General features: G+C 41.4%; 1 protein-coding gene, 1 long non-coding RNA gene and 1 pseudogene across 3 annotated transcripts; all 3 read left to right on the forward strand.

Annotated features, from left to right (window-relative positions):
• Positions 1–5,258: 5,258 nt before the first annotated feature.
• LOC115577618 (protein NLRC3-like) lies at positions 5,259–18,508 on the forward strand (the record flags this gene model as incomplete). The annotated part of the gene is made up of 8 exons (XM_030410493.1): positions 5,259–5,276; positions 5,416–5,644; positions 5,800–7,594; positions 7,683–7,856; positions 8,109–8,282; positions 15,690–15,736; positions 15,863–16,446; positions 18,458–18,508. Coding segments are annotated over 8 exons (3,072 nt in total), but the record flags the coding sequence as incomplete, so codon positions are not given.
• Positions 18,509–23,604: 5,096 nt separating this feature from the next.
• On the forward strand, positions 23,605–25,613 carry LOC115577615 (uncharacterized). Of its 2 annotated transcripts, XR_003983232.1 has the most exons (7): positions 23,605–23,670; positions 24,421–24,489; positions 24,574–24,666; positions 24,767–24,862; positions 25,012–25,191; positions 25,351–25,439; positions 25,564–25,613. It is a non-coding gene; the product is annotated as an uncharacterized LOC115577615 (long non-coding RNA). The 2 variants fall into 2 exon arrangements; XR_003983233.1 differs by lacking the exon at positions 25,564–25,613 and having other exon boundaries at positions 25,398–25,489.
• Positions 25,614–30,234: 4,621 nt separating this feature from the next.
• Positions 30,235–45,710, forward strand: LOC115577616 (NLR family CARD domain-containing protein 3-like; annotated as a pseudogene).
• The last annotated feature ends 7,941 nt before the right edge of the window (positions 45,711–53,651 follow it).

Below are 53,651 nucleotides of genomic sequence, written 5' to 3' on the forward strand. Positions count from 1 at the left end.
TGGAACATGAACTAATGTTTACTGCTCACTGTCATGGTGCTTCTTCCTCTTCAGATGTTCCTGATGAGATTAGAGGACGAAGCAAAACCTCCATCATAGTTTTATACAATTACACCTGCATTCACACGAGGGGAAGACGTGTTGCATCATTACTGGGGCCCGACGCAACTTGAATAGTCAGAATGCAGCGTCGTTATTAGATCGCTGTGGGAGTGTAGGCGGTGACATGAGAGTAGAAGTGGAGTTAGTTGGTCAGTGTTTGAACACAGAGTGGTTGTCACTGTGTAGCTCCACTTACTGATGACTGAAGGCAGCTTCTCCTGCCTGAATCAGCCTGTGGAGGAGGCCGAGACGAGCCGCCGCTCTCCCGCTGTGTGACGCACTAAACGCGGCTGGAGAGCAGCTGTTGGTGTCGGTGAACAGTGTTGGGGAGTAACGAATTACATGTAACGACGTTACGTAATTTAATTACAAAATTTACGTAATTGTAATCCGTTAAATTACTGGGAGAAAATATGTAATTAAATTACAGTTGCTTTTGGAAATTTCAATGATTACAACTTAAGTTACATTTGAAAAATCGCCGCAAAAGCTCGGATTTATCAAATAGTTTTTCGCCCCCCTGGATTCATGTTTGTTTTTAGTTATTTTCATATCAACATCCTCCTTCAAAAAACTGACGCTTGTGATTGGCTCTCTCTGGTCATGTGCCATTCGACTCAACCGACAAACCGTACGGCGGCAGTCAGACTCAGCAGCAACAGTGTCGGCGGCGCACAAGATGTTCCTGTGCTGGAAACACAGAAAACACTTCATACAGACAGAAGCCAGGCTTCCCTGTATTACAAAGGTGGCTCTCTTTTAACCCGACTAGATCACCATGGTAACTTATGCTTAGCTCATAACCTGGTCCCGACCAGGTTCTGTTCATTGTTTAATCATAAAATCAACTGTTTCACTATTTAACTTATTTACAGCTGGCGTGACCTTTACTTTGAAAGTCCAGTGGAGCTGGATCAGAACAGAGCATTTGTACGGAGGGAGAGATCGCGCTGATCCGCTGCTGGTTACTTTCTCTCTGAGCGTCTCCGCCTACAGATGTTCAGCTGAGGGGAAACGCTGCTCAGCTGTTGATCCGACTCGCGTCAGAAGGTCATTTATTTACTTTTATATACAGTCAGTCACCACTGAAAGAAGTTGTGCGCTCGCAGCAGGACAGATAATTTAACTTAATGTGGCCATGAATAAATTAATTGTTTCGCCTGTTATGTGTTGCCCAAAAGCAAATCTTGAGTAGGTCTACTCTGTTTTCTCACATTTAAAAAGGTCTTTGTACAGAGACAACATGAGATTTGCTTGTACCTACAGCACCTAAAAAACCCACTGTAACCTATTTTCATATGCACACCAGCCTCGCTTTCAATAAAACACACACTGGCATTTTATAATTGCGATCAGTGAAATATATGAAAACAATATAAAACACAGTTTAACACAACAGTTGTTGTTGCTCTAAAGCTTCATATTTAAAAGCAGCTCAATGTTGAGATGTCAGAAATTAAAATCAGCCTCCTCTTGTCATATTTGCAGCAACACTGTTGCTTCAGGCTGTGATCAGGCTTTTTTGTATCGCTCATACTCTCTCCATTAAAACAACCTGCTCCTCTTGGCTGAAATCAGCCCGTTGTCGCTCCATTTAGTGAGGAAGTGAGCCTCCTTCAGTACAGGCCTAATGTCAGACTCATAATATATGGTTAAACCTTTGAACTGAAAGGTTTATCAAACTATAGGTCTTAAAATGTGAAAATGGTTAACAGTTGAGAGATTTCATTCAAAATTAAGAAAAGTAATCATAATGTAATCAAATGTAATTAGTTACATTACTTTGAGAAAGTAATTGAAATAGTTACACTACTATTACATTTTCAACAGGGTAACTTGTAATTGTAACCAACTACATTTCCAAAGTAATCTTCCCAACACTGTCGGTGAATAATCTGTGGTTGTATTTACAGTCCAGGACTGATGAGGAGGCAGTAAGAGGACATCCAGGAGTCTGAAGCTTTATTTAATTAATACAAATATAACTTCATCACTGAGCAACAGTCAGCAGGAACACGTCGGCTCTCAGTGTAAGTGCCCGTTACGTTACTTGAGTATTTCTGCTCCTGATTACTTCTCAGAGGAAGAGATTCTAATTTTTACTCTGCAGATAAATGTTTTCAATGAACAACAGATGGCCAGATTGACTCTTTTAGATTAAAAGATATCAGAGAAACGTGTGTGTTGACTCCACCACAGCGTCATGACGTCATCTAGTGGACTGATCCAAGTCCAGCAGCTGATGTTCTGACAGGAGACATGACGTCAGTGAGAGACGTCATAGCCTCTACAGACTAAAACCCACCTGAACACACCTGTGACTTTCATATTTTATAATAACACAACAGGTTATTAGAACAATTTCTGCCTCTTGGTTAAATCAACTTGTCAGTATTTGTTTTTAATCAGTTATTTAACACTCCAAGCTCCACAGAAAGTCTCCACAGTCATGTACAGAAGGACAGTGACTGTTTTTATACCCTTTAAAATGTGATAATGTGTACATAGAAATGACATAAATAAAATCCAAAGTAAATATTATAAAACATGTAAGAGACTGTCCTCTGGAGTCACTGGTGTTACTGTGTGACAAAAGTCTTTTGTTTTTAAATGAACCTCACACTGATGACATCACTCTCCTTCCTGCAGATCAGTGAAGACAGGACTTAGTGTTAGTACTTAAAGTGCCGGTTACGTTACTTGAGTATTTCTGCTCCTGATTACTTCTCAGGGGAAGAGATTCTAAAAGATATCAGAGAAACGTGTGTTGACTCCACCACAGCGTCATGACGTCATCTAGTGGACTGATCCAAGTCCAGCAGCTGATGTTCTGACAGGAGACGTGACGTCAGTGAGAGACGTCATAGCCTCTACAGACAAAACTGTGGCTGTTTTTATAACCTTTAAAATGTGATAATGTTTATGTAGAAATGACGTGAACAAATTTCTCTTACTATGTGACAAAAGTCTTTTATTTTGAAATAAAACTCAGACTGATGACATCACTGTCCTTCCTGCAGATCAGTGAAGACAGGTCCTGGATCAGTCCACTGTCTCTTTTCTGTCAGAAGACATTTTCACATTTGTCTCCAGATTTCACGTCACTGCTGTGAGCGACTTTATTAGTAGAGAACAGTAAAAAACAGAATACAAACTGATTTAATGACATGATTTAGTTTTAGTTTGTTGTCCTGTAGCAGCCATTTAGTGAAATATGTATTAATAGAGTCAGTGAGTTGTGGAATAATGTGCTCTGAGTTTAAATGTTAGAAGAGGAAGTCGACTTTCAGACATTTTGTCCTTCAAGAATGTTTCTGACCCAAAGGCTGATTTCAGTTGATGTGCAGATGAATGATTTGTGTTTCCTCTCCAGATGAAAGTGTGTGTGAGATGAGCAGCATGAATCAGTGTGAGGACAGAGAGGAGGGAGGCCCTCCCTCTAAAACCACTGGACCTGGACCTGGACCTGAACCAGGACCTGGACCTGGACCTGGACCTGAGCCCAGCTGTGTGTCCTTCAAGAGTGACCTGTCAAATGATCGTTTCATTGATTTTAAAGGACAACCACCTCCTGCTGTAAAGAGGTGAGCTGTTAATTATTACATTAATATGTGACTGATTCATGTTTTAACTGTGGAGAAAGATGTTTTTTGAAACCTGATGTTTATTTTCAGCTTCGTTCTTCTTCACTGAAATGTATCTTCTCACTTTAGAAAGCTGCCCAATAGAACTTCATTTCACTTTATTGAATTAGTTTGGTCCAATATTCTCTGAAGGTTTATTCCTGATGTTTTCCACTATTTTATGGACGTCTGAAGAATAGAAAGTGAATTAACATCTCTGGTGGTATTCTTCTCTGTCCAACAGGAGACCAGCCTCTACTGGACCTGAACCAGGACCTGGACCTGAGCCCAGCTGTGTTTCCTTCAAGAGTCACGGGTCAAAGGACATTATTATTGAATTCAAACAAGAACATTCCTCAGACAGACAGTAAGTTGTTGTCATGTTGCTCTCTGTTGATGTTTGTCCTCATTAAATCCAGTCTGACCAGTTGTCCTGATAGTCTTCATGTTCTCAGAGTGATGATGGAGGTCAGAGCAGGATTAGTATTAAAGGACAGGTTCACATTTCTTCATGTCCGTGCCTCAACAACTCTGACAGGACAGTGTTCTTCCTGTAGACAAACAGCAGTGACTCACCTCCTGCTGAAATCTGAGTCCTGCTGCTGAGGAGAGGAAGAGCTGTGTGTTATATCTGACGTTACAAGGGCCCGACCCAACTGGACTTCATGGGGCCGGTACCAAAACCCATATGAAGAGTAAAAAACTGTGATAACTGATACATCGGCTAATTAGATATAAAATATATAAAAACAAATAACTCATTTTCTGATCTCTTAAATGTAGTTTGGACACTTGAGAAAAAGTTATGAATGAAGGCAGAACATTTTACTGTTTTACAATATTTATTAGATATCCAAAATAATAAACTGTTACAAATATGTCTCAAGTTACGTGGAGCATTTTTAAACTCAGACATAAGTATTACAAGTCATATCTACATGAGTATAGCTTGTTTTTACAAATTATGAATTCATTATTATCTTTATAATTAGGTCATTGTGTCGTTAATCGCCATAAAGCAACACACAAAATAGTCAAAATCAAGTTTGTACGACAGTCAGATTCAAATTTCTTGCAGAAACAATTTAAGTGAAAACAAAAAGATGTAATGAATCATTTTTTCATTCTCCGATGTTGGAATCTAGATTGAATACAAGTTTATTGAGACGCTTCACCAATTTACACTGAACAGTTAGCATCCAGCTAGCTTCTGTTAGCTATGTGTTGCTGTCCACAGTATTAAACAGGTCAAGAGCTGGAGGGACTAAACCAGACAAGCTGCTGAACCAACCCAGTAAACTGACTGACTGTTGATTCACAGTGGGATCAGCAGTACGACCAACACTGTGATGTCAGAGGAAACCATCTGATTCAATGATGTCATCAACACTTTAACTCAAAGGATCTTCAGCTTGTGTTTGTCTCTGAGTGGACAGACACAATGTGACTGATTCTTCATGATTCCTCCACAGAGTCGACCAGGGGAGCTCAGAGGTTCCCAGAGGTCCGTCTGTCCAGCAGCATCAGACACACCTGGACTCCATAATTATGGTCTGTACATGAACAACAACTACTTTTACATCCAGTCTGTTCATAATAATCTCCATGTTGCACTTTACAGACCAGTGGTGAATCTGTCCAACATGGATCTGATGTTAAATGTTGTCATTCACATAATATTCTGTTTCAGCTGCTGGAGGAGAACATTGCCACTTTTGTGAAGAACGAGCTGAAGAAGGTCCGGAAGCTTCTGAGTTCAGATTACCCAGAATGCTCAGAGAATCAGAGGGAGGATGAGGAGGTGTTGGATGGTGAGGATGAAGAACAGAGGAGGAGCAGCAGAGAGGCATTTCTGAAGATCACACTTCACTTCCTGAGGAGAATGAAGCAGGAGGAGCTGGCTGACCGTCTGCAGAGCAGTAAGAGGATTTCACTAAAGGTTTAACATCCTGGATCAATGAGACGTTTACTGAAGTCTGATGATGAATCTGTTCATATATACAATCTTTGGGGGGGATTGACATATTTTCTTCATAAATAACTTAATGATCTTTTTTGTTGTGTGTTAATTTAGAACATCTTGCTGCAGTTTGTCAGCGTAAAGTTAAATCTAACCTTCAGAAGAAGTTCCAGTGTGTGTTTGAGGGGATCGCTAAAGCAGGAAACCCAACCCTTCTGAATCAGATCTACACAGAGCTCTACATCACAGAGGGAGGGACTGCAGACGTCAATGATGAACATGAGGTCAGACAGATTGAAACAGCATCCAGGAAACCACACAGACCAGAAACAACAATCAGACAAGAAGACATCTTTAAAGCCTCATCTGGAAGAGATGAACAAATCAGAACAGTGATGACAAAGGGAGTGGCTGGCATCGGGAAAACAGTCTTAACACAGAAGTTCACTCTGGACTGGGCTGAAGACAAAGCCAACCAGGACATACAGTTCACATTTCCATTCACTTTCAGAGAGCTGAATGTGCTGAGAGAGAAAAAGTTCAGCTTGGTGGAACTTGTTCATCACTTCTTCACTGACACCAAAGAAATCTGCAGCTTTGAAGAGTTCCAGGTTGTGTTCATCTTTGATGGTTTGGATGAGTGTCGACTTCCTCTGGACTTCCACAACACTGAGATCCTGACTGATGTTAGAGAGTCCACCTCAGTGGATGTGCTGCTGACAAACCTCATCAGGGGGAAACTGCTTCCCTCTGCTCGCCTCTGGATAACCACACGACCTGCAGCAGCCAATCAGATCCCTCCTGGGTGTGTTGACATGGTGACAGAGGTCAGAGGGTTCACTGACCCACAGAAGGAGGAGTACTTCAGGAAGAGATTCAGAGATGAGGAGCAGACCAGCAGAATCATCTTCCACATCAAAACATCACGAAGCCTTCACATCATGTGCCACATCCCAGTCTTCTGCTGGATCACTGCTACAGTTCTGGAGGATGTGTTGAAGACCAGAGAGGGAGGAGAGCTGCCCAAGACCCTGACTGAGATGTACATCCACTTCCTGGTGGTTCAGGCCAAAGTGAAGAAAGTCAAGTATGATGGAGGAGCTGAGACAGATCCACACTGGACTCCAGAGAGCAGGAAGATGATTGAGTCTCTGGGAAAACTGGCTTTTGATCAGCTGCAGAAAGGAAACCTGATCTTCTATGAATCAGACCTGACAGAGTGTGGCATCGATATCACAGCAGCCTCAGTGTACTCAGGAGTGTTCACACAGATCTTTAAAGAGGAGAGAGGACTGTACCAGGACAAGGTGTTCTGCTTCATCCATCTGAGTGTTCAGGAGTTTCTGGCTGCTCTTCATGTCCATCTGACATTCATGAACTCTAGAGTCAATCTGCTGGCAGAAGAAGAGCAGTCAACATCCCGGTTGTCTAAGGTGTTCGGCGGAAAATCAACACGTTTCTACCAGAGTGCTGTGAAGAAGGCTTTACAGAGTCCAAATGGACATCTGGACTTGTTCCTCCGCTTCCTCCTCGGTCTTTCACTGCAGACCAATCAGAATCTCCTCCGAGGTCTGCAGACACAGACAGGAAGTAGCTCAAAAAACAATCAGGACACAGTCAAGTACATGAAGAAGAAGATCAGTGAGAATCTGTCTCCAGAGAGAAGCATCAATGTGTTCCATTGTCTGAATGAACTGAACGATCGTTCTCTAGTGGAGCAGATCCAACAGTACCTGAGATCAGGACGTCTCTCCACAAATAAACTGTCTCCTGCTCAGTGGTCAGCTCTGGTCTTCATCTTACTGTCATCAGAAAAAGATCTGGACGTGTTTGACCTGAAGAAATACTCTGCTTCAGAGGAGGCTCTTCTGAGGCTGCTGCCAGTGGTCAAAGCCTCCAACAAAGCTCTGTAAGTGTGGAGAAGTTTTTTCAGAATGCAGTTATTGTGCTGTTGTTGACCTAAATAGAAATAATTTACTCTATTATTCTTTGTCCAGACTGAGTGGCTGTAACCTCTCAGAGAGAAGCTGTGAAGCTCTGTCCTCAGTTCTCAGCTCCCAGTCCTCTAGTCTGAGAGAACTGGACCTGAGTAACAACAACCTGCAGGATTCAGGAGTGAAGCATCTGTCTGTTGGACTGGAGAGTCCACAATTTGGACTTGAAACTCTCAGGTCAGATAGTCCATAGTTTGTTTCAAACTATTTTTGTATTTCTTTAATGTTGAATTCAATTCTCTCTCTCATGTCAGAACTCTTGTGTTTTGAAAGTATGCTGCTTATTATTGTTTCATGTCTGTTTAGTCCAGATTTAGTCTTGGTGATTTTTCATATCTCTGACATTTTAGAGTAAAACAGAAAGCAAGTTCACATGTGGTACAATGTTATTATAAATAATGTACATTTTTTTTACTGTTCACACTTCAGGCTGAGTGTCTGTGACCTCTCAGAGAGAAGCTGTGAAGCTCTGTCCTCAGTTCTCAGCTCCCAGTCCTATAGTCTGAGAGAGCTGGACCTGAGTAACAACAACCTGCAGGATTCAGGATTGAAGCTACTTTCTGCTGAACTGAAGAGTCCACACTGTGTCCTTGAAACTCTCAGGTCAGGATTCTTTATTTTATTTCATTATTTTATGTATCTTAACAATTGGAGCAGGTCTTGATCACACTCCTAATATAATTCAATTTATTTAAAAGACCCAACATTTCCCCCACAGTGTTGAGAAAGTACTGCCTTTTAACAGGCAGAAACCTTGAGCAAAACCGGACTTAGTGGTTGTCCGCCATCTGTCTCAACTGGTTGGGTTGAGAGATAGAGACATAGAAGCCCAATTCACACTGCCTCTTCAAGGCAGGATTCTTGATATCTCGATATTCCAACTCACTGTAGGTGTGAAAGTTACAAAGGTGGAATGGGGGGACGGTTTCATTCCACCTCTGACCCTCAAACAGAGGTAGAAACAGAGGTGAGACGACATCTGTGTGGACAGGAGTGTGATGTTCTGACAGTGTTCACAGTCTGACAACTTTTCAGATCCTTCACTCATCAAAGTAAGAAAACAAAACCAATGACACCCCTAATCTATGTATATATTTAAAATATCGGTCAGTCAGTCTATTCTGCACTAATCCTGACTTGCATTTATCAAAAACAATTGGATGGATTGTCATGTGGATTCTGACATTCATGCTCCCCTCAGGATGAACTGTAATTGCTTCGGTGATCGTCTGACTTTTCATCTGATGTCATCATCAGGACATCATTTTAATCCGTACAATATGTTGGTTCATGACCAGATATCTGCAAAACTAACGGCATATCCATCAGCTTCAGTTATACTCTGTGTTCAGTGCTAATTATTAATTTATTGAAAACTAAGACGATGTATATAATAAACGTTGAATCCCTTAAACACAGATGTGCACTGAATCATCAGGACTCTCAGCTGATGTGTGATGTGTGTTATTTTGTGTGTCTGCAGGCTGTCAGGCTGTCTGATCTCAGAGGAAGGCTGTACTTCTCTGGTCTCAGCTCTGGACTCCAACCCCTCCCATCTGAGAGAGCTGGACCTGAGCTACAATCATCCAGGAGACTCAGGAGTGAAGCAGCTTTCTGCTCAACTGGAGGATCCAGGCTGGAGACTGGACACTCTCAGGTATGTAGAGTCCTGCTGCAGCCACAGACAGTCAGTAGCCCCATTCACACTGCACACTGCCAATTCTCCGCCTCCACCTCTGAGAATTTTTCAGAGGCGGCGAGGGGTGAAATTTCACTCCGGTGCTGATCGGCACATTTCGGTCCTTCATTCAACTAACTCAGGTCCTTCACTCAACTAAATAAATAGAAATGTCTCACAAAGCAGCATTACAGGACCGAACAAATGTAACGTAGTAACTGTAACTGTCTTTGGCAGCTTATATGAGGAAAAGGATACTGCAGTTATAGGTGGAGAAGCATCTGTCCTCCCGTCTGTCGTCTCTTTCGTCCTTCCGACTCTAAATCACATCTCTGCCTGAAAAACAGCGTCTGTCACTGACAAAAAACTTTAAGCAACAACTTAAACTTACCAAGTGTTTGTGTTGAAAAATAAATCACCACGACAATCAGGCCTCCAGACCAGGGCATGTGAGTGGAGCGCAGAGCGAGCGGGGAGCAGAGTGTGCGAAATGGTCGGAGTGCAGAGCGTGTTTTAATTCAAAGGCCAGAGCGATGGTTCCGTTTCGCTCCAGTTCTGTTCCGATACCTCTCTTCAAGAGTCGAGGGCATGCACAAGTCCAGACTCACGTCTGCCTTCAAGGGCTAGCCTACATCAGAGGTCATTCGTTGAGAGATGGAGTTTGTAAAATATTTCGAAAAGCAAGCAGAGAGGTCATATTGGTGCAACGTCAGGAATTGCTCCCTCTTTTAAATATGAGCGAGTGTGGAGCGATTTCACTGGAGCTGAATGAAATTTTAGGTGAGCGGAGCTGTCTGGTATAACTTTGAGCGATGGAGCGAAGGAGCGAAGGAGTGAACACCCACGTAAGCCGGGAGCGGAAATTGTCGCCGCTCAGCTCCATTCACATGCTTTGCTCCAGACCGAGACTTCAGTGAACTTTCCCCCAGAAAACAGCCTCTTTTCCCATGAGTCAGAATCAGACAGCATCGAGTTTATTGATGGTAATTATCTAATTATGTACTTAAGAGCAAAAAATGTAACTTTGTCACTTTCAAGGATGTTTGGTGGGTCAGGATCTCATTCACTACACATTATAACAGCATCCATATGATGATAAACTATCCGCGGGTTTAGATTGACAGAAGGACATCGGGGAAACACCTTGAAAACACACAGACCTCATCGTCATAACGTGTACCCTCACACCTCTTTAGAAGCCGCAGCGCCGGCTTATGTGTTAGTTTTTAGGCGGAGGTGCTTTACTCTCTGTGAATGACCAACAGCGGAGAATTGGCGAACTGCCGCTGTGGCATTCATGCGATTTCTCTGTGTGAAAGGGGCGAGCATGAGACTCTCGACTCTCGATTCTCGACTGTAGATGTTCAGTTTCGGGAAGTCTGCTTCGTTTACTCCACCTCCAGTTCAGTTCAGTTCAGGAGAAAAGGCAGCATAGCTTAAAGCCAAGAGTGACTATTGAAGAGAGGAAAAAGGAGAGAAGAGACCAAGATCAGCAGCTAGGAGAGCCTTGGCGAACACTAAAGTTACACCTCTTTTTTCAGACTAATTGAGTGCTCATTCATAATGTCCCTGTTTAATTTTTTGTCCTTTTTGTTTTGCTGCTTGATGAATCACTCGTCCAAACTACTTCACACTCCACACTGATTGCAAAGGATTATCAAAACTTTAACAATAAGTCGAATTTCCACCACTTCACTGCAGTGTTAGGATATTATGATAACAAATAACAATAGGCTCGCTGTCTGATCAGAAAATACTGAACCTCAAATTCAAAATATTTCTGTGACACATTAATTTAATCATTGAATGTCCTAGAAACTCTTTCCCTGAACTGAAGAATCAGTGTTCTGGCCAAAGTGCTTGACTTTGAACTTTAAATGGTTCTGACATGGATCTTTATCAACACTGGAGTAATTATATTCTAGATCATCACTGACAGTGTATTTGTGCCTCAGTGTGAAAAGATTTACAGACTGTAACAACTGTCTGTGGCATCAGTTTAAAGTGAACAGAAGATATAAAACAGTCCAAGAAGAACTTTAGATGACACGAGTTGGAACCTTCCCGTCGCATTACCATAACAACAGCAGTGATGGGCTCAGTGAAATCAAAAGACATAAGAAAACATTCAGTGATCAATCATCTGCTCAATTGATTAACATGATATGTGACCTGTGCAGAGCTGCAGCTCTCTACAGTAGTTGGTGGACCTCTGGTTTAATGCTGTTGTAATTTACTTAAGCCTGGCTCGTAGCTACTGACTCAGTTTCACTCTCAGCTGTTCTGGAGGTGTGTTAAGGTTCTGCTGCTGGAAATCCAATGTTTCCTGATTTTGCTGCTTCAAAATAAAAATTTTCAAATAAATACATAATGCAGGACTTTTATTGTGAAGTATTTAAAGGAAGTGTTAAATGCAAGAAGATGCATGTTTCGTGCCAATAAAGACATTTTGAATTTGGATTTGAATTTAGAAAAAGAAATAAAAAGATAAATGTATGTTTTGAATGCAGCCTGAGCCATGCACTGAGAATAAAAAGACATTTAATATATATTTTAACAGAACAGATGTGCTCAAGTTTCTATTGTGAAGAAATTAAGACTTCACTTCCGACGATCTCTTATTATGAAATATTCTAAAACCTCCTCTGATGTCCTCCAGTGTCTCTGAGCGTACTTCAGCTAATTACCCACCAGGGGGCGACACTGATCCATCACAGACCTGAGAGCACAGACGGAAGCTGTTTCTGTCTTAAACGTTGGTTGTTAAATTGAAACCTGTAATGTAGCCGGGCCCTAATCTTGTGTTTGCAGGAACAACAGGTTTAATAATGGATGAAGTGGATCAGGTCCAAAAGTTCATCCTGTCCAAACTTTTGTCAGTCAGCCTGTCCAACAAACAAATCCTGCTGCTCATTAAAACTCTGAACAATAAGTGACTAAAGGGACAGACACTACGGATCAGTGGAGACAGGTTCTGGGTTTGAAACCTTTACTAAGTCACCGTGCCGAGTCACCTGTAGTGGCTCCGACCTGCTTTCTCTTCAGGTCTCAGTGATGTGGTGCTATGTGAGATCAGCTCTGCACATCTTGTAGCTGTTTTCTTTGAAGACTTTAATATAAAGTGCTGCCACACTTTTGATGACTTGGTTCGTACACTTTTCTCTTCTATAATGTTTGTAGTTTTTGTTCCTCCGTGGCCTCCACTATGTTGCAAATGTGGAACGGAGCCGATTCAGAAAGGAGACAGCAGAACTCTGAGTAGCTTCCTGTTTAATCACCTGAGCTACACGAGGCGTGCCATAGGCTGGCTTGCTAGTCCCCAATGTAGGAGACAAGAACTGCAGCACTGAATTGTTTTCCAGATGTATTTTCCGCTCTACGTCTTTGACTATGACGTAGGGCTGGACGAAATGGCTGAAAAATGTATCACAATATAAGTGTTTCATATCAGTCGATATCGATAATTATTGATATATTTTTTTTACCCATTTCAAATGAGATACATTTGAAAAATAAACATTTAAATGGTGACTACAGGTGAGATTTCTGGAAAAAAAAAAAGCGACAGAATAGTGTAGAAGCTGACATTGCTGCTTGACAATATGTTAAAGGGATAGTTTGGGTTTTTTGAAGTGGGGTCATATGAAGTACATAGCTGTAGTCGATCTGTTCCCTTCCGTAACCGATCAGCGCAGCCACAGTTTGGAGGAGCAGAGAGCCGCTCCAGCCCGGACGCTCAGCTCAGTACTGCAGTGAACGGAGTCCAGATGCAAAGCAAATTTTAACCACCTAAAACAAGGCCCACCTAAAAAAATCTATATTATTGCATTGTACGTTGTATAGAGAAAATTCACACCGCTTTACATCGCCGTCAGACCGCCCTTTCTTTTGGCACTACATTTTCTCAACCGTAGAACCTCCGTATCCATATATATACGGAGGCTCCACGGTCTGTGTCTGAAATTGTCAAGTTTGTTTTCATCGAAAGTAAAGAGAGTTGCATGCATAATCCTCTTGTCCGGCCTCACACTGTATTTCGCTGCTCGCAGATCACCTGTTTCTAACGGAGTTCAGTTAAATTATCGAACGTTCTATCGAACATATTTTCTATTGATATTGATCACTTGTTTATCGCGATAGATATCATTATTGTTTTGTCGCCCAGCCCTACTATGAAGTGAAGTAGCTCGCTCCGTGTCAAAGCATCTGCATCACAACATAAACCAACTAATCCGCGATGAAGCTGGTCGGCAACTATTTTTATAATTGATTTAATGGGTTAGTTGATGCAGCCCTAAAAACTTCTACTATTGAATTCAAGTTGAACACTGCACTTCTTTGAGTCCTCAGCAACAAACCTGCCAAGTATAAAGTAGATTGGATGAACGGTTCAGGAGACATGTGAACCACAGACAGACAGAAAGAAAGACAGATTCCTGGCTTCATATTCAGTTGTTCCTCTGGTCACATCTGGCAGTGTTTCCCATTAATTACTTAGACTGTGGCGGCCCGCCATGGTCTAATTTGTCCCGCCACAGTCTCAGAGTGAACTGAAAAAATTCGTACACTTCTCATAATAACATAAAAGATCTGTAACTTGGGTTTCGCGCTTCAGCAAAGCATCTCTCACTCCAGGTCAGTCGGCTCTGCCCGTTACCGTTACCGACTATAAAATGTAGCGCGTTACAAATTGAAGTTTCTCATTGAAGTCATCCGACTCGGCTCTCAGCCACCGGAGCAGCAGGGCTGCTTTATTTTTCTCCGGTGAGGCAGGAGGGAGGGGCGGGACAAGGTGGAGGTGATGATTGGCTCTTTAAGGTAGAGTGAGAGTTCGTAAGCCAATCCCAGGCTGTGTTCGGTTTACACACAAACCACACAGCCTCGCACACACAAACTAGCAGAGGTGAGCTGCAGAAATGGCGAGTCCAGAGGGAAAGTTTACGTTTTCAAAGTGGAAGTACAGACACTACTTTAATCTCCTTTGTCCACGTCCGTTTTAAGCAACTTTAATCTAATGAAGCATCTCTCAACTGCACACGCTTCTACAACACTAGTGGCCAAAAACTCCGTTGTTGACACTGTTGATGATGACAGCAGGTGTGGCTAACGTGAGCTCCGCTAACACAGAAGGACACGGAGCCGTCTGAGCAGCTATAGCTGGATGTTTCTGCTCCAGCTTCACTGAAACTTGTGACACAGACTGAACTGAATGCAATGATAGACAGGTATGTTGTTGAGAACATGCTCCCGTTATAAACAGCTGACCCAGACTCCTTCATTGGCTAAATACCAGGGAGAGCAGGAGCCGGTCCACCATGCAGAAAGACATTTTCTAAATACATAGATGCAGAGTACATTAAAATCAATGCCGAGCTCAAAAGGGGAAGAAAAGAAAGTAACGCAAGAGTTACTTTTCCTGGTAACTAATTACTTTTATATTGGAGTAATTCCGTTACTAACTCAGTTACTTTTTGGAAGAAGTAACTAGTAACTATAACTAATTACTATTTAAAAGTAACGTGACCAACACTGGCTGTCTGTGTATGTGACTAAGAGACATTTTCTGTCATTGTTTCTGCTTTTAATGGCATCAAACATGACATGAAGTTCTCCTCACAGTAACTATTACTGCTGTAATATACATCAGATATCAATCCAGCATCAAACTATAGTAACATGAACATGTCAACACATGAAACCATGAAACTGTTTCTATCACAAACCGGTTCAGTGACACTTGTGAGGTTCTGGAGGGAAACAGTCTGGGAGTCTCTGTCACTTGGTTTTGTGGCAGAGGTCGGGAACCAACGTCCAATGTTTTCTGATTGATTTATTACGTATAAATTGTATTTGTTTCTTTGCGCAGTAAAACAAAGCAGCAGAAACACAGCAAGAACAAAAAGCAGACTGTGCAGCTGAGATTCAGAAAAGCCCTCCAAGCTTCAAACAGGAATCGGACCTCAAAAGTTCTGACGTCCAAATACAAAAGTCCTATAATATAGAAACATAAGCACAAGTTGACATTGGATCAAACAGCAAGCGTAAGGTCGCCCACAGGAAACAGCAACAACATCCAACAAATAAAGATGAAGTGATAAATCCAACAGGAGGTTTGTGTGTGTTCTCAGATGTTGTGGTCCTCTTTCACACACACCAACATCCTGTGGCTCACTCTCAGTGTGTGAGGAGAGTGGCAGAGGTGAAGAGGTTCAGGGAGAACAGGGAGAAGCAGCCTGATGGACAGATTGTGTTTCTGTGTATGAGAGTCATGTCATGTCCATGTTTGCATGCTGAAAGAGGATGTGCTGCTCTGACCCCCCTCCTCCTTTCAGGGTGGAGCCTGCTGGAGTCCGATGGTTGACACCAGGTCCGTGGAGATGTGAGTGTCTTTTTACTGTCATTCATGAAAACACTGTGAAATCACTCATTCACATCTGTGATGTCATCATCACACTGATGACACATTAATAACTGCAGCTGTGTTGTGTCTTTTTCTCTCTATCAGATTCCTGTGAGCTCACAGTCGACACAAACACAGTCAGCAGAAACATCAAACTGTCTGACAACAACAGGAAGATGACATATGTGAAGGAGGAGGATCAGTCATATCCTGATCATCCAGAGAGGTTTGAGTCCTGGTGGCCTCAGCTGCTGTGTAGAACTGGTCTGACTGGTCGCTGTTACTGGGAGGTCGAGTGGAGAGGAAGTGTTTATATATCAGTGAGTTACAGAAGAATCAGAAGGAAAGGAGGCAGTAATGACTGTGTGTTTGGATTCAATGATCAGTCCTGGAGTCTGTGGTGCTTTGATGATGGTCGTTACTATGTCTGGCACAATAAGAGAAGAACAGACATCTCCTCCTCCTCCTCCTCCTCCACCTCCTCCTCCTCCTCCTCCTCCTCCTCCTCCTCCTCCTCCTCCTCCTCCTCTGGTAGAGTAGCAGTGTATGTGGACTGTCCTGCTGGCACTCTGTCCTTCTACAGAGTCTCCTCTGACTCACTGATCCACCTCCACACCTTCAACACCACATTCACTGAACCTCTTTATCCTGGATTTGGACTCTCCTGGCCCAGTTCTGGTTCCTCCTCAGTGTGTCTGTGTGGTGTTTAGTGTGTAGAGTCTCCTCCTGTCACAGAAAGATTGTCAGTGCTGAACAGTTGAGTCTGTACAGGATCACAGTCACATCAATCTTTCAGCTTCTTGGAATAAATTCATCAGTCAACTTTGTACAAAATGATTCAAACTGATTGAAAAGATTCTTCATTTACATTTTAAACTTCTTCCATTAAATTGTGTAAATTGTGTTGACTTGTACTTTCTGTCATGTGTTGTTTTGAATTCCGGCTCTTGTTCCAATAAAATTAGTGAAATGTAAGAAACAGAAAACATTGACTCGTCTGCAGCTTTAATTGTAAAGAATCATTGTGAACAAAGTTGTGAATGGACAGTAAAATCTGATCAAATGTACTCGACACTCCACCTGAAACACTCTGACTTGTTTCATGTGTTTCTAATGATGAAACTAAAAGTTTGATGGTGTTGGTTAACACATGTAATTATGTCCGTAGTGACGTGATAAACTGCACAACATCTGTTCATTTCTGTGTGATTATTATATGAGAAGAAAACACATTTGAATGACAATCATTGTGTTTCTCTCAGTGTTTTGTGGCTGTTGAAGTCCGGCTGTATTTTCAGGACGTTTGTTGGATTTGAATCTCGTCTGTGAAACTAAACAGCTGTGAGAAAAGTCTTTCTCTGTCTGACCCAGTGGCTCCACTTGTTACAGACCAGTTTTAAAGTCCAACAAGAACCACTTGATTATCAGTATATAGAGGGTTTTGTAGGTAAAGAGGAATAAAGTAGAGCAGGTATAGAAGATCCCCTACAGGATGATAGTTCCAATTTACACCAAGAGGATTCAGGAGATTTGAACCAGTAGCAAAGTTTATGGATGTGAGCAGCCCAATAGTAAGTTAGAAAATGAGGTAATGCAAGTCCTCCACTAAGTCTGCATCTCTGCAGTAAAGTTTAACGAACCCTCGGTGATTTCCCACCACAAATAAAAGAACAAATGATCTTATCCAGTGAGTCAAAGAAATATTTTGGCAGAAAAAGAGGAACCGACTGGAATAAAAATAGAAATGTTGGTAAAATATTCATTTTAACAACATTGATCTTGCCAATTAATGAAAGGGGGAGGTTACCCCATCTTTGAATATCAGATGTAATCTTTGAGATAAGGGGAGTGAAATTAGCAGATGCAAGGCTCGATAAAGAACGAGTCACGTTAATACCTCAGTATTTAAACCCTGATGGACTAAATTGAAAAGGTGAACCTGACTGTTGAAGATGACGTGCTGCAGTATTAATGGGAAAACACTCACTTTTCCCCAAATTTAATTTATAACCTGAAAAGGTGCCGAAGTTCTCCAGAATACTTAAAAGAAATACTTAAAGCTGAGGCTTCACACAAATATGTGATTTTTACTACAATAAACTTTATTCATACAGCAGCTTTAAACACAGAGTTTACAAAGTGCTCTGACAATCAAGCAGAATCAAGAACATTACAGAATAAACACTGAACAGAAAAAGGTAATGCAAATAAAGAGATGAACAAAAGAATGAGATCAATAAAGGACGATAAGACGACGACATCACATCACAGAAATGAAGAGCAGATTCAAAGATTCAGAGCAGTGTTGGGACCAGCAGATGAAGTCGTTCATTGTGGATTTCAAAATGGACTCTAATACACACATAAAGGAGTTGTTAAGGCTTTGGGTCAGAACGTCTTTCCCCACCACAGTCGTTGAGCCGATGTGATTCTGGTTCCTCTGGTTCACACTCCTCCCTTGATGGAAGGTTAACTCCCTCTCCACTCAGACCATGTGAACACTTCCTGACTGACCTCCTTAGTCCTTGGGAATGAAGTCAGCTCCTCAACCTCCATCCAGACACAGAGATAAGTTACATGACTTCCATCTTTCTGAAACACACAGTGAGGTCACAGGTAGTTTTTCCCCAGAAGATATTCTAGCCACTGTTCCCAGTCTCTGATGCATGACACCTTCATCAGTGCCCATCCCTCTGAAAGGGAGACCAGATCAGTCCAGGAGTGCCCCGCCTCCTCTCTGCACCTCCATGACAGTGATAACAGCTGTCCTGCCCCTGACACATTTGTGACGCCCTTCAGCAGCAAAACCTGCCTGAAGGACCAAATTTTAAATCTGCCAAAATAAGTCTGACTACCACTTAATGAGCATTGTAATCCAAGGAGTGAACACAAACACTGTTGGACACTCCAGAAATGACTCTATCATTGTAGGTGCCACTCTCTGCATCTCACCCTAACAAACTGATATCACAAACTTTCCTGTTCTCACTAACCCAGAGATTAACTGAGAAACAGGTATTTAGTGAATTCAATGTCATAACTATCGTGTTTATCTGGGTTTTCCTTTTCTTTGTGTAACTTCTGATCTTGATGTTCTGTTCATGATTCTTGCTGAGCCAAGATGGAGACTAAGCCGATGCCCAGCTGGTTACTGAACTGCCCAGATGTTACCAATATTAATGAACTGACAGATGAACTCCTTAAAACTCTGGATTATACAAGTAGATTTGTGCTCTCAGGATCACATGTGAAGCAACATCCTGAGACCTAAGGGGGGATTTGTGGATTTCATAACTGTGACTGACCAGGTCGTCAAAACTCAGAGAACTTCTCCTCACAGCAGCGATGCAAGATCCTGCTAGTATTCCAGATCAGTCAGCGGCAGAGCTGCGACGCAGAGCTGACCAGCTAACTACACAATCCAGAGAACAAGTTAGCACCGAGCTGCTATCCCTGCAAAGGAAAGGACGGCCAGTTTCCTCCACCTGCTGTTTTTCATCAGACTGCTGCTTTATCTTCACTGTTTAACTTCAGTTTCAGCACAAATGAACAATAAATGATAAATATTATATATATGACTCGTTGTTTCCCAAATGATGAATCAAAACAGTCATTAAAGGATTAGAAGTGTTTCTCAGTAACTTCACATGTTGACACTGTAGTTCTATAAATGAGAAACACATTGAATGGACTCATTTATGCCTGTTATTGAGTAACACAAACATTTTCTGAAAACAAATGAAAACACGTGAAGCCGTGAGATTCTGACCAGTTTAGTGTAAAATCAACATTTGTTTCAAAAATCTCCTCAGAATGAGTTTTTGTCCTGAAACCAGACAGAAGAAGGCAGGTCGCTGTTTAAAATCAGGAAAAAAATAAAGTCTCAATATTATTGATTCATTTTGTAACAGAAACAAAACACAGACTGTTTACAATCCCAGAGGGTTCACCCTGTTATAAGTCAGTGTAGCATCACAGTGGTTTTGAAGCTGTTATCTGAAGGTAAAGCAGTGACATAAAGTTACTTTAAGGCCTGAACTGCTTTCACACACAAACATCAGCTGGGAAACTGCCTGGTCTTTGAGCCAAGATGGCTGCCTGTTGAGTTCAGTCTGATCTGAGGTCTGATGTGTTTCACAACAGTCAGGACTGTTATTGATGTGGAGGGGAAGGCAGCACAAGGTTGAGCACTAGGACCCAGCAGGCATCAGGGCGTGTACACAGAGTGTGAGAGCTCACCTGGGCTCCTCCTCCTGTGATGAAGCACACCTGAGAGACCATCAGCAGCTGAGGACGGACTGTGTTTGCTCTCACCTGCTGCTTTCAGTCCTTTAAAGGTAAGATATGATTTAACTTTACAATAACATTCAGCTAACGAGCTAACATTCAGCTAACAAGCTAACATTCAGCTAACGAGCTAACATTCAGCTAACCAGCTAACATTCAGCTAACGAGCTAACATTCAGCTAACCAGCTAACATTCAGCTAACGAGCTAACATTCAGCTAACCAGCTAACATTCAGCTAACCAGCTAACATTCAGCTAACCAGCTAACATTCTGAGCAGAGTGAAGAACAACAGTGTTGACGTCCTGTCAAAGACGTCTCTCTGTGTCCGTCCTGTCTCCTAACAGCACTCTGTAGCTCAGAGGTGACAGTCTGAGAGCCTGTAGCTTCAGCTGGAGATGGAAAAGCAGCCAGTTCACTACTGAGTCTAATAAGTCAACAACATAAACTCACTAAATGTCAAGAAAGGAAATATTTTCGCTCCTATTTTCATTATAAACAGAAAAATCCAACCGGCCCCCATCTGAACTCAGGATTCTGTCACTGACTGAACTGAGATCAGTTTAATCTGCTCGTTAACTCGTCCTCAAACTCACTTCATTCAAACTGGACCTGAACTGAATCACAGTCACAAACACTAACATGTAACTTTACTGTGTGTTTGACGAGGTTCTAGTTAAAAAAAACTCACAAAGTATCTGCAGCACAGCTGAAGGATTTTATAACACAAGTTGTTACCTGAATGTTTCTTCATGACAACTTGTGAGTTGTGTGTGAGTTGTTGTGTAGTGACCTCATAGAAACTAACAGTCAGTTAAAGTGATGTTGGTCTGTTATAGTCACTAAAGCTGCTTTGTTGATCCAAAGTAACAACAACTGAACATGTATTTGACCTTTACACTCTCATTAAACACACAAGTCATCAGATTTCACTGATATGATTCATACGATGTGATTAATGTGTAACTCTAACAGCATCTTCGGGCGGCGCCGGTCCAAAGTCTCATTCACTGTGATGGTTGTGGTGCAGACAGTCGTGTCCGTGTGAACCTCCAGCTGAAGGTAATGTTACACATGTAAAATGTTTGACTTGTTAACACAAGCTGTCGTTAGCTTAGCAACACTAGAAACAGCAACAATCTGCTGCTCCATTGTTCATTTCTACAAACTAACAGCTGTGAGTTCAAACAGCCGCCATTACAAACGTCATCCTCCATGTTGAGAGGAGAACGGTGGAGGAAGAGCAGAGGTGCAGTTAGTTGGTCGTCAGTAGTTGATGTGGAGACAGCAGGAAGCAGCATTCAGAGGATGGTGAGCAGATGAAAGCTTTTATTTTGTAATGAAAGAATAAAAATGTCAGTGGGTCACTAAATGAGCTGTCAGAGCTGTGAACACTCCTCCAACAGGAAGTGTCGCCTCTTTCTGTCACTGTTGACTGAAATGTGATCAATAATCAAATCAAACACATTTACTCCACATCAACTGACACACTTTTATTTTGAAGGATTTGTCTGCTGCACTAACTTCCACAGGTGAAAGTAACTAAGTACTGCAGTGTCTGGCTTAGCAGGATAGACTGGTGAGAGAGAAGCTGCAGGCTGGAACATGAACTCATGTTTACTGCTCACTGTCATGGTGCTTCTTCCTCTTCTGGTGACCAGATGTTCCTGATGAGATCAGAGGACGAAGCAAAACCTAAATCAAAGTTTTAACCTATTACACCTGCATTCACACGAGGGGAAGACGTGTTGCATCATTTGGATCATTGTGGGAGTGTAGCCGGTGAAATGAGAGAAGAAGTGGAGTTAGTTGGTCAGTGTTTGAACACAGAGTGGTTGTTACTGTGTAGCTCCACTTACTGATGACTGATACAAGGCTGGAGAGAAGCTGTTCACCTGGATGCAGGAGCTGGAGGTGCTGAGGGGGCTGCAGCGCCCCCCTAAAACGAGGCTGTAACATATGCCGAATTTACTAGAAGGCCCGAATCATGAAGAATTTGTCATCGACAGCGTTTCACACAGTTAATAAATGTTCTCTTAACTCAACAACTCTCCAAATGGAGTGATTACTCAAGGGAGTCTGGGGACTTCCTGTCGCTCCTCCTCTCCCTGCTGCTTTTGACTGTAGCTGATGTGACTTATAATATGTTGGTGCTCTGGTTCTTGTTCGTAATCATCAGATTCATGTTATCCTGGAAGTTCAACTGAGTCCAAACACATGAATGTGGCCCACCATTTACTATGACGTCATCATAAAGATTGAGCCCTCAGCACCAACTGTGACTGACTTCCTGGTGTGGAGACGCTCCACCAACAGTCTCTTCTTTATGTCACTTTGACCTGAAATGTGATCAATGATCAATCACATTGCCCTTGTATTTGTTTTTTTAGTGTTTTCTGAAAGCTTTATCCATACGAGCCTTATTTTGGGATCTGACTCTGTTTGAAAGTAACTGAGGGACGTGAAATAATGTTTGTATTGAGCCGAGGAGCTGAAACTAATATTAAGTCTAGACGCAGAGAACAAGATGACATCACCTAGTCTGCAGTTAGTCAAACCATCAATAGCTGTGACTTGAAGATTCCCAAAAGTGAATGAAAAAGAGTCTCAATAGGTTTCATACACAGAGAGAAACCCTTGAAGATAACACAGTACAAGCCTGTGAAATAAAAGCTGTGAATGTGACATTACAGCCAGTGATGAGAGAGAGATTCTAATTTTTACTTTGCAGATAAATGTTTTAAATAAACAACAGATGACCAGATTGACTCTGTTAGATTAAAAGATATCAGAGAAACGTGTGTGTTGACTCCACCACAGCGTCATGACGTCATCTAGTGGACTGATCCAAGTCCAGCAGCTGATGTTCTGACAGGAGACGTGACGTCAGTGAGAGACGTCATAGCCTCTACAGACCAAACCCACCTGAACACACCTGAGACTTTCATATTTTATAATAACATAACAGGTTATTAGAACAATTTCTGCCTCTTGGTTAAATCAACTGGTCAGTATTTGTTTTTAATCAGTTATCAGTGATGTTGATAGGTTTTCAATGTAGTGAGTCCCCGGGACCCACAGGTGGTGAGTTGAGTGGGTCCCGACTCCCCAGTTAAATTTTTTTATTTCTTTCTTATATTATTCTATTTCTTAAATTTTATTGAGTGTTAAACTCCTTTGATGGTGGTATGATATGGTTATAACAAACGGATATATTCATGTATGTTCAAAATGTATCTGAAATTAAACTTCCAGATCTGAAAAGTTTATTGTAAAACAACTGTCACAGTGGCATGACATATGACATTCAAATCAAACAGCATTTTTGTAGCAACATAAATAGCACCAAAATAAATTACTAAAATTCAAAAAGTCTGCTGACCTGCAATAGGTTCTATCTTTTTCTTTGGTGGCATTTTTGCAATAATACCCAACTGCAGCCACTGCGACCCCCGAAGCCACTACAAACCACGCCCCATACAAACCACGCCCCTACAAACTACGCCTACGTGTTGCTACGGTGGCCGGGAAGGACGATTAAACTCACGGCAGCAAATGCAAGCAGTCAAAGAAGAAGAAGAAGAAGAAGGCAAATGCAGCCAAGACAAGACGGCAATGCCAGTTCAGGTGAGACGCATTTATATTATTTTTAAGTTCCCGGTTAGGAGGTGTAAACATTGAACACTTAATGTCATTTTAACCGTACGTTCGCCAACCGCAGTTGTCAGCAGCGCCTGTAGGCAGACAAGATGGAGATGCCGTTTCAGGTTAGGTCGTTTACATTTTGGGAAGATGTTGGCGTTTAATTTAATGTTTGAGACGTCTTTTGCCAGGCAGAAAGAGCATTAATGACTGTTTTTCAAAGACACCGGACTACACATTTCGTCAAACCGATACACTGAAAATGTGCGTAAGCAAACCCATTTTGTGTCGTCTTTTACGTTATGAAAATCAGATTAATGACTGAGCAAGGGATGATAACATAAGTATTGAGGGAACACGGCACGTAGACGCAGAATATTGTCATTTAACTCAACATATCAATGTGTTATTTTGACACACAAAAACATTTAAAAAATAGGGTCATGTTTTATATCACTTCAAATAACTGTACTGGCTAGAGATTTGTTAACGGTGACGTTTAAGTGCATGTCAGAAAGTGACATACAAATACATTTATTGCAAAAATGACAGATGTATTCTTGAATCCATTTAAATTGTTCATGTTTGATCTGTTTATTGTAAAAAGCAGAAAGTTTGTACATTTTGTCAATAAACCTAATTTGCAATGGGGGTGCGATAATTTTAAGTGCAAATGTCAATCCTACCTGGATCCCCATAAATCAAACTGACACAATTATGGTTTGCTTTCTTCAGAGTCCACAGGACACCGACCACATGTACAGTAAGAGGCCTTACAGCTCTCCACCCAGAGAGCATGTTAATGTGAGTGAAGATTAACCCAAGAGAACAACATATCCAGTGTTCACAGCTGTGCACTAAGCCATGACTTTGTGTGTCTTGATTAAGGACTATAATGACAGCATGGACTAACATGATGTGGTCACCACAACCAGAGACGTTGGGATCCTGAGTGAAGACGCATCTTTCCACAGGCTTGTGGTGAGGACATGCAAAGGATCAACAAACAACAAATCTTATTTGATATACTTAACCAGAATAATTACGTTTAACATCTGAATGCTGTTTGATCAAATTTTAGGAAAGGGCTCAGCAAGCTGAACACCATAGAAGAGTCACTAGTGACCTTCATGTAACGTTCATCACTCAGGATAACGGTCTGCTGCAACATCTTGAAGTGAGTTTGAAAATGGAATTTAAGTCACATAGTGTAACTAATTTTGGTCAAAATATGTTAAATGAATGATTTAAGTGAAACATTTTCTGTTAGCCTAGTGTTCGTACATTTATTTTGAGCATTCTCCTAAGAAATATATATATTTACAGGCGGTCATCACATGAAAAGTTACATCCTCCTGGGCAACATCAAAGGGCAGGGTGATCATTTTCTTTGTGGAGGATGAGCAGCTGGACAGAGTGCTGGGCTTCTTCACAAGCCTGGTTGAAGCACAGACAACCAGGTGTCACAGTCACGTGGCATTTGTTATGGATGTGCTTCTGCCAGAGGTAAATTATGAAACTTTTTTATTTATTATATTAACATGTTTTGTATAATTGTTATTATTGTCAGTCTTTAACTTATGGTTAATATCTTGTTAACTGCAACATGACAGACAACTTAAATGTCTAAATGAAAGATGTCCTTTTGTTCACCTCATGACACAGGCAACAGTCCACGCCCTTTCAGCTGTCCATGCATTTTCCATTGACAGAGCCACAGAAGTGTATAAATGTGGACTGCAGTATGACTTGAGGTATGCTACATACATAAGGAGAGTGCTAATACCTGTAAGTATTGTTTTTTACCTTGTTTATGACAGCCTTTCCGTGTGAATTTCCTTTTACTAATCGCTATTATCTTCCATTTTGTCTCATCAGTGAAAACCGGCTGTTGGCTCATTACATGACAAACAACATGAGCAAGGAGGCTCTACAGCAACTAGAAAAATATGCTGAAAAACTCAGAAGAGCTCTGGACTCTGAGGAGTTTTTGAAGACGCTTTAGTATGTATGTAGGATGAATAAAAAAATAGTCTGTGAAATGATAATGTTTTATTTCATTGCCAATAAAAGTTGTTGCTGGCTAATTCATTTGTCTCAACTTTTGTGTTTTGAGGTACATATTTTAAAGACCTGTGTATGGTCATATTTATAAATACATAAATACATTTTATTTGTGTCAAAGGGCCAGCAGTCTTTTCTGTTAACCCATAAGAAATCATCACCTTAGAGTGATAATTATGGCATCTGATGTAGTAGGCCAAGCTCTGTGACAGTGTGGCTCTTAGAAAAACGGCTGGTGGAAACAACCTATTTTAATCGAAATGACTACTACTAATTATTATTATTATTATTGTAAATATTTTATTTTATTGAGTTTAAAATAACCTTGTGCACATACATTAGTCACTTATATAAAAAATGAAAAGATGCATGCACCAGATTTAGCAGTCCTATATAATCTTTTATCAGATTAATCTTTTATCCCAATCTTTTATTGTTTTTATTACTTAACTTTCTATTTTTGTATATATTTATTGTTTCAAGCACATTGTTTGCATTGAAAAGCATTTAATGTTGTGAATCAACCGTTAAAGTTGTTAAAAATGATCTGGTTATTGCTTTGTTTCCTTTGTGTTTGCTTTCTAAGTGCTCAGGGCCTCCACAGCCACCGTAGTGTTGTATGGGCGTGTTTTGGAGCGGCTCTGGCTTGGCTGCGGCTGCGGCTGCGGCTGCATACATGTATATATGTCTATGGCTGCAGCTAGACCCTTCTCGAAAAAACGGGATCTCGTTGGAAGCGCGATGTATGCGCAGACGCCGTTTGGGCATAACAAAATGGCGGCTGCCATTCAATGTAGTTTTCATCACCACCACCGGATTATGTTTTATTTATTTCATTACAGCACGTCCCCTAAATGTTAAAACATAATCGACACGAATGAGCACAGCATCGAGCAGTGCAAACGTGGGTTTACTTACTATGAAGTTCGTATTTTTAATTGTTGAAGTCAGAGGTGTAGCAAGCTTTTCAAAAGTGCGGGGGATGGATGTGGTGATGATGGTGGTGGTGGTGTTTTTTTAAAAAACAATTTTGGGTCGGGGGGTGATGATAAATGACCCTTAAATATTAAATCTGTGTCTATGATAACCACACCCTGACATGTAAATGTGGCATCTGTCTTGATTCGTTTAATTAAAATATAATATCATATTTATAATAGAAGCCTACTGCAACTGTACTTTTTTTTTTTTTACCATTAAATGTTATTTTATACATTATCATATTTTATGATGTTCTGTCATGGACTATGTCACTTCACTGCTAACAGAAGAGAGAGCTGCTCACTGCCAGTTGCAGCTTCTTATCTTGATCGGCAGTCTTTGTTAATTTTTTGTCATGATTGTTATTATTAGTAGTTAGATTATCAAAACTCACAGTTACATGTCAGGATGTGGTTATTATAGACAGATTCAATATTTAACTGTCATGTGTCATCACAGTAACAGCGTTACATACATTAGCAGCTGTAAACACATAAAAACATTATAAAACAAATCATGTGGTTTGGTGTCGACCTGTTTACTGAACGTATCAGGAGTAATCAACGTTTATAATCATCAGAGAACGTTACAGACTTTGTTTTTGGTTGCTCTCTGTTTCCAGAGAATTCACAGAGAAGCTGGAGAAGTTTGTGACATTTTCATCCCGGAGTTTTGTGAGGAGGGAATCAAACGCCTGTCCCAAATAAACGCCTGGTCTGTTAAGTGGTTGAGACAAATAAACGCCCGGTTATTATTTGGTATTTTACGGTAGATCCCGCCTCATCAGCACGAGCTGAACAATAAATCGAACATAGCAAGAGAGGCGGGACTTAAGGCAGAACAGCCAATCATCAGCCGGTCAGTCCCAAAGCCGGTGTCATGTTTGAAGCAGCAACAGGAGAGGGAGGAGAGAGGAGAGGAGGAGGGAGGAGAGGAGAGAGGGAGGAGGAGAGGAGAGAGGGAGGAGGAGAGGAGGCAGCTGCAGCGAGCGCAGACACAGAGCGGCCGGAGAAAGTGTCTCCGGCCGCAGAGAGGCGTTTGTGCAAAACTGCAGGAAAAGTGTGGATGTTGAACTCTCTCAACGGGAAAAGTGTCGGTGTTAAAACACACACACATCCCACACGGGTGCGACGCCCCTGGTTGAAAGGAAATCAGCGGTGACGGGCTAGTTGTTTTGGTAGCGGCTAAATTAGCATGTCGCGATACTTTGTACAGGGGATCACGTCTGCGCCGACTAGAAGCGCAGAGGGTTAAAACAGCGCTTGTCCGGTCTGCTAACAACAAGGTTTCTTTTGTCAGTTACTGTGATTAAACAAGAGTTGTTTTATGTTCACAATGTATCGTTTTTCATGGGAAAAACGAGGTGCGTCCCCGGGACGCATGGATAGTAAGTTTAGTGCGTCCTTTCATATTTTAATGCGTCAGGGACGCAGGACGCGTACCTAGCAACATCACTGAGTCATTTAACACTCCAAGCTCCACAGAAAGTCTCCACAGTCATGTACAGAAGGAAATGTAATGTAATAATATTAAGTGGAAATGACAAAACTAAAATTCAAAGTAAATATTATAAGACATTATGAGAGATTGTCCTCTGGTGTTACTGTGTGACAAAATAAAACTCAGACTGATGACATCACTTTCCTTCCTGCAGATCTGTGAAGACAGGTCCTGGATCAGTCCACTGTCACTTTTCTGTCAGAAGATATATTTGAGTTGTAGAATAATGTGCTCTGAGTTTAAATGTTAGAAGAGGAAGTCGACTTTCAGACATTTTGTCCTTCAAGAGTGTTTCTGACCCAAAGGCTGATTTCAGTTGATGTGCAGATGAATGATTTGTGTTTCCTCTCCAGATGAAAGTGTGTGTGAGATGAGCAGCATGAATCAGTGTGAGGACAGAGAGGAGGGAGGCCCTCCCTCTAAAACCACTGGACCTGGACCAGGACCTGAACCTGGACCTGGACCTGGACCTGAACCTGGACCTGGACCTGGACCTGAACCTGGACCTGGACCTGGACTTGAACATGGAGCTGGACCTGGACCTGGACCTGGACCTGAACCTGGACCTGGACCTGGACCTGAACCTGAGCCCAGCTGTGTGTCCTTCAAGAGTGACCAGTCAAATGATCATCTCTTTAATTTTAAAGGACAACCACCTCCTGCTGTAAAGAGGTGAGCTGTTAATAACATTAATATGTGACTGATTCATGTTTTAACTGTGGAGAAAGATGTTTTTTGAAACCTGATGTTTATTATCAGCTTCGTTATTCTTCACTTAAATGTATCTTCTCACTTTAGAAAGCTGCCCAATAGAACCAGTCTTCAACTCTTCATTTCACTTTATTGAATTAGTTTGGTCCAATATTCTCTGAAGGTTTATTCCTGATGTTTTCCACTATTTTATGGACAGAAGCTTCTGTGTCTGAAGACTAGAAAGTGAATTAACATCTCTGGTGGTCTTCTTCTCTGTCCAACAGGAGACCAGCCTCTACTGGACCTGGATCTGGACCTAGACCTGGATCTGAACCAGGACTCAGCTATGTGTCCTTAGAGAGTGACGGGTCAATGGGTTGTCCCATTGATTTTAAAGGACAACAAATACCTGCTGTAAAGAGGTGAGTGGTTAATAACATGAAAATAAGATTGATCCATGTTTTATGTAATTTATTCAGAGACATTTGTTTAAACTTTTAGTTTTTTTCAGCATTGTTCTTCTTTAGTACATTTATATTCTCACATGTGAAAGCTGCCCAGTAGAACCAGTCTTCATCTCTTCAGTCCAGTTTAACATTTGTCTTATGACTGGTTGAGTGTAACATAGTGATTTTATTCAGGCTAACAGATGCTAGCTGCTAACAAAGTGACTCCACTATGTTCCTCCATCAAGTCATCAAGTCTGGTTTTCAGTCATGTGACCACAGAAGTTTTGACATGTCAGTCGTGGACATTTGTCAAATAAATCTAAATCAGATTGTACGCAGGCAACACTCTTCATCATGTTTGACTTGATATAGTGTTTATTTGTGAAATGTGCAGAAAAAACAGTTGCCCTCAACTGTTATATAAGCTGCTGTAGTTGATCTGAAGTTCACAGACTTTCCATTCAAACACCTGTTTGCACCGAGCGTCCACATTACTCCGATCAGATCCACTGGGTCGCTTTTAGATTGGAAGACAGAAATGCTGACCTCCAGCTTGCAAAGGAGCACACCATGAAGCCAGTGTTTTCCCCTCACTGTTTGTTGGTGTGTTAGTTTTGCTCCAGCCTCCAGACTGTCCAGTTCCATCCCCACCACAGAGCTGGCCTTCCTGTCCAGCTTATTCAATTTGTTTGTACCACAGCTGCTGATGCCACCTCCCCATCCACCACAGCAGATATGACACTGGACCACAGACTGGTAGAACATCCGTAGCAGCCTAGTGCAAACATTGAAGGACCTGAGCCTCCTCAGAAAGAACAGCCTGCACAGTGTGACTGATTCTTCATGATTCCTCCACAGAGTCGACCAGGAGAGCTCAGAGGTTCCCAGAGGTCCGTCTGTCCAGCAGCATCAGACACACCTGGACTCCATATTTATGGTCTGTACATGAACAACAACTACTTTTACATCCAGTCTGTTCACAATAATCTCCATGCTGCACTTTACAGACCAGTGGTGAATCTGTCCAACATGGATCTGATGTTAAATGTTGTCATTCATATAATATTCTGTTTCAGCTGCTGGAGGAGAACATTGTCACTTTTGTGAAGAACGAGCTGAAGAAGGTCCGGAAGGTTCTGAGTTCAGATTACCCAGAATGCTCAGAGATTCAGAGGGAGGATGAGGAGGTGTTGGGCGGTGAGGATGAAGAGCAGAGGAGGAGCAGCAGAGAGGCATTTCTGAAGATCACACTTCACTTCCTGAGGAGAATGAAGCAGGAGGAGCTGGCTGACCGTCTGCAGAGCAGTAAGAGGATTTCTCTAAAGATTTAACATGATGGATAAATGAGACATTTACTGAAGTCTGATGATGATGAATCTTTTGGGGAAGGAATTTGACATATTTGCTTTATAAATAACTTAATGATATTTTTTGTCGTCTGTCCATTTAGAACATCTTGCTGCAGTTTGTCAGCGTAAATTTAAATCTAACCTTCAGAAGAAGTTCCAGTGTGTGTTTGAGGGGATCGCTAAAGCAGGAAACCCAACCCTTCTGAATCAGATCTACACAGAGCTCTACATCACAGAGGGAGGGACTGCAGAGGTCAATGATGAACATGAGGTCAGACAGATTGAAACAGCATCCAGGAAACCACACAGACCAGAAACAACAATCAGACAAGAAGACATCTTTAAAGCCTCACCTGGAAGAGATGAACCAATCAGAACAGTGATGACAAAGGGAGTGGCTGGCATCGGGAAAACAGTCTTAACACAGAAGTTCACTCTGGACTGGGCTGAAGACAAAGACAACCAGGACATACAGTTCACATTTCCATTCACTTTCAGAGAGCTGAATGTGCTGAAAGAGAAAAAGTTCAGCTTGGTGGAACTTGTTCATCACTTCTTCACTGAAACCAAAGAAATCTGCAGCTTTGAAGAGTTCCAGGTTGTGTTCATCTTTGACGGTCTGGATGAGTGTCGACTTCCTCTGGACTTCCACAACACTGAGATCCTGACTGATGTTAGAGAGTCCACCTCAGTGGATGTGCTGCTGACAAACCTCATCAGGGGGAAACTGCTTCCCTCTGCTCGCCTCTGGATAACCACACGACCTGCAGCAGCCAATCAGATCCCTCCTGGGTGTGTTGACATGGTGACAGAGGTCAGAGGGTTCACTGACCCACAGAAGGAGGAGTACTTCAGGAAGAGATTCAGAGATGAGGAGCAGGCCAGCAGAATCATCTCCCACATCAAGACATCACGAAGCCTCCACATCATGTGCCACATCCCAGTCTTCTGCTGGATCACTGCTACAGTTCTGGAGGATGTGTTGAAGATCAGAGAGGGAGGAGAGCTGCCCAAGACCCTGACTGAGATGTACATCCACTTCCTGGTGGTTCAGGCCAAAGTGAAGAAGGCCAAGTATGATGGAGGAGCTGAGACAGATCCACACTGGACTCGAGAGAGCAGGAAGATGATTAAGTCTCTGGGAAAACTGGCTTTTGAGCAGCTGCAGAAAGGAAACCTGATCTTCTATGAATCAGACCTGAAAGAGTGTAGCATCGATATCAGAGCAGCCTCAGTGTACTCAGGAGTGTTCACACAGATCTTTAAAGAGGAGAGAGGACTGTACCAGGACAAGGTGTTCTGCTTCGTCCACCTGAGTGTTCAGGAGTTTCTGGCTGCTCTTCATGTCCATCTGACGTTCATCAATTCTGGAGTCAATCTACTGTCAGATAAAGAGCAGTCAAAATCCCGGTGGTCTGACGTCTTTGGAGGCAAATCAACACATTTCTACCAGAGTGCTGTGGACGAGGCCTTACAGAGTCAAAATGGACATCTGGACTTGTTCCTCCGCTTCCTCCTCGGTCTTTCACTGAAGACCAATCAGAATCTCCTCCGCGGTCTGCTGACACAGACAGGTAGAAGCTCAAAAAACAATCAGGAAACAGTCAAGTACATGAAGAAGAAGATCAGTGAGAATCTGTCTCCTGAGAGAAGCATCAATCTGTTCCACTGTCTGAATGAACTGAACGATCATTCTCTAGTGGAGGAGATCCAACAGTACCTGAGTTCAGAAAGTCTCTCCACAGATAAACTGTCTCCTGCTCAGTTGTCAGCTCTGGTCTTCATCTTACTGTCTTCAGAAAAAGATCTGGACGTGTTTGACCTGAAGAAATACTCTGCTTCAGAGGAGGCTCTTCTGAGGCTGCTGCCTGTGGTCAAAGCCTCCAACAAAGCTCTGTAAGTGTGGAGAAGTTTTTTTCAGAATTCAGTTATTATGCTGTTGTTTACCTAAATAGAAATAATTTACTTAATTATTCTTTATCCAGACTCAGTGATGTTGATAGGTTTTCAATGTAGTGAGTCCCCGGGACCCACAGGTGGTGAGTTGAGTGGGTCCCTGGGAAATTCAATGGGTCCCGACTCCCCAGTTGAAAAAAATGTCTTTCTTTCTTATATTATTCTATTTCTTAAATTTTATTGAGTATTAAACTCCTTTGATGGTGGTATGATATGGTTATAATGAACGGATATATTCATGTATGTTCAAAATGTATCTGAAATTAAACTTCCAGATCTGAAAAGTTTATTGCAAAACAACTGTCACAGTGGCATGACATATGACATTCAAATCAAACAGCATTTTTGTAGCAACATAAATAGCACCAAAATAAATTATTAAAATTCAAATAATCTGCTGACCTGCACCGTTTGGGCATAACAAAATGGTGGCTGTCATTCAATGTAGTTTTCATCACCACCACCGGATTATGTTTTATTTAATTCATTACAGCACGTCCCTTAAACGTTAAAACATAATCGACACGAATGAGCACAGCATCGAGCAGTGCAAACGTGGGTTTACTTACTATGAAGTTCGTATTTTTAATTGTTGAAGTCAGAGGTGTAGCAAGCTTTTCAAAAGTGCGGGGGATGGATGTGGTGATGATGGTGGTGGTGGTGTTTTTTTTAAAAACAATTTTGGGTCGGGGGGTGATGATAAATGACCCTTAAATATTAAATCTGTGTCTATAATAACCACACCCTGACATGTAAATGTGACATCTGTCTTGATTCGTTTAATTAAAATATAATATCATATTTATAATAGAAGCCTACTGCAACTGTACTTTTTTTTTTACCATTACATGTTATTTTATAATGTTCTGTCATGGACTATGTCACTTCACTGCTAACAGAAGAGAGAGCTGCTCACTGCCAGTTGCAGCTTCTTATCTTGATCGGCAGTCTTTGTTAATTTTTTGTCATGATTGTTATTATTAGTAGTTAGATTATCAAAACTCACAGTTACATGTCAGGATGTGGTTATTATAGACAGATTCAATATTTAACTGTCATGTGTCATCACAGTAACAGCGTTACATACATTAGCAGCTGTAAACACATAAAAACATTATAAAACAAATCATGTGGTTTGGTGTCGACCTGTTTACTGAACGTATCAGGAGTAATCAACGTTTATAATCATCAGAGAACTTTACAGACATTGTTTTTGGTTGCTCTCTGTTTCCAGAGAATTCACAGAGAAGCTGGAGAAGTTTGTGACATTTTCATCCCGGATTTTTGTGAGGAGGGAATCAAACGCCTGTCTCAAATAAACGCCTGGTCTGTTAAGTGGTTGAGACAAATAAACGCCCGGCTATTATTTGGTATTTTACGGTAGTTCCCGCCTCATCAGCACGAGCTGAACAATAAATTGAACATAGCAAGAGAGGCGGGACTTAAGGCAGAACAGCCAATCATCAGCCGGTCAGTCCCAAAGCCGGTGTCATGTTTGAAGCAGCAACAGGAGAGGGAGGAGAGAGGAGAGGAGGAGGGAGGAGAGGAGAGAGGGAGGAGAGGAGGAGGGAGGAGGAGAGGAGGCAGCTGCAGCGAGCGCAGACACAGAGCGACCGGAGAAAGTGACTAAGTTTTATGTGTTTACAGCAAAACTGCAGAAAAAGTGTGGATGTTGAACTCTCTCAACGGGAAAAGTGTGGGTGTTAAAACACACACACCCCCCACGGGTGCGACGCCCCTGGTTGAAAGGAAATCAGCGGTGACGGGCTAGTTGTTTTGGTAGCGGCTAAATTAGCATGTCGCGATACTTTGTACAGGGGATCACGTCTGCGCCGACTAGAAGCGCAGAGGGTTAAAACAGCGCTTGTCCGGTCTGCTAACAACAAGGTTTCTTTTGTCAGTTACTGTGATTAACCCTCCTATGATGTTCCGGTCAAAACTGACCGATTTACAACTTCATAAGATCCTAAACATTTTATTTTTCTTCTGATTGTCTCGAGGCTTTATGATATCCTCCACACTAGGCATTTGAACATATAAAATTTCTGATCAGCACTTTCAACGAATTTTGAGTCATCTAATCAATTTTGTAACACCCATGGTGTTCCCGGTCAAAATTGACCGGCATATGAAATGAATGGGTAATACTAGATTATGTTCATTCCTTAGATGGAAAACATCCCCATGTACACCCACACATCTACATCCACAACCACAAACATCATCCCACCCTCACACACACACACACACACACACACACACACACAGTATATATTCCCCCACGCGTGCCACACATTCCAGACTGAAGAATTAGATGTCATTTATGGGAAACTGTCTCTTTCTCGCGCTTATATGCCCACTTGGGAGCCACACACACTCTCCAGATCTAACAATGTATCATACCTGTTCAAAGGCCCAATATATACCGATTTACACATTTCAAACTCAACAATTAGGTGTTTGTTATAGGAAACGATCTCTTTCCCATGCTTATGTGCCCATCCCTACACGTGAACCACACTTTACAGAATAGACTATCTTCTCATAGACAACCTATATAAAACTTTATTTGTGCCTTTCTGTCATTTGACTCTGTGACCACTATGAGTAGGAAATTTACTGTAATAGAGGCTCTGGACCGATTTTTTGAATCAGATGAAGACGAGATGGACGTTTAACTGGAGATAGAGGAAGATGTGTCAGTAATGGAAGACAAAATCCATCCTGATTTTGATCCAGACCTTTATGAGACTGACCAGTCAACAGATGAAGAGGCTCCAGAGGAAGAGGCACATGGAGAAGAGGCACGAGAAGAAGAGGCACTTGAGGTGACATTCCAGTCCAAGGGTGGCAACTTGCTCTGGTATTCTTCCTCCCAGGACAGAGGAGGCAGAGCAAGAGTGGAAAACATTGTAAGGATGACGCCATGGCCAACACGATACGTAATATCTCGTGTGGATGACAACAAGTCCAGCTTCCAACTCTTTTTACCAGAATCCATGGAGGGAATTATACTGGACATGACAAACCTGGGGGGGAAGTGTGTGTTTGGGGACACATGGAGCGAGTTGGACCAGGTAGACCTCCAAGAGAGTATAAATAAAACAAGTTAGCTACAAATGTGATGCCTATGTTTGCAAGGCACACTCCAACCTGATTGTACAATGCCACTCCTGTGTCCTATTCCAAGGCTGGTGAGCGTTCCTCCAGTTTATGTTTTCAATTTCGAGGGCTAGACAATGGGTGGGGGTATTTCACACTGAGAAAAACAGCTATTGATGGATTTACAAAAGAATACGGAAATGTTATCAAAATGCACCCAGAAGCATACATTTTAGGTTGAGACAGAGGCGCACACACACACACACACACACACACACAGATGACTATTCATGTTGATTTTCTGATGTTCTGAGAATCTGGTCTCCGTTTTGATTATTATTATAATTTTCAGTGTCTATTCTTTGTATATTCACTGCAGTTATGCATGTTCACAACTAGTTGGAAACATTGTTTACAGCATTAAAGGGTGTTAAATAACATTTGGTAAATGATTATGTTCTAATTATGTTTTTTGTGGTAATTTAAGAGCAGTTAAACCTGACCGGTCAAATTTGACCGGGAACACCAAAGTAAGGGGGGAGAAACGAACATAATACAAGGGTTAAACACGAGTTGTTTTATGTTCACAATGTATCGTTTTTCATGGGAAAAATGAGGTGCGTCCCTGGGACGCATGGATAGTGGGTTTAGTGCGTCCTTTCATATTTTAATGCGTCAGGGACGCAGGACGCGTACCTAGCAACATCACTGCAGACTAAGTGGCTGTAACCTCTCAGAGAGAAGCTGTGAAGCTCTGTCCTCAGTTCTCAGCTCCCAGTCCTCTAGTCTGAGAGAACTGGACCTGAGTAACAACAACCTGCAGGATTCAGGAGTGAAGCTACTTTCTGCTGAACTGAAGGGTCCATAATGTAGACTTGAAACTCTCAGGTCAGATAGTCCATAGTTTGTCTCAAATTATTTTTGTATTTCTTAAATGTTTGAATTAAATTCTCTCTCTCTTGTCAGAACTCTTGTGTTTTGAAAGTATGCTGCTTATTATTGTTTCATGTCTGTTTAGTCCAGATTTAGTCTTGGTGATTTTTCATATCTCTGACATTTTAGAGTAAAACAGAAAGCAAGTTCACATGTGCTACAATGTTATTATAAATAATGTAAATGTCTTTTTTTTTACTGTTCACACTTCAGGCTGAGTGTCTGTAACCTCTCAGAGAGAAGTTGTGAAGCTCTTTCCTCAGTTCTCAGCTCCCAGTCCTCTAGTCTGAGAGAACTGGACCTGAGTAACAACAACCTGCAGGATTCAGGAGTGAAGCTACTTTCTGCTGAACTGAAGAGTCCACACTGTGTCCTTGAAACTCTCAGGTCAGCATTCTTTATTTTATTTCATTATTTTATGTAACTTAACAATTGGAGCAGGTCTTGGTCACACTCCTAATATGATTCAATTTATTTAAAAGACCCAACATTTTCCCCACAGTGTTGAGAAAGTACTGCCTTTTAACAGGCAGAAACCTCGAGCAAAACCAGACTTAGTGGTTGTCGCCATCTGTCTCAAGTGATTGGGTTGAGAGATAGAGACATAGAAGCCCCTTTCACACTGCCTCTTCAAGGCAGGATTCTTGATATCTCGATATTCCACCTCACTGTGGGTGTGAAAGTTACAATGGTGGAATGGGGGGACGGTTTCATTCCACCTCTGACCCTCCAACAGAGGTAGAAACAGAGGTGAGACGACATCTGTGTGGACAGGAGTGTGATGTTCTGACAGTTTTCACAGTCTGACAAATTAACAGATCCTTCACTCATCAAAGTAACAAAACAAAACCAATGACACCCCTAATCTATGTATATATTTAAAATATCGGTCAGTCAGTCTATTCTGCACTAATCCTGACTTGCATTTATCAAAAACAATTGGATGGGTTGTCATGTGGATTCTGGAATTCATGCTCCCCTCAGGATGAACTGTAATTGCTTCAGTGATCGTCTGACTTTTCATCTAATGCCATCATCAGGACATCATTTTAATATGTACAATATGTTGGTTCATGACCAAATATTTGCAAAACTAATGGCATATCCATCAGCTTCAGTAATACTCTGTGTTCAGTGCTAATTATTAATTTATTGAAAACTAAGACGATGTATATAATAAATGTTAAATCCCTTAAACACAGATGTGCACTGAATTATCAGGACCCTCAGCTGATGTGTGATGTGTGTTGTTTTGTGTGTCTGCAGGCTGTCAGGCTGTCTGATCACAGAGGAAGGCTGTACTTCTCTGGCTTCAGCTCTGGACTCCAACCCCTCCCATCTGAGAGAGCTGGACCTGAGCTACAATCATCCAGGAGACTCAGGAGTGAAGCAGCTGTCTGCTCGACTGGAGGATCCAGGCTGGAGACTGGACACTCTCAGGTATGTAGAGTCCTGCTGCAGCCACAGACAGTCAGTAGCTCCATTCACACTGCACACTGCCAATTCTCCGCCTCCACCTCTGAGAATTTTTCAGAGGTGGCGAGGGGTGAAATTTCACTCTGGCACTGATCGGCACATGTCAGTCCTTCATTCAACTAACTTAGGTCCTTCACTCAACTAAATAAATAGAAATGTCTCACAAAGCAACATTACAGGAACAAGCAAAAGTAACGTAGTAACTGTAACTGTCTTTGGCAGCTTATATGAGGAAAAAAATACTGCAGTTATAGGTGGAGAAGCATCTGTCCTCCCGTCTGTCGTCTCGTCTGTCCTTCCGACTCTAAATCACATCTCTGCCTGAAAAAGAGAGAGGGCATGCACAAGTCCAGACTCACGTCTGCCTTCAAGGGTTAGCCTACATCACAGGTCATTCGTTGAATATTTCAAAAAGCAAGCAGAGAGGTCATATAGGTGCAACGTCAAGAATTGCTCCCTCTTTTAAATATGAGCGAGCGTGGAGCGATTTCACCGGAGCTGAATGAAATTTTAGGTGATCGGAGAGCGGAAATTCTCGCCGCTCAGCTCCATTCACATGCTCTGCTCCAGACCGAGACTTCAGTGAACTTTCCCCCAGAAAACAGCCTCTTTTCCCATGAGTCAGAATCAGACAGCATCGGGATTATTGATGGTAATTATCTAATTATGTACTTGAGAGCGAAAAATTTAACTTTGTCACTTTCAAGGAAATTTGGTGGGTCAGGATCTCAATCACTACACATTATAACAGCATCCATATGATTATAAACTATCCGCGGGTTTAGATTGACAGAAGGACATTTGGGAAACACCTTGAAAACACACAGACCTCATCATCATAACGTGTACCGTCACACCTCTTTAGAAGCCGCAGCGCCGGCTTATGTGTTAGTTTTTAAGGCAGAGATGCTTTACTCTCTGTGAACGACCAACAGCGGAGAATTGGGGAACTGCCGCTGTGGTGTTCATGCGACTTCTCTGTGTGAAAGGGGCTAGCATGAGACTCTGTATCTCGACTGTAGATGTTCAGTTTCGGGAGGTCTGCTTCGTTTACTTCACCTCCACTTGTTCAATTCAGTTCAGAAAAAAAGGCAGCATAGCTTAAAGCCAAGAGTTACTATTGAAGAGAGGAAAAATGAGAGAAGGGACCAAGGTCAGCGACTAGGAGAGCCTTGGCACAAACACTAAAGTTACACCTCTTTTTTCAGACTAATTGAGTGCTCATTCATAATGTCGCTGTTTAATTTCTTGTCCTCTGGTTTTGCTGGCTGATGAATCACTCATCCAAATTATTTCACACTCCACACTGACTGCAAAGGATTATCAAAACTTTAACAATAAGTCGAATTTCCACCACTTCATCGCAGTGTTAGGATATGATGATGACAAATAACAATAGACTCGCTGTATCAGATGTCTGATCAGAAAATACTGAACCTCAAATTCAAAAGATTTCTGTGACACATACATTAATTTAATCATTGAATGTATTAGAAACTCTTTCCCTGAACTGGAGAATCAGTGTTCTGGCCAAAGTGCTTGACTTTGAACTTTAAATGGTTCTGACATGAATCTTTATCAATACTGCAGTAATTACATTCTAGATCATCACTGACAGTGTATTTCTGCCTCAGTGTGGTAGTTATCATTATAACAGCCTGCAGGGGCAGAAAAGATTCAGTGTTTTACACCGCCAGCAGAATCAAAAGATAAGAAAACATTCAGTGATCAATCATCTGCTCCACTGATTAACATGATATGTGACCTGTGCAGAGCTGCAGCTCTCTACAGTAGTTGGGGGACCTCTGGTTTAATGCTGTTGTAATTTACTTCAGCCTGGCTCGTAGCTGCTGACTCAGTTTCACTCTAAGCTGAGGCCTGTACTGCGAAGGGGGCTCAACATAGCCAGGCTTTGTGCTCATGATGCAGCTCAACAAAGCCCCAAGTCCCCAATCAGAGTTAAACGATACTGCGACGGTGGTTATCAACTTACTTTGTCAAGTCCGGTTCTCTGCTTTGTGCTCTGCGCGTGTTCACATAAAAGGGGGCGTTTGATGTCATATTATTCTACTTCCCTGCGAAAATGAATCGATCCCGGGCCACATATTTTACTCAAGATGAGCAGATTCTTATTATGCAAGGCTATGAAGAATTCAAAGAAACCATCACGGCAAAAAGTAACTCTCTCGCCGCCAATAGAGCGAGGAAGGGCCGCTGGCAGAAAACTGCTGACCGTGTAAATGCGTAAGATAACAATGATTAATATTATGATCAATATTATATTAAGCCCTTAGTGTTTTAATTTCTGAAAGCTCAACATGGTGCAACTTTTACATATTAACCCTCATCCATTTAAAAATAAATAAACTGAAGCAACAACTATCTTTTTTCATTTTTGAATGATGTCTATATTGTTTTCACATTTTACTGATCTCAGTTATAGAATGCGCGTGTGTGTTTTATTGAAAGCGAGGCTGAGTGTGCGTATCAGTCGGACATGGCAGCAAGTCAGAGCCAAATACAAAAACATCATTCAAAGTGGTATGTAGCCAAGCTGCCCCATCATTTTGTCAGTGTGTGTTCTTGCTCGGATTTTCTGCATCACCAACTGAATGTAAGGAGGTTCATGTGGCAAAACAACACGAAGGGCTACACAAACAGTTTGCCCGACAGTGAGCGCACAGCTTCTTCGAGTGGCATTCCTGACACTCGGCTCAATAAGTGAGCAAATGTACCGTATTCCCTCGGCTGAAAATCTATATCGCTCATAGAGAATTTCATCAGGAAATGCCAGCGGATCAGTGCGATCTCGAAGAAGCCACTCACGTCGTAGTGCTGCCCGAATTATTCTTGCTCCCAGGTCCACCTGGTTCTCATATGGTGATGCCATCTCCGAATGAGTTACACAGTGAAACAGCGGCGCTTTTATAGCCGATTTTAAGCTGAAACTCTGAACATAACCTGGTCGGGACCAGGTTATGAGTTAAGCATAAGTTACCATGGTGATCTAGCCGGGTTAAAAGAGAGCCACCTTTGTAGTACAGAGAAGCCTGGCTTTAGACTCAACATACCTAAGACAAAAGCAGATTTTTTGTTTTTTACACTTCCAGCATTTTATTAAAAGAATAAAACATTGCTCTTACATTTTCCTCTTAAGTCTTGTTCAGTTCACTTTCAAACAACTTCAAATTGTAAAAGCAACATAAATGTATCAAAGGTGATGAAATGTCTCCATTATAAGATGCATCACGATGCAGAGACAGTGCATCACTAAGAGTCTGCAGCTCATGTTGATTTTCCTCAGCTGGACAAAAAAGTATCATCACGACGTTGCTCCCACGCTTTGAACTATGGGAGGACTTCTGACTGAAGTTACTGATGTAGGAGGGATGTTGGAGGGAGGCAGAGATCATCTGAGAGAGATTAAAAAAGAGTATCTTTTTAAACGGACATCTCAAGACATTAGATTTCATGAACTTGCTGTGAAGCACAAACTAGACGAGACTTCTGCCTCACAACAATCACTGATCACGTTGATCATTTTCACCTGAAGCTAACGTCTGCAGCCATAAATAATAACTGTTACAGCAGCTAATCAGCCGAGATCTGAGGAGCTGCTGTCAACTCTGCTGTCCAACTCTGAGAGAGGTGTGTGCAGCAGAGTCAGTAAATGTTGGATCTTAAAGCTGCCATGTGAAAACTATATTATTGTAGACAAACGTGAAAGACGCTGCAGATGGAGACAGGTTTTGTTTGATGATTGAAAAGATTCAGCTTTCATTTTGTAGACTGCTGTAGTCTGAATATTGGAAGGACTTTCAGAATAAAAGGGGAATATAAATGATGAACAGTGGCCGTGTGCAGTGATATAGATCATTGAGGATGACGAACACTGAGATGCATCGAGAGTCGTTGACAGCTGAATCGTAGTGGAATCGTGAGGTGAAGATTCACACCTCTAAAATGTTTGTTACATGAAGTTTGCAAAAATAAAATCCAGTTTGTTTTCTAAAGTGCACATAGCACTCCTTCATCCTCCACTATTGATAGTGGCCTCATGTGTGTCAGCAGCATACTGAGGATACCATCAGTCAGAACAGCTGCTGGCTGTGGTGTCATGGGGCGTCCTTCCTCACAACGTAGTCACCATGTTGACTTGTTACTTTGTCAAGTGACAGACACAATATTATATCATATCAGTTTGCACAGTAGCACAATTCACATGAAGCTCAGTGAACTCAGTACACACCTTGTTGTTTTAGTTCATATCTGCTGATGTAAAGCGCAAATACAGATCAAGCCTGTACAATAAAACACAACAACAACAGAGCAGCACTTCCTCACTACATGTGAAAAGTAGAAACATATTAGAGAAACACATGTTAAACATGTAATAGATTACATGTTAGACATCGTACCAATAAAGACATTTTTTAATCTGGATTTGAATTTAGAAAATTAAATAAAAAGATAAATGTACATTGTGAATGCAGACTGAGCCATGCACTGAGAATAAAAAGGACATGTCATATTTATTTTAACAGAACTGATGTGCTCAAGTTTCTATTGTGAAGAAATAAAGACTTCACTTCAGACGATCTCTTACTACGACATGAAATATTCTAAAACCTCCTCTGATGTACTCCAGTGTCTCTGACCGTACTTCAGCTAATTACCCACCAGGGGGCGACACTGATCCATCACAGACCTGAGAGCACAGACGGAAGCTGTTTCTGTCTTAAACATTGTTTAATTGTGTCTCAGTGATGTGGTGCTACCGGGCCATATGAGATCAGCTCTGCACATCTTGTAGCTGTTTTCTTTGAAGACTTTAATATAAAGTGCTGCCACACTTTTGATGACCTGGCTGGTACACTTTTCTCTTCAGTAACATTTGTAGTTTCCGTGGCCTCCGCTATGTTGCAAATGCGTTACGGAGCCGATTCAGAAAGGAGTCGGCGCAACTTCGAGTGGCTTCCTGTTTTATCACCTACACGAGGCGCCAATGGCGTGCTTACTGCTCCCACCATAGGAAACCAGAACTGCTGCACTGAATGTGTTTTCCTGACGTATCTTCAGCTCTACGTCTTTGACTATGAAGTGAAGCAGCTCGCTCCGTGCCACAGCGCCTGCATCGTAACGTAAACCAACTAATCCACCATGAAACTGGTCGGCAACTATTTTTATAATTGATTTATTGGGTTAGTTGTCACGGCCCTACAAAATTCTGATATTGAATTCTAATTGAACACTGCACTTCTTTGAGTCATCAGCAACAAACCTGCCAAGTATAAAGTAGATTGGATGAACGGTTCTGGAGACATGTGAACCACAGACAGACAGAAAGAAAGACAGATTCCTGGCTTCATAGTCAGATGTTCCTCTGGTCACATCTGGACACATCATGTTCACCACAGCAGATTTCAGACTAAGAGACATTTTCTGTCATTGTTTCTGCTTTTAATGGCATCAAACATGACATGAAGTTCTCCTCACAGTAACTATTACTGCTGTAATATACATCAGATATCAATCCAGCACCAAACTATAGTAACATGAACATGTCAACACATGAAACCATGAAACTGTTTCTATCACAAACAGCTTCAGTGACACTTGTGAGGTTCTGGAGGGAAACAGTCTGGGAGTCTCTGTCACTTGGTTTTGTGGCAGAGGTCGGGAACCAACGTCCAATGTTTTCTGATTGATTTATTACGTATAAATTGTATTTGTTTCTTTGCACAGTAAAACAAAGCAGCAGAAACACAGCAAGAACAAAAAGCAGACTGTGCAGCTGAGATTCAGAAAAGCCCTCCAAGCTTCAAATCAAATCAAATCAAATCAAATCAACTTTATTTATATAGCACCTTTCATACATGTAAAAATGCAACCCAAAGTGCTTTACATTAAAAGAAAAGAAAATGAAACAAACCCCCTTAACATCCCCACTCCGCGCACCCTCATTCATGTAACACGAACACACACACACACACACACCCTTGAGCATACTACACTGATACATACACCCCACCCCCCGCAGATACAATGGAATTTGGCTAAGCACTGATAGATCAAGTAAGGAAACACCATCGTATGGGAGCCATCTCCACCGAGAGCCGTCCAAGCCCACGTCCACAGGGGACACCGACAGAGACTGCCCCGACCCAGACAGATAGGGGCCAATACCACGGCCATAAAGCTCTGGGTCAGGACTCCCCAACTGTCGGGGCCCAGACAACCCCCAGGACGGTACCCCCGTAGGCAGGCCAGACAGAGCTCCCGGTGTTGATGGCCCCCATGAGGAGAACACTGGAGCTGGAAACTAAGAAACAATAAATAAAATAAGTACTAAAAGAAATGAAAAACCTCCTAAGACAACATAAATGAATGCTAATATAAATTACTAAGAGCAAAATATAACTTTTAAGCACTAAACCCGGAATCGGACCTCAAAAGTTCTGACATCCAAATCCAAAAGTCCTATAATATAGAAACATGAGCACAAGTTGACATTGGATCAAACAGCAAGCGTAAGGTCGCCCACAGGAAACAGCAACAACATCCAATAAAATAAAGATGAAGTGATAAATCCAACAGGAGGTTTGTGTGTGTTCTCAGATGTTTTGGTCCTCTTTCACACACACCAACATCCTGTGGCTCACTCTCAGTGTGTGAGGAGAGTGGCAGAGGTGAAGAGGTTCAGGGAGAACAGGGAGAAGCAGCCTGATGGACAGATTGTGTTTCTGTGTATGAGAGTCATGTCATGTCCATGTTTGCATGCTGAAAGAGGATGTGCTGCTCTGACCCCCCTCCTCCTTTCAGGGTGGAGCCTGCTGGAGTCCGATGGTTGACACCAGGTCTGAGGAAGTGTGAGTGTCTTTTTACTTTCATTCATGAAAACACTGTGACATCACTCATTCACATCTGTGATGTCATCATCACACTGATGACACATTAATAACTGCAGCTGTGTTGTGTCTTTTTCTCTCCATCAGATTCCTGTGAGCTCACAGTCGACACAAACACAGTCGACAGAAACATCAAACTGTCTGACAACAACAGGAAGATGACACATGTGGAGGAGGATCAGTCATATCCTCGTCATCCAGAGAGGTTTGAGTCCTGGTGTCCTCAGCTGCTGTGTAGAACTGGTCTGACTGGTCGCTGTTACTGGGAGGTCGAGTGGAGAGGAGATGTTTCTATATCAGTGAGTTACAGAAGAATCAGAAGGAGAGGAGGCAGTAAAGACTGTGTGTTTGGACTGAATGATCAGTCCTGGCGTCTGAGGTGCTTTGATGATGGTCGTTACTATGTCTGTCACAATAAGAGAGGAACAGACCTCTCCTCCTCCTCCTCCTCCTCCTCCTCTGGTAGAGTAGCAGTGTATGTGGACTGTCCTGCTGGCACTCTGTCCTTCTACAGAGTCTCCTCTGACTCACTGATCCACCTCCACACCTTCAACACCACATTCACTGAACCTCTTTATCCTGGATTTGGTATCTGGTCCAGTTCTGGTTCAGTGAGTCTGTGTGATGTTTAGTGTGCAGAGTCTCCTCCTGTCACAGAAACATTGTCAGTGCTGAACAGTTGAGTCTGTACAGGATCACAGTCACATCAATCTTTCAGCTTCTTGTAATAAATTCATCAGTCAACTTTGTACAAAATGATTCAAACTGATTGAAAGATTCTTCATTTACATTTTAAACTTCTTCCATTAAATTGTGTAAATTGCGTTGACTTGTACTTTCTGTCATGTGTTGTTTTGAATTCTGGCTCTTGTTCCAATAAAATCCAGAACTATTAGTGAAATGTAAGAAACAGAAAACATTGACTCGTCTGCAGCTTTAATTGTAAAGAATCATTGTGAACAAAGTTGTAAATGGACAGTAAAATCTGATCAAATGTACTCGACACTCCACCTGAAACACTCTGACTTGTTTCATGTGTTTCTAATGATGAAACTAAAAGTTTGATGGTGTTTGTTAACACATGTAATTATGTAATGACAAATTAATGACAATCATTGTGTTTCTCTCAGTGTTTTGTGGCTGTTGTCCGTGAAACTAAACAGCTGTGAGAAAATTCTTTCTCTGTCTGACCCGGTGGCTCCACTTGTTACAGACCAGTTTTAAAGTTCAACAGCAGGCGACGGACCGAAGAGCCGGAGACCAAATAGTCCACACAGAACCAACAAGTCAAGTCAAGTCAAGTCAAGTCAAATTTATTTATATATCACATTTCATACGGCAAGCGTAAACTCAATGTGCTTCAAGAAATTAAAACAAAGATACATTGTAGAACATAAAATAGCATATAGGATAAAAAAATTAAATAAAAACATTACATGCATAAAAAAAAACATTTAGGACATTATAAATCACACAAGAATGTATTATCATCATCATTTAAAAAGGGAGATAATAATAATAATGATAATAAAAATTATTAAAGCAAACAAGACAGAAATAAAACACACTCTTTAAACTTAACTAAAAGCTTGCGAAAAAAGATGTGTTTTTAGTTTACTTTTAAAAGACCATAAAACATTTAGTTCGGCGCAAAAAATTTTTTGGAAAACGGAGAAAAAAGCAAAGGTACACGACTGAGTACAGAATTATCTTAAGAGTAAAGGAACTACTCATCCCATAAACCATTGCGAATGTAACAGCAACGTCTCGGATTGGTGGAGCTCGCTGTTACCATGTAAATGTTTACCGAACCTGCAAATTTCATGTTCAGGTGAACCCTTAATAAACTCTTCTCCTCATCACTAAATAAACGCAGTAGGTCAGAAAGTGAAATCATGGTCGCTCTGTGGTAAACGATCGTAGAGTTCAGTGTTAGCAGTAACTAGCTAACATGAAATTTGCAGGTTTGGTAAACATTTCCATGGTAACAGCGAGCTCCACCAATCAGAGACGTCACTGTTACACTATAGGATTGTGGGTAGTGTAGTACTTCTCCATGACATGGCGAATAAAACATGTTTTTCTCAAAACAAGATTGATATCATACGGACTTGTGAATTCTACAGGATCATATATCATCGTTTGACAATCTGATAACTCGTGGTGAGTCTACTTTGGATGGTTACGACATTATGGCCAATAATCAAAATCTATATGCAGAATATGAATGGCATTTTCACTTCTGGAACCTCACTGGTGAGCTCTATTCACACAGAAAGCCGGCGCTGCGGCTCCTAAAGAGGCGTGACGGTACACGTCATGTTGATGACGTTGGTGTTCCCCTCTGTTAATCCAAACCCGCGGACAGTTTATAATCATATGGATGCTGTTATAATGTGTAGTGATTGAGATCCTGACCCACCAAACATGGAAAGTGACAGAGTTACGTTTTTTGCGCTAAATTACATAAATACATAATCACCATCAGTAAACAGGACTGTCTGACTCTGACACTCGCGGGGACGGAGGCTGTTTTCTGGGGAAAAGTTCCCTGAAGTCTCGGTCCGGAGTGCTGACGGTCGCGGTGATTAATTTTAGTCACAGACACTCGGTTAGTTAAAGTTTTTTGCGGGCAGTGTTGGGGAGTACGAATTACATGTAACGACGTTACGTAATTTAATTACAAAATGTACGTAATTGTAATCCGTTACATTACTGGGAGAAAATATGTAATTAAATTACAGTTGCTTTTGGAAATTTCAATGATTACGACTTAAGTTACATTTGAAAAATATTCGCCAAAGCTCGGATTTATTAAATAGTTTTTCGCCCCCCTGGATTCATGTTTGTTTTTAGTTATTTTCATATCAACATCCTCCTTCCAAAACTATCACTTGTGATTGGCTCTCTCTGGTCATGTGCCATTCGACTCAACCGACAAACCGCACGGCGGCAGTCAGACTCAGCAGCAACAGTGTCGGCGGCGCACAAGATGTTCCTGGGCTGGAAACACAGAAAACACTTAATACAGACAGAAGCCAGGCTTCCCTGTATTACAAAGGTGGCTCTCTTTTTACCCGGCTAGATCACCATGGTAACTTATGCTTAGCTCATAACCTGGTCCCGACCAGGTTCTGTTCAGAGTTTAATCATAAAATCGGTTATAAAAGCGCCGCTATTTCACTATTTAAGTCATTTACAGCTGACGTCACCTTTACTTTGAAAGTCCAGTGGAGCTGGATCAGAACATTTGTACGGAGGGAGAGATCGCGCTGATCCGCTGCTGTTTACTTTCTCTCTGAGCGTCTCTACAGATGTTCAGCTGAGGGGATACGCTGCTCAGCTGTTGATCCGACTCGCGTCAGAAGGTCATTTATTTACTTTTATATACAGTCAGTCACCACTGAAAGAAGTTGTGCGCTCGCAGCAGGACAGATAATTTAACTTAATGTGGCCATGAATAAATTAATTGTTTTACCTGTTATGTGTTGCCCAAACGCAAATCTTGAGTAGGTCTACTCTGTTTTCTCACATTTAAAAAGGTCTTTGTACAGAGACAACATGAGATTTGCTTGTAGTTACAGCACCTAAAAAACCCACTGTAACCTATTTTCATACGCACACCAGCCTCGCTTTCAATAAAACACACACTGGCATTTTATAATTGCGATCAGTGAAATATATGAAAACAATATAAAACACAGTTCAAAACAACAGTTGTTGTTGCTCTAAAGCTTCATATTTAAAAGCAGCTCAGTGTAGAGCTGTCAGAAATTAAAATCAGCCTCCTCTTGTCATATTTGCAGCAACACTGTTGCTTCAGGCTGTGATCAGGCTTTTTTGTATCGCTCATACTCTCTCCATTAAAACAACCTGCTCCTCTTGGCTGAAATCAGCCCGTTGTCGCTCCATTTAGTGAGGAAGTGAGCCTCCTTTGCAGTACAGGCCGAAGGTCAGACTCATAATATATGGTTAAACCTTTGAACTGAAAGGTTTAACACACTATAGGTCTTAAAATGTGAAAATGGTTAACAGTTGAGAGATTTCATTCAAAATTAAGAAAAGTAATCAAAATGTAATCAAATGTAATTAGTTACATTACTTTGAGAAAGTAATTGAAATAGTTACACTACTATTACATTTTCAACAGGGTAACTTGTAATTGTAACCAACTACATTTCCAAAGTAATCTTCCCAACACTGTTTGCGGGTGACAGACGCTGTTTTTCGAGCAGAAATGTGAGGAAGAGTCAGGAGGACAGACGCTTCTCCACGTGGTATTTGTTTTCCTCATATAAGTTGCAAAAGACAGTTACAGTTTTTTTTTTGTTTGTTTGTTTTTTTTATTTAAACAGATAACATTACATGAAAAATGATATACTCTCATAAAAATAACAGTATATGATGTTTTAAAGTAAATTCACAGACCAAAATGACAATTACCTGTGGTATATATCACATTGCAAAGGTAGATATACAAAATAAAAATAAAAAAATAAAAAAGAACAAAGGAAATGGGTAGTAAATTATAAAACAAATGAAGTAGAACATATAGCCCAGGAATGTGTACTAATTAATACAAGGGATTTAGGAAAGGTTCAATTTTGTTATAAGTGTGTGCAGTTTATTTGTCATGGGGATTATTTATTTGTTTCAGACAGTTTTGTAACAAGGAGAATTCATTCTTAAGAGCAAACCACGAAGGGAGGGATTTGGCATACCGACATTTGTGTATATAATATTTTGTAATAATAATGAGATTATTCACTAAGAACTCAGTTTTCTTGTCTTCGAGGATTACTCCGATTTGAATATTTTGAAAGGACCAGAAGTCAGTGTTTCTGGAGGCGGACGATATGAAGTCGTGGAGGGATTTCCACAAATTGTGGACCGTCTCACATTCATAAAACAGGTGCTCTGTTGTTTCCAGATTCGTTTTACGTATATAACAGTTTTCTACCATGAATTTAAATCTACTTTTCATAAATTCATTTGAATGATAGATGTAGTTTATGGTTTTAAAATGAACTTCTTTACACTTTGGGGGAATTGGGAATCTTAAGTATTTTGTTCGAATAGTCGATATTTCAGATTTGTTATAATCTCTGAGGGTGAGTGAGCTTTTTGTTCTGCTTGCGTGTTTACCAAGTACTGCCTTAAAAACTTATTGTTACATTTTTCATTTACGAGGTCTAAATCATCAATCTTCACTCTGTGTAAATTTGGAGTTGGTATGTTCCAAATACGTCCTCGCTCCGCGCCTCCAGATTATCCGTTCACACTGGGACGGCTCACCACTAATGCGGCCCTGATACTACCTCCAGAGGCGGATCAGCGCCGGAGCGAAATTTCCCCCCTCTCCGCATCTGAAACTTTCACACAAAGGAGAGTGCGGAGAATTGGCGCAGGATCCCCGCATGCTAACGGCAGTGTGAAAGAGGCTACAGAGAGAGCTGCTAGCTGACTGGGTCCATACGAGAAGTGTGACGTCTCAACCTCTGATTGGGCAAACGGCCTCAACTCAATTCAAAGAGCTTTATTGACAAAACAACCATTGACACACAAGCAGTGTGTTGTTAAAATGCAAATGAATTACAAAGCAGGTTATTTTCACTCATTCAGTTCAGGATGGTGAAGTGATGCTGTGAAGTCTGGAGGTTGTGGGTTCAATCCCTGGGTAGTTCAGCTGATTTTAAACCTGATGTCCACAAGAATAAAAAAAGGGTAAACTTATTCAGGCCAACATCTGTTTGTTCGGAATAAAGAGTGGTAGAAATACCCACAATCCTTTGCAGCAGTAAATAACTGCAGTTGAAATAAAACAGCGTGGTGGCAGCATTAATAAAAGACTTCCTGCTGATTTAAAAGATGTCAGTGATTGTGCCGCCTCAGAACACCACTGAACATTTCCCTCATTTGATTCCAGGATGACAAACAGTGAAATGTGTGCAGTGAAATGTAACAGACTGAGATATATACAGACTGAACAGTGTGATATGAGCTCACTGGATACACAACAGCTGTAAAAATGACCAAAAAACAAAACAAAGCAAAACAAAAACACTCTGATAAGAATGTAGAAGAAAATAATTAAATCAAATAACAGAGTACAGTGTAATAAACAGTGAACAACCCCCCACCCAAGCCCCCACTCAGCTCATCATGACCAACACACATATTACTGGTTATTTATGCAATACAAAAGGTACAACAGTAACAGACACACATTCAATCAGGTAATACCTCTGAATTAGTGAAATAGGAAATAAAGGGTTGCCATTTGTAGAAAAATTTGACTGTACATCCTCTCAATGTGTATTTAATTTTCTCAAGTTTTAAAAAAACATGATGTCTTTGAGCCACCGGGAGATAGAAGGATATTTAGCAGACTTCCAATGCAACAATAAGGAACGTCTTGCTAGTAAGGATGTGAAAGCTATAATGTCCTTTTGTGTAGAGTTAAGTGCAAGTGAGGGGTCAGAAATCCAAATATAGCAATCAGAGGACAAGGTTGGAGATTTACCCCAAGAACAGTGGACATGATAGTAAAATAATCCGCCCAGAAACCTTTCAGACCAGGACAAAGAAAAAACATGTGGCTAAGGTGACAAGGAGAGCCATCTTCCACTTCCAGATACAGTTTAGACAGTCTAGACTTAGAGAAATGCTCCTGTACAAGACCTTAAATTGGATAAGTCCAAGACGAGCACAAGACGAGGTAGATCGTATCCTCTCTATGGCCTGTTCCCAGGACTCTTCCTGTATTTGCATTCCTAGTTCCTCTTCCCATGTACACTTAAGTTTAGCATCTGAGTGATTGCTAAAAGCCAAGATAATATCATACAACTTAGAGATGATTCCTCTGTGATGAGGAGCAAATGATAGCGTGGTTTCCCATCACTGTTCTGGAGGTAAAGAGGGGAAAATTGCGAGTCTGAAAAGAGTGAAACAGATGAGTGACAGGGAGGCTGTAGTGAGGTGACAAATTGTCAAAACTATCAAAGACTCCATCTACATACAAATGTTTGAATTGTGTCATACCACACTGAAAAAGTAGAGCACAAAAGTGATGGAGGAAATAAATGGTTGTTATTTAAAGGACCCAAGGAAGATGCAGCTACAAATTTAAACTGCCGTCTAAATTGATACCAGATCTTGAGTGTGTTAAGAACCACTTGATTATCAGTATATAGAGGGTTTTGTAGGTAAAGAGGAATAAAGTAGAGCAGGTATAGAAGATCCCCTACAGGATGATAGCTCCAATTTACACCAAGAGGATTCAGGAGATTTGAACCAGTAGCAAAGATTACGGATGTGAGCAGCCCAATAGTAAGTTAGAAAATGAGGTAATGCAAGTCCTCCACTAAGTCTGCATCTCTGCAGTAAAGTTTAACGAACCCTCGGTGATTTCCCACCACAAATAAAAGAACATATGATCTTATCCAGTGAGTCAAAGAAATATTTAGGCAGAAAAAGAGGAACTGACTGGAATAAAAATAGAAATGTTGGTAAAATATTCATTTTAACAACTTTGATCTTGCCAATTAATGAAAGGGGGAGGTTACCCCATCTTTGAATATCAGATGTAATCTTTGAGATAAGGGGAGTGAAATTAGCAGATGCAAGGCTCGATAAAGAACGAGTCACGTTAATACCTCAGTATTTAAACCCTGATGGACTAAATTGAAAAGTTGAATCTGCCTGTTGAAGATGACGTGCTGCAGTATTCATGGGAAAACACTCACTTTTCCCCAAATTTAATTTATAACCTGAAAAGGTGCCGAAGTTCTCCAGAATACTTAAAAGAAATACTTAAAGCTGAGGCTTCACACAAATATGTGATTTTTACTACAATAAACTTTATTTCTACAGCAGCTTTAAACACAGAGTTTACAAAGTGCTCTGACAATCAAGCAGAATCAAGAACATTACAGAATAAACACTGAACAGAAAAAGGTAATGCAAATAAAGAGATGAATAAAAGAATGAGATCAATAAAGGACGATAAGACGACGACATCACATCACAGAAATGAAGAGCAGATTAAAAGATTCAGAGCAGTGTTGGGACCAGCAGATGAAGTCGTTCATTGTGGATTTCAAAATGGACTCTAATACACACATAAAGGAGTTGTTAAGGCTTTGGGTCAGAACGTCTTTCCCCACCACAGTCGTTGAGCCGATGTGATTCTGGTTCCTCTGGTTCACACTCCTCCCTTGATGGAAGGTTAACTCCCTCTCCACCAGACCATGTGAACACTTCCTGACTGACCTCCTTAGTTCCTTGGAATGAAGTCAGCTCCTCAACCTCCATCCAGACACAGAGATAAGTTACATGACTTCCATCTTTCTGAAACACACAGTGAGGTCACAGGGTAGTTTTCCCCCAGAAGATATTCTAGCCACTGTTCCCAGTCTCTGATGCATGACACCTTCATCAGTGCCCATCCCTCTGAAAGGGAGACCAGATCAGTCCAGGAGTGCCCCCGCCTCCTCTCTGCACCTCCATGACAGTGATAACAGCTGTCCTGCCCCTGACACATTTGTGACGCCCTT

The sequence above is a fragment of the Sparus aurata genome, unplaced genomic scaffold (assembly GCF_900880675.1).
Source record: "Sparus aurata unplaced genomic scaffold, fSpaAur1.1, whole genome shotgun sequence".
Classification (NCBI taxonomy): domain Eukaryota; kingdom Metazoa; phylum Chordata; class Actinopteri; order Spariformes; family Sparidae; genus Sparus; species Sparus aurata.